The sequence below is a fragment of the Cynocephalus volans genome, chromosome 9, assembly GCF_027409185.1.
Source record: "Cynocephalus volans isolate mCynVol1 chromosome 9, mCynVol1.pri, whole genome shotgun sequence".
NCBI classification, from domain to species: domain Eukaryota; kingdom Metazoa; phylum Chordata; class Mammalia; order Dermoptera; family Cynocephalidae; genus Cynocephalus; species Cynocephalus volans.
The window spans coordinates 46,320,003-46,380,950 of record NC_084468.1 but is presented as its reverse complement, the minus strand read 5'-3'; the positions used below and the strand labels follow the sequence as shown (position 1 = coordinate 46,380,950).

General features: G+C 40.6%; 1 protein-coding gene across 1 annotated transcript; it reads left to right on the top strand.

Annotated features, from left to right (window-relative positions):
* Window positions 1-765: 765 nt before the first annotated feature.
* On the top strand, window positions 766-43,033 carry KDR (kinase insert domain receptor). The gene is made up of 30 exons (XM_063107554.1): window positions 766-877; window positions 4,522-4,615; window positions 6,550-6,746; window positions 9,365-9,495; window positions 9,744-9,912; window positions 10,476-10,615; window positions 11,285-11,462; window positions 12,825-12,939; window positions 13,026-13,189; window positions 15,278-15,434; window positions 16,333-16,456; window positions 16,971-17,079; window positions 17,909-18,250; window positions 20,422-20,568; window positions 20,905-21,036; window positions 23,370-23,476; window positions 23,889-24,024; window positions 24,388-24,492; window positions 25,840-25,953; window positions 26,532-26,620; window positions 27,164-27,317; window positions 29,253-29,350; window positions 31,705-31,827; window positions 31,975-32,086; window positions 32,327-32,426; window positions 32,836-32,941; window positions 34,047-34,198; window positions 39,119-39,218; window positions 39,707-39,792; window positions 41,525-43,033. The coding sequence occupies exons 1-30, from the start codon at window positions 811-813 to the stop codon at window positions 41,745-41,747; spliced, it is 4,071 nt and encodes a 1,356-aa protein (XP_062963624.1). The 5' UTR covers window positions 766-810; the 3' UTR covers window positions 41,748-43,033.
* The last annotated feature ends 17,915 nt before the right edge of the window (window positions 43,034-60,948 follow it).

The window sequence follows — 60,948 nt, the reverse complement described above, 5'->3', positions numbered from 1 at the left end:
AACACTCGTAGCGGGAACATCGGCGAACTGGGCGAGTTTATTTCTGAATAAAGGCATTCAGATTCGGACTTTTAAACTACGGTTGTGCTAGCCAAACAAAACACTCTAAAACAAACACTTTAATACGAACCAAGCGACTGTCTGGCGCGACCGCCAGTTTGCCATAGTGTCTGCTCAGTATTTGCGTCGCCCTGGTTGCTCCAACCTGCTGCTGCCTCAGCCACTCCAAGGCGCGCGGCAGCGGAGAGGATCCTACACTTGGTCGCGTCTCTTGAGGGCACCGTGTCCCTCGCTGTGCCCCTGGTGATGATCCCCGGGCTGCATTTCCATATCGCCAGAAGCGGGGTGGCTGCGCCCGGGACTTTCTCCCCGACGACGTTGGTCGCGGCGCTCTGCGGGGCAGGTGGGGAGCGCGGATCCCGGCGCGGCACGGGTGAGGGGCGGGGCCGGCCGCACAGGGGAGCCCCGCCCCGGCCCCGCCCCGCGCTCTAGAATTCGGCTCCCCTCCCACCCGCGCTGAGTCCCCGACCGAGAGCAGGCAAGGGTCTGGGCGCTGCCCTGCCTCTGCCCGCGCGGAGCGTCGCTCGGGCGCTACAGAGCGCGCAGAGCCCTTCCGCAGCCGGGAGATCCTCGGCTGCCGGCGCCCGCGGAGGCCCCCGTACCGCGGCCGGAGTCGGGGCACCCTCGCCCTGCGCGTGCCAGCGTCCTGCGCTGCGGCGCGCGTTCCTCTCGCGCTGTATTTGCGGGGCAGGCGCGGGAGGAAGAACCCGCGCCCGAGCTGTGGGTGCTGCGCCCGGCGCCAGCTGCGGGATGGAGAGCAAGGCGCTGCTGGCCGTCGCTCTGTGGCTCTGCATGGAGACCCGGGCCGCCGCCGTGGGTAAGGAGCCCACTCCTAGGAGAAAGGCGGAGAGGTCGGGTGCGGGCTGAGAGATGGGGCTGCGGACGGGTCCTGGAGGCTCGATGTAACTCGGAGTCATAGAGCTGGACACTTGGAAGGGACTTGGCACTTTGTGTTCTTTCATTTACCAGTGGAGAAACTGCGGCTCAGAGACTGGCTCAAGATCACCCAGCGATTCAGTGGTCTCCTTTGCTCTGGCCGAGTTCCTTGTCCACGACTCTGGTCTCGGCAGGGGCCTCAGCCGGAAAGTGTCTTGCGGAGCCGACGAAGCCTGGGGCTCTTGGGAGCCGGGGGTGGGAAGGCGCCTTGGGCTGGCAGGCAGGAGGTGCCCCGCAGGCTAGAACAGGCGGTGAAACGTTGTCTGGCTGCGCGCGACATCCCCGCCCGGGCGCCGGGAAGGAAGCCTTGCAGGCAGCTCACGCCCCGTCGCCCGGTTCGCACCGTGCGCTCCGTCCTGCCTCTGTGGGAGTCGAGCCAGGACCCGGGCCTGCTGTTCCCTTTTGGCTCGAACACACACGCACGCTCCCTGTGTGAGGTGGGGTCCGGGGGCAGGGAAAGTTCTGTTCCCTCGCTGGTGAGGGACGCTGCTATCCTTGCAGAAAGAAGAGAGGGAAATTGGGGTTTGTCCCCGGGGCTGTGACAGCTTCCCCAAGTGTCTCCAAGTAACAGTCAACTTCCCGTGCTAAACAGTTTAACGTCTTTCAGAGCTCTTTGGTCCTCTGGGTAAGCGCACAGTCAGAGGAGTTCAGGCTCTGAAAAGCGGCTCTGCGGGATTTGGTATCTAGTTTTCGCGCCACTAGCCACTGTCATTGCCACCTCAAACTTCCATCCCCTTCAAGATTAGGAACACACACGCTCTTGATGAGATAGTCATCTTTTCTTCTTTCTTTCTGTCTTTCTCACTCTTTCGTCCCAGATAACATCTCTTTTCGGTAGCCACAGTTTGCCGTTTTCCAGATTTATACCCTTTGGAGGGTGAGAAAGGGGAGAGGGTCGGAGAAAAGAAAAAAAGTCAGACGAGTCAGGGAAAAATTCCTTATATCGAGAGAAAAGAATCACATGTCTTAAAAGACACTCGCACTTACATACAGTACCAAGATCATCTGTCTACAGTTATTGAATTTTCTTAATAATGACTTGGTTCATGAGGGCCAGCCCCACCGAGGACACTCATTTGTCCCTGACAAGGCCTCCCTCTCGCCCTTTATGGGAAGAGAATGAGGGGCTGGAACATGTGGTTGTTCTGTATCCCACAAAGAAGTGAGTTGCTTTTAAGCCTGGGGTGTTTTATAGCGCAGCAGTAGTAACGGTAATCGGGTTGCCCTGAATATAATGGTGAGGTTGCCCTTTTGGAGTATGTGACTTGCTTAATTGGATTGGGCTGTAATTGGTGCCATCTAATTCTAGAGACAGAGGCACTGTTGTTTTTCCTTCCCGTCTTTGAGCTGGAAGGGTAACAGTGCACAAATTAATTAATATTGGTTATGGGATTTGAACATAGAAGGGCTTTTTATTGAGTAGGAACATATGTACCTCTTGCACTTATTTCTTTAGAACTTTCTGAAGAGTAGAACTCAGACTTGCCAAAGAAAACGAAATGAAGCTTAATGGAGAAAAAAAAAAATTGAGTGTTGGTCTACAGATATGAATTTGAAATTATTGATAATCGCCTTGTTGAATAGGTTTTTGTTGTAGACACGTCTCTAGAATAGTACAGTGTTGTCTTGGCTTCCTATGAATGGAGAACATATCTTTTTTAAAAACATTTTTTACATAGGAAAGTGTGTCTAGTGTGTGAGATGATCTGTGGCAAAAATTTATGAGAAATCTTCCAGAGTCTTGTATTTTGGTGGTAGGGTGGGCATAGCTTATTGAGAGCCTAGTCATTTTACTACCATTTTTTTCCCCTCGCATAAATGTGTCCAAGTAATGGATTCTTCCCAGCTAGATAATGATCTTATGTGAGTTGTGTTGAGTTACTGTTGTTAGCATGGTTCTCAACCTCATGTTTCCCAGTCAAGTTTGAAATCTGTGTTCATCTAAATGAACTTTTTCATTTTCCTTTTCTTAGACAAAGTGGGACTCCATTATTTGAAGGGTTTTCTTTTGCTTTTAAACATTTTGCTTTATTGCTTGCCTACTTTGGGGTCAGTCATTTCCTCCATATCGAAAAGTGCTATGCTAATTAGCTAAACATGACTATCCAGACCAGTAGCTGCCAAAGAGTGGCCCATAGACCATCTATGATAGGGTCACCTGAAATGTTTATAAAAATGCAGATTTGTAGGCCTAGGGATATTCTGACACAGCCTAGGATTTAAGAACCACTGCCTGAAACATAAGTCACTAGTTTCTGAGGTTTATTGATATAACTTAATTTCCAGTTTTTAAAAAAATCTGTTATCGATCTACGGTTGTGTCAGCAACTTGTTTTGCACATGTGTGTGTGAGAGAGAGAACATGTGCAATCAATTGTTCATTTTGCCTGAAGTTGTTCACGTTGGGGTCCACAGATTCAATGCATTGGATATTTGCACTGGATATTTGCTTACTCTCTTTATTCACACTGTCTCATACTTGCTTATATGTGTTTACACTCTCTTATTTGCTCAGCAAGGTCAATGCCATTGTAGGCCTAGAGAGTCATTAGCTTTTAGTTGATCTGAGTTAGAAAGCTTGGGTGCTTGCCGAGTAACACTTACTTTTTAAGCTGGTATTTTAAAGATCTTGATATCTGTTAAGACCCACGTATGGTAGACAGTTTTTCTTTATCTGATGCTTTTCCAACACCTGTTAGCTCTTCACGTTTAGTTGACAGAGGACCCAGTTATCTTGCTGTGAGTTACCCTTGGTGAGGAATCTATCCCATGGTAAAGATAGGTTTCTGTGTTCCAAGCTTGGTGTCAGATGAGCTCTGAGCTTTGATTAATAAGTTGAGATTCCCCAATTCATTAGCATTACACTTTTTTTAGTCCTGTTCTCTGAGGAAAAGTATATTATTATACATATAAGTATGAAATCAGAAAATGTTTCTCTTCCTCAATTCCTCTCCCCCAGTTTTAACCTATAGTCTTTGTGAGCCATTATTTCAACCTTGGCAGTTCAGTTGTCAGAGGAAGTACACCAGAAAATTGATAAAGGGAAATTAGACAAGGCCAGAGACACCTTCACCCCCTTCAGGGTCCATAGATGAACTATATAGAAATCTAAGTAGTATTCATTAGTCAGCAATTTAGTCAAATGTGTGCATCCTATGTTTTATAAGAAATGTCAGTGGGCCCTTTCCCAAGGGAGTGAGATCATCAGATGAAGGTTCATTTGGTTTCAATGTCCCATATCCTTTTGTAAGACCTTGAAGTTGGCAATGCAGGAAAACAGGAACTCCACCCTAGCTCCATGAATTGCAGAGCTGTTGTGTTGGTTTATGACCATCTGCCCATTCTTCCTGTTATGACACACTTTGTGAACTTTTACTGGGAATGGTGAAAAGTAAATTCCCAGTTTTATACAATGAATTGCTGAAGAGGCCTTTTAAAGTATAGAGTGTGCATTGTTTATAGAAGGTGTTTCCTATTGGGTCAAACTCAGTGGCAACTACATTCATTTATTTAATTTGTTTCTAGGTTTGCCTAGTGCTTCTCTTGATCCACCCAGGCTCAGCATACAAAAAGACATACTTACAATTATGGCTAATACATCTCTCCAAATTACTTGCAGGTAAGGATTCACTTTAGATTCAGATTTCCTGTGTTAACTCATTTATTGAGGGAAAATAATTTCCATTACAGCAGATTTATAATAGAGTTGTAGTAATCTTTCATAAGTAGTGAGGTTTCTAAGAGATGATGTAATAATGAAAAAACGAGAAAGGTGTTCTCTCAAAATTCTTTACTATTTTGCTGGTATTTTTTTCTACTACTTTCTGCTAACACACACGCACACTCACTCTACGCAGATATCAATAACCAGTACAGCACCTGGCATATAGTAGACACTCAATAAATACTGAATGAATAAATGAAGTTAAGGACATACCCTTAAGGAGTAGAGTTGAAGAAGTTTGGAGTCATATTTATTATACTCAGAATGGCTCTTGTATTCTTTTAGCCATCTGTACGAACCTCATCTCATGATAAAATTCTGACTGTAGTAGCCATTTAATATTTAGCCAGTAATATTACAGAGTGCATGTTCTGCACAGGTAGTGGGCTTCATGCTGTGCCTTGATTTTCTGGAATACTTCTCTTCCCACTTGCTAGCAAGAAGTCATGCTGTTGATTTTTGCTAAGTGGGGAAACAGACCTCTTTGGCAAGAAAAAGAGAACTCTACATTCTGCCTTGCAACCCCTACCCCAAGTGGAAAGATAGAAGACCTTGGGGTTTAATGTAGTACTCACGCATAAGAGAGCGGGTGGGGTCTCAGGACTGGTATGTTTTTGGCAGAGACCTTGTCTGGTGGAGGCGATGTTGCCCTCCGAGAAGCATGCTGGGGATCCGCAGAGAACCTTGGGCAGCTTATCGCCATTGCCTCATACTTGATGAATACCAAGTAGTCAATAGAATGACACAGATCTACTTTAGATCGCAGAATATAAAGGATATTCCAGTCCCCTTACCAATGGTAGGTCATTTGTACCTAGTCCTTGGGGAAAAACACAGTAGCAGGTGCTATTTCTCTAGCTTTGCTAGTTCAAGGCACATTTCCCAGTAGATTTTCCTCTTACCTACCCTCAAAAACAAAGGTTACTTAAAATCCCCAAAGATTCCACACTCCTTTGTAAAACACTGGATAAACATTTTGTACGTTCTGAAAAAGCCACGGAGTGTGTTAAAAGTAACTTCATTGATGTAGATGCAACTTCATGGAGATTTCAGGTTCTTTGAATGAAGGGTTAGTAATGTCACATTCTTCTTGGTGTTGACTATCTTCCTTGGGGCTTTGCAGAGAAATGGTGCAGTAAAAATAAACTATGTTTTAATGCAGTCCTTATAAGGTCCTTCAAGGCTCTTAGTTCCACCTTTCCTTCCTAACCTCACTTCTTACTCCCCCTTGCCCACTCTTATCTGGCTACTCTGGCTCCCTTGCTGTCCTCCTAATGCTCCAGATATGCACCTGCCCCAGAGCCTTTACATTTACTCTTCCCTCTGCCTGGAATACTGTTCCTCCTGATATTCATATGGCCAGATTCATCAAGCCCCCTTCCTCCAGAACTCTTCACCGATTTTCTTTGCATCTTCTATATTTTTCTCCATAGAACTAATCACCACCTTTTATATAATAAATTTTACTTACTTTTTAATTGCCTATTTCTTCTAGTTAGACTGACTTTCCATAGAGGTGTTGATTTTTGTCTGATTTGTTCACTGCTGTATCACCAGTCCTTAACAATGTTTGGCACATAGTAAATACTCAATAAATATTTGTTGAATGAATGCATTAATTAATAGAAAACTCAAGAATCTATAAGTGACTTCTGAAGCTGAGTTTATGGCTTTTTGTCATGTATCAATCCAACCTGTCATTGTTGGTAGAAGGCTTTGACTCTGTTGAGAATTTTATATGAGTTTGAGAACCAAAGCTTCTGTTTTCTTAGAAGCAGCCTCATACTGTGGCACTTCACATGAATACTTCCTTGGAATTAATTTTTCAGGGGACAGCAGGATTTGGACTGGCTTTGGCCCAACAATCAGAGTGGCTCTGAGGAAAGGGTGGAGGTGACCGAGTGCAGTGATGGCTTCTTCTGTAAGACACTCACAATTTCAAAAGTGATCGGAAATGATACTGGAGCCTACAAGTGCTCCTACCAGGACACTGATGTGGCCTCGGTTGTTTATGTCTACGTTCAAGGTAGGTGGTGAAATAGAATTCATTTCCCACGTGGATTTACCACTTATAAAACACAATAGGGGCAGAGAAGAATTGAGTCCAACAAAAGCCTTGCTCTAAAGGCTGTTCGTCAACTGGAGTATACAAAATTCTTCCTCCCCGAGGCTTCCTCTGAGAAATGACTCATTGATTGGTTCTGGAGAATGGGCCCTGTGACATCGCTTTTGCTCAATTAGTCTGGTTCTGATCTTTGTTTCTAAGGTAAATCTGTGTTCACCATTGGCTATGGAGACTCATAAAAACGCTTCTGATGTTTGAGGAAAAAACCTAACTTCCTTGAAATCAAGGAAGATTCAGGGGTGAATTATGGAGAGTCTGTGGACAGATAGGTTATCTACAGCAGAGTAGGAGATTTTCCCAAGAATGCGTAGGAAAATAGTCAAGGGCTCTGGAGTTTTCTATACTACCTTAATTTTCTGGTGAAAACTTGACTTAAATGACATACCTGTTATATAATTTTGAAGAATGTTAAGCATTGCATCATATTTTTTTTGGATATACTAAATATTTTTCTTTTCAGTGAAGATAAACTTTTAAAGACATTTTATTTATACATTTATATTGCCTCTTTACATCCAGGGGGATTTGAGGCAGTTGGAGAAGACTTAGACTTTTTTCCAGAAGCATCTTTTACATGACAGGAATTTCATCAACTTTGGGAAACACACTTGCATATCTCCACTTGCATTGCTATGGTGCAGTATGGTCAGGGCAGTAGAAAAGTGGAGACCACTTCAAAATAACCTGTGTCACTTTGAAATTGTACAATGTTTGAGAATTATTTTTTGCTCAAAGGAAGCACAGTCCAAGGTAGAATTCTGTGCCCTCCTCCTCCCCTCTGCAGGATTTAAAAGAAACAAGGCTCAGATCTTAGAGAATTTCTGGCTCCCTTTTGATCTGGCAGTCTTGGGAGATGAGGCTCTCTCAGAAGATTGCAAGGATTTCCTGCTTTCAAGACTGTCTGGAAATACTACAAGATGAACCTCTCCCATAATATCTCGTTATTTCCTTCTCCCCACATCAGGAAACCTGGAGACATGTGCAAATTCATTTCATGAGTTACAGTAAATATTTGTATTTTGAGAGGACGGGTGATTGTTTGGGTTTCTTTTGTTTATTTCCCTTTTTGGGACACTGAAATAGAATTGATTTACTGAATAGCTTTCGTCTAATGTCAAAGGGTTAATTTAGTTTCCAAAAGCTTGCTCTGTAAGCAAGTTATGTAATATTTCCTAACATCTGGATGAAAGGTAGGCAATATTAAGAAGCAGCAATCCCTAGCACTGTTTATTTGTACACTAGCTGTCGTTGGATATACCATTAAATTCTGCTTCCTGTCTAAACCCGATGTTCTAGGAGTTGAGCTATCCAAGATTTGGTCATGAAGTTTAACAATGGGAAAGGAAACATTGAAGTATTCCCTATGGACAGGTCTTTAATGACCCCTCTGGTCCCCACCTTACTTCCTTAGTCTTCTGACCCCATTCCCTCCAGCAATGAATGGAGCCAGGAAGTGGTCCCTGGCCTCATAAGATAATGGCTATGGCATGTGGTGGGCTAGATTGGCTGCTTTTCTGTGCTTTCCAGCTGGGAAGGAAATCAGACTTCTGCTGTTGTAGGGAATTAGCCATCTTTCTCCCCTTTGGTTTAATTAACTCCTTCTTCACCTTGACCAACCATCATGAAGTGCTCTGAAAATGCTTGGTCAGCTGTATTGGGCATGGTGATACGACATGTTACCTCTCTGTGATTTCCACCATGACTCCACACCATATCATCTCAATCTCTGGGGAATGCAGTAGGTTCCCAGCAGTGTATTAACGTTGTATGAATAATGTTTGAAAGGGATTGAAATCTGTTTAGTTTTTTTCCTCACTCTTTGGCATGGTGGCTTTTTAAATTTTTGTCATTGAAGATATTAATGACTGCTGAATTTTAAACTAAATGCAATAACTATCAAACATTATTTTATAAAGAATTGTATTTCTAGTCTTCACAGTCTTAGAAAGCCCACACGGAATGTTCTCTTGAATTATTTAACTCAAAAAAGTTTAGTTATTTCATGTTAATTTAAAGATCCTTTGGTACCCATTAATTTATTTTCATGACATTTATATTATTTACCTAAAGAGAGAGAACATGAATTTTTTAAACATCAGTAAAACTTCTAGGTAAAGTGTGTAAATTTAACTTTAAATTTTAATGTAAATATGATCCTTTATTTTGAAAAAAAATTATAATGACGGGTCTGTTCAAATGTGGAATCTATAAAATGTACTTTACTTGTTGATGAACCTTGTGAAAGGAGTCAGTCTCATTCTGGAAGTGTTTTTTCAAATTTTTCATACACACACAAACGCACACATTCCCTCCCACCTCACCAACCTCTGCCCCCACCATCTCCCCCTTGCCTGCCACCAGCATGTCCTTGGAGCCAGTCATCTAACAGCAGACTAACCTGTGGATGCCTTTAGCCTGTGTGAGGTGTCATTTCCAATCATTCACTTCTCCACCTGAAAGATGACCAACCTTTCTAGTAAATACCATTAACTCACTAATAGAATTAAATTTTCTCCTAGATTACAGATCTCCATTTATTGCCTCTGTTAGCGACCAACATGGAGTTGTGTATATTACTGAGAACAAAAACAAGACTGTGGTGATTCCGTGTCTTGGGTCCATTTCAAACCTCAACGTGTCACTTTGTGCAGTAAGTAACACCTTCTTCAATCATCTCTTAAATTTCCATAATTTTAAGCCAAAATTAAGATGGATATCCTGTTTATAATAATATATCCCCCATGAGTGGCAAAGACCCTTTAGGAAGGGTCAGTTGACAGTGAATAAAACCAATTGGTATTCTTAAAAATAAGGAGGATTCTTGGGTGATTATTGTGCATGCATCTCGTTTTTGGATAGTACTGGATTAAATATTTGATATTTCTTTCTATTACTCAGAGGTATCCAGAAAAGAGATTTGTTCCTGATGGCAACAGAATTTCCTGGGACAGCAAGAAAGGCTTTACTATTCCCAGCTACATGATCAGCTATGCCGGCATGGTCTTCTGTGAAGCAAAAATCAATGATGAAAGTTACCAGTCTATTATGTACATAGTTGTGGTCGTAGGTGAGAGGACAGTTCCTTTCTATATCATTACTATCCTGGAGACTGAGGTATAGAGTGAAGGACAAGAGATATTAAACAAATATATTAACTCAGGATATGGTATTGGGCAATTTATTACATCTACTCTTTTCTAGCAAATAAACCCATATGCAATTTAGTTTTTCTCCTTTCTTGTTAAGACCAAGGATAAAAAAAGAATGTTATTATAGGAGCACATTTTATAAAAAATTTAATGTTCAGAGCATTGCTTGTTATGAATTCTTTAAATTATACCTATTTTATGAAAAGTTCAGCAGTTTGCTAAAGCTGGCCCCATGGGTCCAGGGCCCCTGAAATTGTACTACTTCTACATCCACTGGACTACAAAGTCTTTGAGATCTCTGAAGGTCATGCTTTGCAAATATCTGTAGGCCATTTTCCTGGGAGCTACCAAGTATTGCTGAGGCCCTCAGGGGAAAATGATGTGGCCCATGTTAAAGTTTCATCATTTTTGAAAAAATTTGTGCCAAAATATAGGTTTGCTTTCCAGCTCACTTTCTGTTTTCTCAATTTATTTGCTCCAGGCTACAAGATTTATGATGTGGTTCTGAGCCCCCCGCACGGAGTTGAGCTATCTGTTGGAGAGAAGCTTGTCTTAAATTGTACAGCAAGAACTGAGCTAAATGTGGGGATTGACTTCAACTGGGAACACCCTTCTTCAAAGGTAACGCTAACAATTCAAAGCCAGACCTCTAAATACTTTGATAGTAAGCCCCAATGGAGTTTGTTTGAGAGATAGAGCCTCTCAGGCCAGATAAAATATAAAGGCCTTACTTACACACACACACACACACACACACACACACACACACACACACACACACACACACACACACACACACACACACACACACACACACACTTTAAGAGCACACAGCCCCCACAAGAAGGTGCAATGCCAGGAACTCTGACCCACGCTGCCGTAATCAGGCTGTGAATAGTAGTTTTCTCTAGATGATTGCATCTTTCCATGTTATATTGTTTTTCTGTTCTCTAAGGTCCTTATCTATTTCCCTTTAAGGAAATTTCTCTTTAAGAGGTGGTCTGAGATACACTTTTCCTTAAACGGTGGTCATATTTGCTTGTGTTTCTGTAGCTCATATCCATCTTATTCTCACCATATGAGGTTTTAAAAATCCTAATTCAGTTGGTTCCATGCATTTCTCCTGAAATCAAATATATGTGTTGTCTGCACAATGTTAAAAGTTACGGAGTCCTTATTTTTAGCATTAGATAGTGTTCACCAAGGGCTAACACTTAATTTTGTGGGTAACTAGAAGCTATTGGGTAATGTTATGCTGGGCTTTGGAAGTTCAGTAAATTCTATTCTCAGCATCAGCATAAGAAAGTTGTAAACCGGGACTTAAAATCCCAGTCTGGGAGTGAGATGAAGAAATTTTTGAGCACCTTGACTATAGACGGTGTAACCCGGAGTGACCAAGGATGGTACATCTGTGCAGCATCCAGTGGGCTGATGACCAAGAGGAACAGCACATTTGTCAGAGTCCATGGTAAGCTGAGATCTCCTCGGGAATTATGCTGTGCCTCGAAAAGTGAGATAACTTGAATAATTATCAATTATTCAGTTGTAGGTCAGCTAGTGATTCCTATTTTGTTCATTAAAAAGATACTTTTGAGCTCTTGCTAGGGAGGCCACATGACCTAGAGTTTAAGAGAATAGCTTTGTAGTCAGGGACTTGGGTTCAAATTCCAACTTTAGAAATGAAATGAACTCATACAGCAAGTGCTCACTAAATATTACTTGCAGTCCTTGCTGCAATTATAGTTCTTACTATAATAAGTTAAGTATTATTATCTAAGGTAGTTTCTAAAATTTCACTTTATTGCAAGGCTGAGAGGTCTACTTGAATAAGCATGAACTTTGCAAATTGAGGAAACCTGGATTCAATCACTTTCTGTGGGGCTTTGAACAAATCATCTTAATTTTTCATTTACTGTCTTTCACTCACGTAAATGTCTTGGTTTAGAAGATAATTTATATGGCACCCTACTTACAAGCCTTGGTAAGCATTTTGGATTTATAATGGACAAGAGTAGGGAGGCCAGTTAGGAGACTAATTGCAATAATCCAGGTGAGAGATGGTGGGTGGCATGGACAAAGGTAGTAGAAGTGGAAGTAGTGGGAAGTGATCTGATTTTGGATATATTTTAAAGGTAGAGTCAACAGGAAGGATCTGCTGATTGGTTCATTGGCTGTGGGTGTAAGAAAGAAAAAAGAGTACAAGATGACTGTTGAGCTTTAGCATGAACAAGCTCATAAATGGTGATGTTATTTACTGAGATAGGGAAGATTGAGGGGTGAGTGAGATTTGGGGAAAGAGTGTTGGGTTTGTCCATTTGGAGATACCCATTAAACATCCAAGTGGGGATATTTAATACGTAAACCTGGAGCCCAGAGAAGTCAGAGCAGGGGATATAAACTCAGAAGTTGTGTAAATGGTACTTTGAACCTGGGACTAGAGCAAGGTGTGGATAAAGAGAAGAGGTCTGAGGACTGTGTCCTGGGCATATCACACGTGTGTAGAGATTGTCATGGGAGCAGAAAAGGAGCAGCCAGGGGTCCCTGGAGGACTTAGAGGAAGTTGCACAGAGGAGCAGATGCTTGAATTGAGACTTGAGCAATCAGCAGGCTTGCAGGAGTGCACAGGGGGGAGAGAGAAGCAAATGTGAAAGACTGGAGGTGTGGGAGCAGCTGGAATGTGACCTGTAGAAAGGGAGTATGGGGAGTCTCGAACTGCAGCCACTCAGAACCCCAGGGTCTTTGACTTTTCACTTGAAATGAAAAACTAAACCAAACAACCATTTACAACAGGTTGATATTTATGAGAATAATTATTTTTATTTTCTTTCAGAAAAACCTTTTGTTGCCTTTGGTAGTGGCATGGAATCTCTGGTGGAAGCCACAGTGGGAGACCGTGTCAGAGTCCCTGTGAAGTGCCTTGGTTACCCACCCCCTGAAATAAAATGGTAACTATGGGAAATAAATGCAAAACCTTATTTCACAGGAAAGCAAGTCCTTCAGTTGCACTAATTCCTGGGACTTTTTTTCATAGGTATAAAAATGGGAGACCCCTTGAGTCCAATCACACAATTAAAGTGGGGCATGTACTGACAATTATGGAAGTGAGTGAAAAAGACACAGGAAATTACACCATCATCCTTACCAATCCTGTTTCAAAGGAGAAGCAGAGCCATGTGGTATCTCTGGTTGTGAATGGTGAGTCCATTCAGTTTTCCTCTCTGCCCAAGATTTATAATGAAGAGTATTATGGCTCTGTTTTCCTAAAGAGCCACACCACCATTCCTTTGTCTCCTGCTGCTTCACCCACATCATGATTGGACCTATGTATAAAAATGATCCAGGGTGGTGGAGTTGAAATGCCATGTGGGACAGGGTGCTCTGGCTGTGTTTGCTTAAGAGGCCATGTAGACAAGCGGTTTGATGGTCAAATGCAAGTTTAGAGAAGATGGTACGCTTGATGGCCTAATGCTGTGAAATCAGGATGCCTGCAGGACAGTTGTCAAGGCTAGGTGCTCTACCTTTGCTCCTGTCACATGGCATTTGCACACCTGCTATGCAGATGTGTTAGACTCTTCTCCTTGAATTTTGTGCAAAGCTTCCAATTTGAAGTTGTAGTTGGTGTATCAGTGATGGACAGTCAGATTCCAGCTCAGAAGGCTTTGGCAGGTTGACACTGTTGGCTTGGTTGGAATTTTTTTTTTTTTTTTTGACAGGGGTTCAGAATCTGACTCTGAGTCTGTAAAGGAAGATAAGTTTTTGATTTAAGGATGATTTGAACTTTGTTTTCTCAAACTGAAAAGATATAAATAAGGGTTTGGGGTGGGGAAAGAAGAGTGCCGTGGTCAAGTGAGAGCAGGAGGAGCTAAGGTGATATAAAACTGGTTTCGTTATTGCGGGACTTCTCAGGACCTTTAAGATACCCATGTATATTGTCATTCTCCAGCGGGAGAGACATAGATTGTACGGGGTTTAATACACGTATTTGGCCAGAGCACATTTTCCCCCTAAGTAAATCTGTTAGCATCTTGCTCCAAACAGTTTGGGAAACACTTCTCTGTTGTAATTCTTTTTTCTTCCTACTGTCACGGCATATTAAAACTTCAGGATATTCTCTCATGACATTAAGGTGCTTCCCCTCATGTCCTGATACTCCTCTGCATATCTGCTGAGCTTGGCCTCATTTCTTTTCTTTTTTGGGGGAGGGGCGAGGAGGGTGATGGGGGGAGTATTTTAAAGATTACAGGTTCTGGAAAGGTTACTTAGAAGTGATGTGGAAGCAGGGGATTGGGGAGGGGAGAGAAACTGGAAAGCTAGTAAGTAGGATGGGAGAAGAAATGAACAAGAAATAAAAACAGAAAAATGGACAGTGGATAACCCGATTTCATCAGTTCACAAAGTCACTAAACATTTGATTCACCCTAGCATTTACCCCGCTGCATGAAATAAACATAAAAAAGAAGTCAAGTTTTAAAGTATAACCTGAGGCTTTAGGTTGACAGTGATAAGAAAATAGTTTTGCACTAATGACTTTGGAGCCAAAAAAGAAAGCAAGAAAAAAAGGAGAGAAAGAGGAAGGGAAGAAGAAAGAAAGGGGAAGTGGGGGGGGGTGAGAGAGAGAGAATGAAAAGCAAGGCTGATGGCAATACCGGTGCATTCTAGAAGGATTTGCACCTTCCTTTGTAATGCAGTGGTTGAGTGCTTGGGTTCAGAAATTGGAGTGTGTAGGTTTGTTCTGGGTTTTGCCACTAATGACTGGGTGACCAAGTCATTTAACGTTTCTATGTTTCATTTTTCTCATTTGTAAAATGGGGGCCAATAATAGTGGTTGTGAGGATTAAGTGAATTGAAGCAAAGCACTTAGAACAATGCTTGGCACATAATAAATGTATTTATTATGTTATTCCAACTATTTTCTCTCTGTAGCCTTGCCCTGATCTTGTGAGATTGGGGAGGACAGGGCAAACTATCTCTATAATGTAGATGAGAAAAACTGAGCCCCAGGATTTTGAGACTTGCATAAAGTCACTCAGCTTATTAGTCTTTTATTATTATTAGCTTATTTTTATTTTCATTATTATTAGCTTATTGTCTGAAAGTTTATCGTTACTTTTATGAGTATCACTAGAGCTCAGGTTTCCTGCTTCCAAGTCTAGATGTTGTCTGAAAAACAAAGTGGGGGCAAAATCATATGCTTAAAAAATGTTAACTTTAGTTGCTGAAATCCTCTACTTTCCATTCCTCCAAGCTGATTGACAATTCAGGAGTTGTTTTTCCTATCTCCAGTCCCACCTCAGATTGGTGAGAAATCTCTGATCTCTCCCGTGGATTCCTACCAGTACGGCACCACACAAACGCTGACGTGCACGGTCTACGCTGTGCCTCCCCCACTCCACATCCACTGGTATTGGCAGCTAGAGGAAGAGTGCTCCAACACGCCCAGGCGAGTAGGGCCTCGTGCTCTTTTTTTTCATGCTGTTTGTATTTCTTATAGCCTAGCTATGATGTGACTCCATTGTAAACCGAGAAGGCTATCCCTAAGAAAGTTCTCCCTTCAGTGACACTCTGAATCTCCCTCCATCTTTCTGTGTGTTTAAGTTTTAGGAAATGTCTTTGCTTGGGGTATTCCACTTTGGGATTAGCTCATGCTTTTGTCTTAGGTTATCCCTGATGTGCACTTCTCCAAATGCAAGCTATTTGCGCAGTCTGCTAATTGCCAATCTTTGGTTTTTCTCTTTGTACAATCAAGGGGTGAGCACCACATCACTCCTTATCGGTGAGAAGGTCCCTCTCAGAGGAAATGCTGATGGACGCGAGGCAGCGATAGACCTCAGAGTCTCAGGCCCAGCTTATCATGTTCTAACACAAGTCCAGATATCCTTAAGGGAAAAACACAAAACCACCACCAACCCACCACCACCCTAAGCAATCCACTTCCTGTTGTTGTTTTTGAAATGACCACCGCTAGTTTCTCCCTCAGCTGTTGACCATTTCCTACACAAAGGCCACAGCCCCAGAGAAATTACTTTAAGAAGCCCAATGGCTTCTAAGTTTCCTTGCCTTCCTTTGAACTAAATTAACTTGAATTGTCTTGTCGATCCAATTTATGAATGGAGGTTTGTTCCCAGAATAGCTGCTTCCCTCCTGTATCCTGAATGAATCTACCTAGAACTTTTTCCTTTAGTGCCATGGCCTATTTTTAATTGGCGTCAAGTCTTGTAATGTGGTAGGCTGCATTGAAAGTTATTTCTAAGAACGTATTAACCAAAGTCTGACTCTTTTTCTTACTATTGATTTGAATTATAGAAAAATTAAATCATAACTTGATCTCTTTCTTATAGCCAAGCTGTCTTAATGACAAACCCATACATTTGTAAAGAATGGAGAAATGTGGAGGATTTCCAGGGGGGAAATAAAATCGAAGTCAACAAAAATCAATTTGCACTAATTGAAGGAAAAAACAAAGTGAGTTCGAAGTTCTTTAATTTGAAAATCTTTTTCTCTTTCTCTCTCTTTAATGGAAGGATGGTGCAATAATATGTGAAGCAGATTGGAGATTAATAATCAGACTGGATTATAAAATACTAGCATATTAAGTAGGTTTGAAAACATCATTGACTTTTAGTAGTTCTATTAACTTATTAATAGCTTACTAGAGAAAAATGAATCACGCATGCCTTTAAATCTGTACATCTGTTATAAGGTGATTCTGATTTTATAAAGATGAGAGTGAGAAAATGTATATAATGTTATATTAAAACACATCATTAATTCATGGTTTCCAAAGTCCTATATGTATAGCATGTGAGCTACACACCAGCATAAGCATAACTGCGTAAATTTGAGTGGTCAGTGCTGCCATAGTGGGAATGGAGTAGGCAGGTCATAGCAATTGTGGGACTGCTGAATTTTAAGTCTGAATGCATGTGCACTCACACAGCCTGCATTGTTTATGGCCTGAGATTTGTTTTTTTCACAGACTGTAAGTACCCTTGTTATCCAAGCAGCAAATGTGTCGGCTTTGTACAAATGTGAAGCGGTCAACAAAGTCGGGAAAGGAGAGAGGGTTATCTCCTTCCACGTGACCAGTAAGTGCTCCTCTCTGGAGGGGTGGGTTGGGTCACTCACAAAGTGGGTACTAAGCTGTGCAATCCTCTGTTGTCCTTGCCATTCATGTGAGTGACATGGTGTTTAGCAAGAGAACGGGAATTGATAATTGATGCTTTTGTTCATAAATTAAAACTCCTCAAGTAGCTTCTGGGCTTATATGTGAAACAGAATGGTTTCATACATGCTTTAGGCCACAAGTCCTGTGTCATATTTATGTCTTGATCATCAGAGTCTAGCACAGTGCATGGCTTATTGAGGTCAGTAATCTTTGTGAGCTTGCTTCTGAACAGTCGATGAGGCTGAGTTTTCTGGAGACAATCGGAATGACATCTAGCAGTGCCCCTCCAACACGGCTGATTTTGCCTATACACCTTAGTTTTATGGATTAGCCTTAGCTGGCTGTACTGGATAAAGTATTTTAGTCTGGGCTAATTAGTGGTAATAAATGTAGCTTTATTGTCATCAGGTGTTGTATGTTAATGATGAACTAATTTTTAAAATTCAATTGTGATTAGATACTCTGCTTTGGATTTTTTTTTAATTTAAAAAACTGTTTTTAGAGCTCAAAGTGGATATGTGATAAATATCTGGGGAATTTGTTTACGTTTCCAAATAATATATTTTGGCCAAGTAATACATTTTGGGACCTGAGTCATTCTGTTTGGTTGTCACCTTGTTGTACATCATCTGGGACTGCTGGAACTTCCCTTCTCTTGGCATTTTATGGTAGACCAAAGGAAACCAGAAGATGATAGTGTGTGGTACCATGTTAAATCACCATCCTCTAAATATGACTTTACATTTCAGGAGGTCCTGAAATTACTTTGCAACCTGGCATGCAGCCAACCGAGCAGGAGAGCGTGTCTTTGTGGTGCGCTGCAGACAGAGCTACGTTTGAGAATCTCACGTGGTACAAGCTTGGCCCACGGGCTCTGCCGATCCATGCTGGAGAGTTGCCCACGCCTGTTTGCAAGAACTTGGATGCTTTTTGGAAATTGAATGCCACCATGTTCTCTAATAGCACAAATGACATTTTGGTCATGGAGCTCCAGAATGCATCCTTGCAGGATCAAGGAGACTACATCTGCTTTGCTCAAGACAGGAAGACCAAGAAAAGACATTGTGTGGTCAGGCGGCTCACGGTCCTCGGTAGGGAAGCAACTCTGGATCATTGTCCAGATACATTTGCAATACCTTAAATGTAGTGCTTTCAGGTGCTGTGTGAAGATTATTTTCCTCTCACCTTGGAGCTTATGAAATAGACCAGTACACACTTATATTATTCACTGAAAGTCCTTGAGGGAGAAAGAAGCTAATAATGGTGCAGTGATGCATTAAAAAGAGGAAATAACATGATTCTTTCCGACCCTGCTGGTGGGGTAACTCACTAGCATCTGCGAGGGATTAGCTTGAACCAGGGAGATTTCTGCCTAATATTCTTGGGCATTCATTGATTTAAATAGATACGTATTTATGGAATGCCTACTATGAGCTAGGAGAGTTCCAGAAGTTCACAGTGGTAAACACGATGGACAGTATGAAAACATAGATGACCCCTGGGCAGTCATGGCCCAGGGGTCATCTGTGTGAGGACAGGGATTGTTCTCTATTTTGCTCCCTGTTTAGCTGTAGTCATAGAATGTAGTGATACATACTAGATGCCCAATAAGATATCTGCTGCACAAGGAGTGTGATGATGGGCTGAGTTTGGGACCTAGGAGAGTCCACAGAAGGGTGCTGCACTCACTGTCTGTACCTCTGGGCCTTCTCACATGGTCCAGCATAGCTCAAGGTCAATAGGACGATTATCTTAGTGAGCAGATAGCCTTGTTAATTCCCCGTGGAGCCGCTCTCTACGCCTTGTCTAACCTCAAGCTTCATGCAAAGCTGGGCAGCCACTTCTCTGTCTCTGGGGAAACTAGGCAAATTTGGGGAGTTTCTCTTTGTGCCATCTCCCCCCATTTTCTCCTCCTTTTAGTGTTCCTTCCCAGTTCCTAGGATGCACATGTCCTATGTTTATTACTGTTAGGAAGGGGAACTGCCTATGTAAACTAATCTATGCCAAAGTTTTGGAGGAATGATGTCTTCTCAGAGGCCATGGCGTATTTTAAGAGATCTCTTCAGATAGACACTAGCATAATGGTTGCTAGTTTTAAGACTCAGGATCAGAAGAATAGATATTTGGGGGTCAAGTCATCCCCAGAGCCCTTCAAATCCCACCACATATATGACCATGTATTTTCTGTTGACATTGGTGGCCGGTCTGGTTTCAAGCTAATGGAAGAATTCAGGAAGAGATGCGAAGGAGGCTCCTGGCCTTGCCATGCTGAGGAAATATGTGCATGAGCTGGTTAGCTGGTTTGCTTTCCTAAGGATTTCCAAGTTGTTTTCCTAAAATCTGCTCTTGGACATAGACTAGCATCCAGTACATTTGCTTAATCCCCAGTGTGGAGGACTGCTGAAGTGATCTCATTTTGCTAAGTGCTGAAGTGGATTCTTTCAGCATTGTTTTGATGCTCAGTTTGATTTGGACAAGGTGTCTCCACAACACTTTGACAATTTGTAGGAAAAGGATAAATCTAAAGTTTTTTATACACTTAAGCAAATACTCATGGGCTTCATTTTTGTTATTTTTTAAAAAATCCTTGACTTTCCTTAGGATATTGTTGTTTTGTCTGTGTTTTTAGAAATAGTACTGGATGGTCTTTTAGGCTCACAAGATTCTGTTACTAGATCAACTGTTTACTTAGTTATAGGGATTCAAGTTGTTTAAGCCCCTGGAACTGCAGTTATTTCATGTGCAAAATGTGGCTAATAGTTCTGTCCTGCCCATTGCAGAAGATTGACAGTGAATAAGAGAAATAATATTAAACGAGTTTTGTAAAAATTGCCAAAAAAATATGTCATTCTTTGTTTGTTGAATTACACTGAAGTTTGGTACTTTCCAAGAAAAACATGGCAGAATTCTAGGGTATTATTGGCTAGAGCTTTCAGAGGAGGGAAATTTCCCCCTGGGGAGGCTGAGTCTGATTAAAGGAAAAATCCATAAAAGTGACCATGGACCTTTATTTTGTGTTGTGATTACCAGCTAGAGTCACCAATATGAGTGTTCAAAGACATGCAGTAATCTGTCTGAACTATCCTAATTTACTTTTTTCATTTAATTTAGTGACCAGCAGTGCTACCAACTTCTGTGTATTTTTAGCTTAGTAAATCAACAGGTTGCTGTTTACTAAGTTAAAGTGTTTAAAATTTACTGATACTAAAACTATTCCAAAAGTTATAACTCCATGTTCTATGATTTTCTTTTATGTGTATAGAGCGCATGGCACCCATGATCACGGGAAACCTAGAAAATCAGACAACAAGTATCGGGGAAACCATTGAAGTTTCATGCACAGCATCTGGGAATCCTTCTCCACAGATTACATGGTTTAAAGATAATGAGACACTTGTGGAAGACTCAGGTGAATAGAACTTGTTTCTTTCTCTTTGGTTGCAGAGCTTTCTCAAGGAGGTTACCTAAAACTCATATTATTTCTTGATGCGTTTAAGGTAGAAAAAAGCATGTCAGTGTACATGGTCCGGCTCATTTCCTAGACTTGGAATCAGAGTATTCAGAGCCTTGTTGAATTCTCATGGAAGCCTCATGGGAGATCAGTCCGCAGTTGATTCTGTGTGTCTCTTCGGAGTTAGATAATAGCCCAAGATGAAGGGCAGCATTTATATTTGTAAAGGTTTTCCTGAAAATCTCCACAGACCACATTATCATAACTAAGAATAATGTTTTCCTCCTCTCTTAGGCATTGTATTGAAAGACGGGAACCGGAACCTGACTATCCGCAGAGTGAGGAAGGAGGACGGAGGCCTGTACACCTGCCAGGCGTGCAGTGTTCTTGGATGTGCAAAAGTGGAGGCGTTTTTCATAATAGAAGGTCAGTGGGAAGTCATAGACACATCAGTGCTTTCTAAAGATTAGCTGTATCTTGTATGGAACATAACCTTTGGGTGGGACAGCTGGAGACTTTTAATGTTCTTTGTAAATTTCCTTCAGTAAGTATGTATTCTTTTAATCAGAAAACATAGTTAATGTTGTTTTCATTCTGCTAGAATCACAGTATCTATTCCTGTAGTTCTTATTATAGAAAAATTCTTAGCCAGGCAGGATGAATCTCTTCTTCTCCGAGTCTGTCTTTGTTTGAATGGCTTGATTAACTTATAGAAATGATACCTCTATACTTATTTGGCAAAACATTAGAATTGCTGCCTCATCATAAAGGTCAGTGCTATCCAGGTTGTCACAAGGGTTTAGAGTTTTCATTGGACTAAAGATAATTAAGATTCACTTGTGAACAATAGACCATTGCTTTTTTGAAATGGAAAATTTTGGGTTCTTATGTAAATATGAAAGGAAATCGGTGTGTATGCAGGAGTGATGTGAAATCTCAGATAGGAAAAGTAATTTGCGACAGAATATTTTATCTTAGGAAGTGTATTTCTTTGTCTTTTTTTATAACCCACCAGTGGAACAATGAAACTGTATTGTGTGGGTAAGGGAATGGTATGCAAGGGGAAGAAAGAAGGTGGTGATAGAAAGGGGAATTGATGGATTTCTCTGAACCCATCCTAACTTGTCCCTCAAAGTCTAGATTTTGGTCTCTTTAATCTGTCAAAGCTATGTTGCCAAGTATTGCATTTAGATACACTAACCTGTTTTCAAATCTGTAGGCTTATTACCATTTCATAGACTGAACTTAAAAATAAAGATTCCAAAGGACACCATGGTTTTGTCAATATAAAGTGATTCCTATTTAGGGCGGATGCTAGGGAGGATGCCCAGATTCTCCCCAGTGCTCTGCAGCTGGTTATGGACGCCTGACTAGCTAACACTGACACAGAGATGCTAGTTACTTCTTACCTGGAGAGAATACTATGAAAGTGAGAGGTAGATATTTAATACTCCTGCTAGGTCCCAAATGTTATGTAAACAATTAGATCTATGAACTTCTTACTCTCTGTGTACAAATGGACTTTTAAAAATCTCTGTTGATAAATAGAGAACTACTTCACTAGGACCACCAGAGAAACAAAATATACTTCTTGACATACGAGGGGTCTTCATGAAGTTCATGGAAGATTCATATTATCTTTTAATGCCAATTTGCATGAACTTCTTGAAGTACTCCATACTTGGTTGGTGCTTGTCTCTCAACTGTTAACATTTATTTTGATAACTAATTAATTACTTGTCTTCTGCCTTCTCAAGGATGCTGCGATGGGCCATTCTCACAGCTTGTGGCCCAGTTTGATTCACACTGCGCTCTTCTGATGGGACACCTCGAGTGATGATTGCTTCCTTATCAACTCTTTGCTAATCACTCTTAGTTAAAAACCTCCTTCTGCATTTAATTTCTCCCACTCAGAGCTGTCCTCTGGAGCCCTGAGCATCTGCAGCTTTCCTAGCTGACCTCTGGCTTTTCCTCTTCCCTTTCCTTTCATGAGTGGTTTAAACTCCCACGACCAGGCCATGCATGAGGTACTCATCTCAGCTCTCTCTCTTTTCCTCACTCAGGCTCTGCCACACAGGGACAGGGTAGTGAAATGGTTAGCTTTTGTTGGACAGGCCTCATTTAACTCTTGACCATTACCACCGACTAGCTGCGTGCCCTCGATCAAGTAGCTTAACCTCTCTGATCTTCCGTTTCTTTTTCTGAAAACTGAGGATGGACGAGAAGATTAAGTGGGGCGGTGTATTTAAAGTGATGAGTGCAGAATGCATAGTAGGTGAGTGGTCACCAGTAGCTCTCTGGTCAAAGGACTTCATTTATTTCCCTACTTGGTTTCTTAAACAATCCTTTTTCAAACTTTGCACAGATCAAAACACTGACGATCAGCATAAAACTAGACTCTTATTTTCCCAAGATAGAAATACTTTTCTTCTCTTTAGAACATGATCTGTTTTCTTTTCCTCAAAAACTGCTCTTCCTCCAAAAACTTTCTATGTTTGTCTTTTAAGACATTAATGCTTGTATCCTTAACTACTTTAGAATTTTACTGCTGGAAGTTTTCATGAGCAATGTTTTTCAAGCTTTACATTTTTCATTAGGAATGCTGTAGACTCCATCCAAGTTAGGGGTATGTACTATTGTCCTCTAGAATCTTTCCAAGTTGCTAAGCTTGAGATTTTGCCTTACTGCTGAACCGTTCATCTTATATCAAAAGATATGAATTTCCAAGTGTTGATGCTCATTTAATTGTGTCTTTCCAGGTGCCCAGGAAAAGACAAACTTGGAAGTCATCATTCTAGTAGGCACTGCCGTGATTGCTATGTTCTTCTGGCTACTTCTTGTCATTGTCCTGCGGACCGTTAAGCGGGTAACAAAATAATTTCCTTTCTGTCCCATGTGCATTGATTTTCATGATTAATGAAAGCTGACTGGGGTTCTTTGAGTTGTTTCTTCCCATTGTTATTGGCTCAATGGGCACATTTTTATTTCAATACAATAACATTCTTGCCTACTTTCTTTTGGCTGGACCACTGGGCTTTAATTGGTAGAAACCACTAGAGGGGAAAAGGGCTTGGACTGTCTAGTGTAATTAAGATTTAAAAACTTAATTCTGAGCTTTGGGGGATAAGTGAACACTGAAAGCAGGATTATAATAGGACTACTCTCAAACTCCATGAGTTTTGTTGGGAAATGAGACATCAGGAATAAAGCTCCTGTAAACAATCACAAGCACACAAAACAACAGGGTGTATGTGACTGGAAGGATTGATGCTTTCCAGGCCAATGGAGGGGAACTGAAAACAGGCTACTTGTCCATCGTCATGGATCCAGATGAACTCCCCTTGGACGAGCATTGTGAACGCCTGCCTTATGATGCTAGCAAATGGGAATTCCCCAGAGACCGGCTGAAACTAGGTGTGTTTTCAATCCATGTTAATTTGATATTTGTTTATCAGGCCATCTCTTCCTCCTTTAGGATCATGACAAACTTAGTCTATTTAGATGTTCCATTCTGGTTCAGAATTTTCATTTCTTGAATTTGGGTAATCATCCATATAGCCACTTAGAAGTAGGGTCCCTGTATAATTATACAAAACAGAACATTTGGAGAATAAAGGGGGAGTAATAAAATAAATAAGCCAGTACAAGGGGGTAAACTGGATTGTCCATGTTAAAATGGGATGTATTATCACCCCATCTAGTTGGAATCTCTGCATATCACTTTGGTGGTGTAGTAATCCAAGTCTGTTTTTTTGTTGTTATTATTGTTGACTCTAGGTAAGCCTCTTGGCCGTGGTGCCTTTGGCCAAGTTATTGAAGCAGATGCCTTTGGAATTGACAAAGCTGCAACTTGCAAGACAGTGGCCGTCAAAATGTTGAAAGGTAAAAGCAGAATTACATGGTGATATCTCTCTCTCTCTGTTTCATCTAAACATGGTGCAAGACTTCTATCAGTGGCTCTGTGCTTAGGTGGGCCCACTCGCCAAGCATGCAGCCAGCCCAAATAATGCCTTTGTGCATACTGGGAAAAGGTTCCCCCTTTGTAGCCTCGGGCCAATGTGCATGCCTGGCAAGCAAAGTTGGAGATTGGTTTTACCTACCTTGCCTGGGAACCCTTGTGTAGGGCTCAGCTTGCACACTTGTACTTAGTTGTCCTGGTTACAGGGAAAAAAAAGTACCTTGGTTATTTTTAAATTGTTTCTTAATTTATTATGGTGTAAGATAATTATAGACTATCTAGAAACATGGAAAGGAATTTGATATAAGTAAAAACAATAGAATGCAAAAACAGCATGTTCTCTAGAATTGAAATATATGAAAGATCTTCACATATAAAAAGTAATTTTCAAAATGATGGTTGTGCTAAGAGAAAAGATGATGGATGATTTTTTTAGAAATTAAAAGCTTTATAAATGATTTTTAATCCTAATAGTAGTGGACTTCTGGTCTTGCCATTTTAATTTGGCGGGGGCAGTTAATACATATAAAGCTTTTTGCTCCAATTATGTTGTGCTTTCATTGATGAAGACAATGCCAATGACCCTTTGCCAATAGGTCTTGTGCATTTCAAAGCCATCTCTCTCCTTTTGCCTTTTCTCTCTTGTGCCAAGGGGGCATGTAGTTTTGAGGTGGCTCATCAGTCTGAAGTGTGGACTGTACCTGTGAATCAGAGAAAAGTAGACCAGTCCATATAGGATCAAACACATAGTCTTAGGGCCATCAGCCTCATGAGCCAACTGGCCTTGCCAGCTGGGCCTTTTTAAGTTACCTGCTTGGCACAGATGGACTGAAACAACAGTATAGATCCCAACACATGAGGATATTTAATACATGGTGTTACTTCCTTATGTGGAAGCACTGAGATGATCAGGCTTAGAAGCATAGTAAACCTGAAATACAAAAGTCCAGTTTTGTAAAAGAAGAGAATCTGAGCATGATTCCATTGCAGATGTACAAGTATGTACGAGTGTTTTCTACTTTGCAAAAGACTTCACAGTGGATTCCTTTAATAAGCGTTCTGGGTTCACTTAAAGTAAGAATCTGATTTCAAATTAGAAAATAGAATTTACACTTGACTTTTAAGGAATTGCACGTAGTCTGTAAATTAGGTTACAGTTGTCTTACCCCTGGAGGGCAAGTTGCACAGTTGCATGTGGTGGAGAGAGGGGCATCACTCATCCTAAGGTAATGCCCACATTTATGGTTTCCCTCTTTGCCCTGTATGTATAGAAGGAGCAACACACAGTGAACACCGAGCCCTCATGTCTGAACTCAAGATCCTCATTCATATTGGCCACCACCTCAATGTGGTCAACCTTCTAGGTGCCTGTACCAAGCCAGGAGGTGAGTAACTGTGGATGGTTCTGGTTCCCCAGTTTTGACACAATCTTCTTTGCTCATATCTGAGGGAAACCATTCAACTCCCATAGCCTTGATCTCTTTAACTTAGAATACTTAGAGGATTTCTAGATATAAATAAACTTGAATTTCATGGAGGTTTAATGGGCACAGTAATTAAATTATTCTAAAACTTTCTCTGAGTTAAGAAATGTGACGTCACTATGATGCAGTTTGCTACTTATGAAATAGATATTCAGATGAGAAAACTAAACTTCCCCCAAAACTTCAAAGCAAGGAATCTTAACAGTGGTTCCCTTCGAAATGGGGTCACCTTAGGTGATTGCACTGAAAAGCAAGTGGTTGGATTTTCTTCTGAAATTTTGGTTAGTCTTATTGTGGAATTGTCTTTTGGAAAAAGAAAAGCTATAATAAAGGGGATTGGGACAAGCTGATTTTAATGATCCTTTCTCAATGACAGGTCTTCTTCTAAGGTCTTTTTGGGTCCGTCAGTATATTAAGAACTTAGTGAGAAACATGAATGAAACATGTTTTCCTTTCTTGACATGCTGTGCTATCTGTAGGGCCACTCATGGTGATTGTGGAATTCTGCAAGTTTGGAAACCTATCAACTTACTTAAGGAGCAAGAGAAATGAATTTGTCCCTTACAAGGTATGTCATTTCCTAACTCAACTCTGGCTCTGTTGTAAAATGAAGGAAAACTCAAAGTGGTGCAGGTTAGTTTTTTGGTTGAAATTCTATGAGAACTTGTGAGGAATCTCACCTTACTTCTAGGTGTTGTAACTTCTTTTACCTTCTGGGGGAGGTACACTTCTCATGTTCCATTTTTGTCTTTAATCTACTGACCCACTCTAGAGTAACAGCTTTGGATTATTTATTTTCTCTCTCCCTAGCCATATTTGGCCCATGGAGTATAAATCCCTCTGTAAAGAGCATGCTAATGTTGGACATGTGTCTGATGCACCTTGAAATGAGGCATTTATCTCTTTAAGCTCAGGAAGGAGCTAGGCTTTATGGAAGAAATCCTATTACATACAAAATTTGCCCAAAATTTCAGCCTAGAGACAGTATAATCCTGAAATTGATGTCCTTCTTGTCTTTTTTTTTTTTAATAGTCTCAATTGTTTCCACAGTATACTGCATTTTAGATACCTGTTATGTATTCAAGGAGTTTGTTTATTTTCTTCTTTATAGACCAAAGGGGCACGATTCCGTCAGGGAAAAGACTATGTTGGGGAAATCCCTGTGGATCTGAAACGCCGCTTGGACAGCATCACCAGTAGCCAGAGCTCAACCAGCTCTGGATTTGTTGAGGAGAAATCCCTCAGTGACGTGGAGGAAGAGGAAGGTACCTGCCATTGCTTTCTCCATGCTTAACCCATGCTCTTGTAGGAACAGACAAGGTAAAAGGATCTCACAAGGAATTTGGTCATGGGAAATTCCAGTACTACATCATATTTGAAAGAGACATGAATTTCTAAATGGCCTCCATTCAGTCTCCCAAAAGTGAAGTGTGGTAGCCCTAAAAAAGCAGCGGGCTAGGTTGGGAGGCAAAGCAGAGCTAGCCTGAGAAGTCTGGGTAGCCCAACTGGGCTAAGCAGTCAGCAACAATCACACTAATATTCTTAAAATATTGGTTCAGTGGGAGAGGCTAAGTGCTATGTTCTGGATGGGCAAAGAAGACTCTGGCGGCTGATTAGCCTCCCTGTTGCCCTAAGTGCTTCAGCCCCACGTTTGCATACCTCACCAGCACAGCACAAGTCTTTCGGTTCATCATGCCTACCCTTCTCCAAGGCAGTTAAGGACCATCTGTTGTTTCTACCCCACCTCAAGTGGCTTATCAAGCCTTCCTTTCAACCATATTTCCTCAGAGAAGTCTTGGTAAATACACCTTTCTTTATCCTGTTACATTTCCAATGATATTTTAGTGTTCTTGATGGATGGAGCTGTGGCCCTGGCCCAACTTCCAGGACTTCACCTAGCACCAGGATAAGCAGTATATCTGCTTCCCTCAGAAAGAGCAGAGACAGCTCCCTGGACGTAGCGATGGGGCTTCTTCACATCTAAGACCTCTTGAGGCGCGAGTCTAGAAGAATCCGGTCATGAAATGGTGGAAGAAACCCACTTTGGTTTCCCTTGACGTGAGGCTACAGTTAGAATTTACATCTTACTTCTTTCCCTTCGAAGCTGAGCAGGCAATGTAAGGCTGGGACTTGGTTCAGTAGAGCATGAGGAGGTTCTCTAGGCCTCACGTAACTGGGCCCACATGGAGTAGAGCCAATTCTACCTGCTCCTCTCTCACAAAGCAGTGGCCATTGAGCTAAGAGATTGAGGTAGTGTGTTGGAGTAGAAAGGGCATCGGCTTGGAATTTTGCCTCCCTTTCCTCATGGAGAGTGAGGGGGTTTCACCAATTGTTCACTAAGAACCCTTTAGCCCTAAGCATAACAGGTCATTGAGAAAAAGGCTCACATCATTTTTACTACTCATAAAGTTATTATTACAACTAAATTTTTGTTTACTCTGGTATTTGTCTCCAGGAAAGAAGCCGTGAGTCTTATCTTATCTGACCAAAATTAAGAGATCATTTTGAAATGTCCATTAATGTCTTAGTGTTTATTTGGACCAGTTGCACTCAAGTAAATATCACCGATTTACGTAAATTCATCTTTCTCTCAATGTTCCTGTTGTCTCTCATACATATCCTTGAGGGAAAAAACATCCTCTCAGGCCTGACATAATGTAATTACAGCACTTTTTTAGTTTTAAAGTAAAAGAAGTAAATACATTTCTGGTATTTTTAGTTATCCGTTGTAGATTATAGTTTGACCTTTGGCCCTTGTCCCAGGACAAAGCCTGGAGAGAAGAGATTCAATGACCCTGAATATTGTTGTTTTATTTTTAGAGTTCTTGATATGAAACTATTGTTTACCCCTCTGGGTACATGAAAAAAAGAAAAAAAAGTTTAAAACAGCAAATTTGAAAGAGTCCTCTTTCTCTCCCTGTTATTTATACCAATTTTACCTTCATTCTACCTCCTGGATTTACTAGTTCATTTTGGTTAAGATGGAAAAACCAGTATTTTCTGTAAGAGGTATGATTAAGGCTGATATGATAATACCAGGATTCAGCAAATTTACAGAAGATAGAGGCATTTTCTCTCTGCTTCTATTTCCTGAAATTTAACTTCCAAGTCTTAGAAAGATTATTACTGTAGCAAGCTTAGAAACAAATCGTATCGACTGGTGGAAATACTGATCCCCAACCTCCTGCCTTTTCTGACAGCCTCTGAAGATCTGTACAAGGATTTCCTGACTTTGGAGCATCTCATCTGTTACAGCTTCCAAGTGGCAAAGGGCATGGAGTTCTTGGCATCGCGGAAGGTAAGATAGCTCAAGGGGAAATCAGCTATCTCTTCAGATTGCAGGTTTGGAAAGATGTTCAGTGCCAGCCACTCACGTTTGTTTGGGACTGTAATTCATTCACCACTTTAGGACTCTTGGAAGAGCTTTCCTGGGGAGGCTTTGTTTCTGCTAGTTAAAAGTTGTAAAGGATTTCATGAGATTAATTTGTATGTTAGATACTTATTGAGCATCTACTAAGTGCCCGGCAGTCTTCTGAGCACTGAGGATAGCTTGGTGGACAAACAGGCAAAGCTGGCCACTTTCATGGAGTTTACATTCTAGTGGATGAGGCTACCAATAAATAGTGTGAACAAATAGTGTAAACAAATACAGAGTGGGTTAGACGGGAGTAAACGCCAGGGGAAGAAGACAGCAGGAAGGGGTTATAGAGTACATAGGAGAAGCATACGCTTCCATGTGCGTGTACATCAGTTTTAAGAGAGGTGGATAGGGAAGATTTTATTCAAAATGTGAGCAATGACCTGGAAGAGGTGAGGGACTGAGCCTTGCAGATATCTTGGTGTATGAGAGTCTATTTTAATTTATTTTGTATTCATCACAATCCATCAAAAAGTATTTGTTAGTAGTATAATTAGAAACCAGGAAGGACGGGCTTCAGATGAGAGCGATTAAAAGAGCTAAAATTAGAAAAGTGGGCCAAACAAAGGCTGAGGTGAGGACGTGACAAGCTACAAATATTTCAGAGATGGTAAACATCATGGGGAGGTGGGGAGTGAAGTCGGTGGAAGTCACCCCGCTGGAAAGGATAAGATGCGTAGTTTTACATTAAACAGGAAAAATTCAAATTAAGATTCAGGAAAAAACTATTCATTGACAAAATGTATTTGCTGTAGCCTATTAGGGAAAGAAAGCCTTAAGTTTTTCATTTTTGTTTTTCTAAATTACAGTGAAATCCCTTAGTCCATTCTTTTCTGGAGTTTAAATCTTCTCACAGCATTGAGAGCCTCAGGATCTCAGATGTTTCTGCTGGGTAGCTCTTGTGTTCTCTCTCCCCAGGGGAGGGGAGAGAACTGGGGTCTTACAGGGTTTTCCCAAAGAGAAAGGCCCTTTGCCCTTCTTGAGCATTATGATTTATTCTTCTTTTTTAAGGACAGAGCTCACCATTTAGTCAGGGTTCCCTCTGGTGATTAAGAAAAAAATGGACGGTGGGGGGTGTGGGGCAGTGAGGAGTGGGAATCTTTTAACTTCCCTTGCAGCTTCCAGGTGATTTCTTGAATACCATCTGGTTTTTGGGCTAAAAAGGGGAAACTCTTTAGTTGGGGGCAAAGTAGGAAGTACTGTGTGTTTTTCAGAATCCCTGGTCTTGCTTGATCATGCTAGAATATGTGGTTCTGAATATCCCTTGTTCAGGGAACAGTGCTATACAGATTCGAGGTGCAGAAACAGGGCTTCAGTAATGCCCGGCTCCCATAATCACTCCTACAATGACTTAAGAATTCTCATCTAAGAATTCTCATTCATTTACTTTTTTGGCGGCTGTCCAGTATGGGGAAGCGAACTCTTGACCTTGGTGTTCCAAGGCTGTGCTCTAAACTAACTGAGCTAACTGGCCACCCCCCTTTTATTCATTTCTAATGTTCCCTGAGACTCTTATTTTATCACAACTTTATCAAGTGGAGCTAAAGCTGTTTAGTAGTAGGAAGTTAGATGAGGTTAGAAGATACAGAGAAAGAGAAAATAAGGAGCTGAAGAGCAGAAGGAAAGCCAAAGTGAATTCCATTTTACTTTTTAGTGCACTGGAGAAGCAACTTGACTGGTGATAGGCTGAAATTGCTTTAATAGACCTTTATGATAACCCAACACATTGAAAACAGGATGAGCCCCACTGGGAACTGTTTATCAGAGCCAGTGCAGTGTCAGTTCCATATGGAATGGGGAAACCAACAAAGAGCACCAAATCTATGAGAGCCCCTTGTTTGTTTCTGATTTCCGTACATTCATTCAAAATAAATCCCATTCTGGGGCCTCCTCAGAATAACATGCTTTTAACCATATATGGTATGGCACAAAAGGGACATGTGGATGTGACCAGAAGCACATTTTTAATTGTGTCCTAGAGAAGTCTATTTATGACTTCATCATCGTACTATAACTTAATTATTTAACTCCAAAGGCTGGGGCTATTTATGGAGTAAGCAGATGTGTGTCTCCATGAAGCTCACAGGCTTTTTTCCTGAAGTGTTGGTAAAAGATACTTATCCAGTCCTTGTTAATCAGTAGGTTTTCTGATGTGGGATTTTTTTGAAGCATGAGGTCACAACAGATGTAGAAGAGATCAGCCGTGCCTCATGCACATATGATTCTTTTTGCAGTGCATCCACAGGGACCTGGCGGCGCGGAATATCCTCTTGTCGGAGAAGAACGTGGTGAAAATCTGTGACTTTGGCTTGGCCCGGGATATTTATAAAGACCCAGATTATGTCAGAAAAGGAGATGTAAGTTTCAGAGATAAACCCAGCGATCTATTAAGGAGCAGAATTCAAAGTCCTCATAGCAACTTCAGGACCTGTGTTTAAGAAGAAAGTTTTTTCTTCAGATATTTGCTAATTTGGATTCTGATTCCTTGCCTTCTGCCCTCTTAGGCTCGCCTCCCTTTGAAATGGATGGCCCCAGAAACAATTTTTGACAGAGTGTACACAATTCAGAGTGATGTGTGGTCTTTTGGTGTTTTGCTCTGGGAAATATTTTCCTTAGGTAAGTCACTTCTCTTTGTACATCCAGACTCCAAATAGGATGATACAAGTTGGTGGCCCCAATATGTCTTTTCCTCTCTGGTATTTCACCTGTATCAGGTAAAACTTCTTGGAAGCTTTGGATTATAAAATCTGGAGAAAAAAAATAATAAATAGGAGATGAGGATGTATAAGAATCAGGCCCAGGGCTTTCTATAAGAGAAAATTAAATCAAATAATGTCCCTTTCTGTTTTATTCTAGGTGCTTCTCCATATCCTGGGGTAAAGATTGATGAAGAATTTTGTAGGAGATTAAAAGAAGGAACTAGAATGAGGGCCCCTGATTATACCACACCAGAAATGTAAGACTTTAAAAAGTAGCCTTCTGTTCTCTTTCTTTGCTCACAAATTCTTCCTGCCCGGAAGATTTTCCATTATATATTCCTCCTTCGTGGCCCAGTTTGTGTCCTACTTTTCCCTTGGAGCCTTCTTTGATAATCTCAATCACTGAGTCATCACTTCTGAAATGATAGCGCTTCATTATCTGTACCAACCAGTTTTCATTAGATGTTGATTTGTGATGTTTTCTTTTCTATATGCCCTAGAGCTTCCGAGTGTAGGGCTCTGTGTTTTACATGGTTTTGTATCCTTATTTAGGATTTTGGCTCATGGTGGGCTCTTTATAAATGAGTACGTATTCAAGTGCTTATATTCAGCATCAGATCCAGGAGGAAAGAGGCAGTTAATGAAATCAGTGTTTTGCTTCTCTAGGTACCAGACCATGCTTGACTGCTGGCATGGGGAGCCCAATCAGAGACCCACATTTTCAGAGTTGGTGGAACATTTGGGAAATCTCTTACAAGCTAATGCTCAGCAGGTTTGTAACCTCCATCCCTGAAGCTTCTACCAAGAGTGCTTAGGTGTCAAGGGCTCCCCTACGGCCTGGACCTTCTCATGGCGACCATGCTATCCTCTCAGTCACTGAAGAAGGAGCTGTATTCTTAGATCTGAGCAATAATGCTTTTCTAAAAGCTGTCATTACCCCTTCAGATAGATGAGATCTTAATTTATAACCTGGGAGTAGGTCACTCTTATTTCTACCTACTTATCTTTTTGTTACATCTTCAAATGCTCTTCTGAAGTTAAACAAAAAAAATTTGGTCCACAGAATATCAACAATGGAGATAATTTCAAGGAATTTTAAATAAATACATCCAAACGATATAAACTAAATGGTTTTTTCCTTGGTAAAATCCCAGGCTCCCATCATTTTCATTGGAGGATTTTAGAGGTGTAGCCTTTACCATTGGAAAGTTATTTAATCTCCAGTCAATGCCTCTTACTGCAAGGAAGCCAATTTCCTCCTTCTCTTCTTTTGAACAGCAGGGGAAGGGGGAGGTGACAATGGGTCAGATCTGTTTTTATTGGTAAAACTTCCAGACATTTAAAGGTACCAAATTGCCCTTTATTTCTTTCTCTTGATGAAATAATGTTAAATTGTGCAACCTTTACTCAGAAGACCCATTTTCCTAGCTACTTATTGGTTTTCTTTAGGCTGTCATCAGTTTTTCCATTGCCTTGACATGTACAGGCTAAAATCAGATGACCTGCCCTTTAAAGGGCCTGGCTCCTGTAGACGGGGCTTTGTGAAGAAATGATTCCTCAGCTCTTCGGACCTCTTTGTATTCTGTTGCAGCACCTCTGACCACTGCCTGCTTTGTCTTCACTGTAACTCCGCTTCTCTGTGGTCCCCTTACTCATCTCGTTTTCAGTTCACTCCTTTAATATACCTTTATATACACATCCCTTTCAAGTCCCTTTTGTTTTTGACAAACCATCTTTAATGTTGTCTCAAAGTTCTACGTTCACATATGAAAGCAACACATCCCATAGCTAAGAAGCTCCCGTGGCCTTTGTTTTTCATGAAAAGGCTCTTGAAGGACTGAAGCCATAACAATAGTGTTCTCTGTTTATTGTTTCAGGATGGCAAAGACTACATTGTTCTTCCGATATCAGAGACTTTGAGCATGGAAGAGGATTCTGGACTGTCTCTGCCTACCTCACCTGTTTCCTGTATGGAAGAAGAGGAAGTGTGTGACCCCAAATTCCATTATGACAACACAGCAGGAATCAGGTACTGTATATGGATGGCATCCCCTGGCGGGGGTGGGGAGGGGGCTTCAAGGTCATCTCAGGGAGGGGGAATGGGAGGAAGACATTTGATAAGGCTGCTGCATCCCACTTCCACATAACCTGAGCCCTGGGACCACTACAGAGGGAAGTGCTCCTGGGAGAGGGTCTGGGTAGGTGAGTTTCCTTCCATCTGTAGCCCACGTTGCTGCCACAGCTCTTCCTTTAAGAATTCTAAGCCCTACAGCTGCAAATAGTTGGAATGCCACAGTTTGTTAATCTCTAGAAAGAGACCAATTTTACAAAGACATCTGTATTTAAATGATCCCCATGTACACTTTTATTAATGTGAATTAAATGGCTTAGGAAAGATTCAGGAAGGAAGAGTACTGTGCATATGTGAAAACACACTTATGGCTCTCTGGCGAGCATGCAGAATGCCATGGGTCTGTGTCCTGAATTAGACCGGACACTGCATCTCAGAAGCCCCTCCCAAGTCTGATTTTCAGCATTTTATTTGCATAATGGGATGTCTGGGCTTATTTAAAACACATGCGCTGCAGTCCTTTTCTGATTTGTGAAGGGGTTCTGAAGGCTGTTTTCTTTTTTCTCTCTCCCAGCACCTGTGCATAAGGAAAGAGTTGATATGGTTTTCTACAATATGTTATTAAAATTGCCTTTTACTAAGCCTGGACTACTTCACTTTTCTTTGTTTCTTTCCCAACCCCTTTGGGTGTTTTTCTCTTTTAGTTGGAACCCCTGACAGCATGGGTCCAGACTGCCCTCCTGGGTACACTGTGGCTGCAGGCAGGGGCGAAGAGCTCTATCATGTGTGTGGCACTTGGCCAGGCTGCCACATTGCAGGGGATACTGAAGAGGCACCGGGGAACAGACTGAATCTTGCAGGGCAGCAGAAACACTGTGATAGAGAGAAGAAAGCTTAGCATGGTTAGAAGCCAGCAAGTGAGCTGACCATTCCATTTATGTCAAGAGCATTAGGCATTTTTAAAAGAACTTTTCTGTATATTACCAAACTTTGCCCATGTGATAGCTCTCAGAGTTAGGCAAGGCAGCAATTATTATCTCTTTTCGGTGCAGATTTTGAACATGAAACTCAGCTTGATTGCCTTGGGGCAGTACAACATTGCGGTTAAAAATCCAGGTATGAGAGTCAGAACTGGATGGGACTCCCAAGCCTGCCTTTTAGCAGCTGTGGACCTGGGCAAATCATCTAACCTCTCCCTCAGTTTACTTATCTGTGAAATGAGGCAAGGCCACTGGTGCTGTTTGAAATTGGTTGTTTTGAGAATTACTTGATATAATATATTTCTAACTGCCTGACTCTTGAAAGCTCTTAATTAAGGATGGCTGGTAAGGGAGCTGCTTAAACTCACATCCCTGAGATGAATCCAGTTCCTTCGATAGCAGACTGTGCTGTTTCCTCCCATACCAATGAGGAGCCTGCAGAGAGAAAGAGTAATGAAATGAGACAACAGTTCTACTCGCATGTTTACAAATTCCTAGTTCAAGTTCAACTGGCCTTCTAGCGTGATCATTGTTCCCACAATACTATTATTGCCTTTTGATCATGAACTCTAGTCCTTATGACTTCTGTGACCAAGCTGAGTGAGGATCCAAGCCGGCAGCCTCTTGGCTTGCCTGGGCGCTTTGCATATGGTGCTGAGCAGGAGATGAAGTCATGTTTGTGTAATGCACATGCCAGATACAATGCCAGGTCTAAAACAGGACTGCTAACATTCATCCCCAGAAGCGTGGACAAATGTGACTCCATACTCCCAACACAGGCTGGGCTCCTGTTTTCTGTCTGTGATTTTGAATTGGTCTTTCCAGGCTAGTTTCTCTTTTATCCAGCCATAATTTGAAAAATAAAATGGAAATTGGAATCTTTCATCTGCATCCCCTCTCAACCCCCTCCACCCTTTTGCTTTTTATAAAAATAAACGCCGCAGTCATATTTTCATCATCGGGTTGAAAAGCACCAGGCAGAATAGAGGCATGTGCTCACCAAACACTTCATGTGGATGCTCTCTCATGGTCTGCTTCCCTGGGGAGAATGAGTCGAGGCAGTGCTACCTCTCGAGGGACTCGTCCTACCCTCTTTCGCATTTCCAGCCAAGTAGAAAAGCTGGAGTCTTTTCCTCAGTTGCTTCTTCCTTATGATTTCCAATCCCATTGCATTATAAGGAGAGCTGGACAGAGACCTTCCCCGTGGGAGCTGGCCACATGATTTGTTGCCTCTTCAAACTATTTTAAAAATATTTGTCCAGCATTTACTTAGAGAAGAGGCTGAGAAGTGTATGGGGGAAGGACCACTAGTGTCTAGACTTAGCTTTGTCTCTAATTTCCCTGTGGATCAGCTCTGGCCCCACGTTTGCATGCTTCCTGCAGGAAAACACATATTTGTTGGATTCATCTTTCTTTAAGGGCAGTTTAGGGGCCATCTGTGGTTGCTCTGTCATTTCCTTTGGGAGTTTCACTCCCCACTGCCAGCAGCTTGTCAAAGAATTATTTGCAATTCTCTCCCAGAGAAAGGTTTTGATATATATACCATTTTCTTCACAATGGTTAATTGCTAGTGATGATTAAATGCTCCTTGTAGATTGATGCCTGGGACAGCCTGCTGGCTTGATGTTCCTGAACTTGGCTGTGCTATTCGACTGCTTGAAGTGGGACTGTCCTTTCCCCATCTTTTGTCTATTTCACGCCTCACACTCACCTCCTCCATCCTGAGCACTGCACGGGCAGAGCACACACGGCAATGAGAGCAGCTCTGTGCACATTCTAGGTGCTTAATAAAGACTTGCACAATCGTGTCTGCTGCCCTCTGTTTCGTTTTCCTTCCTGATACTCCTCCAGGGGAGTCAATGTCAAGACCTAAGTTTGAGTCCCAGTTCTACCCTTTATGAGACATTTTCTCCCTGAGGCTTGGCTTCCTCATCTCCAAATGGGAAATAACAAAAAAAACCTGTTTTGTAGTTCGTGAGGAGCAGATGCAACATTGTCTTTGAAAATGCTTTGTCGGTGGTGAAAACCTGCCATTTTTTAAATTTGGGGGCTCAGAACTCAGGGAGCTGCCCTTTCTAAGGCAGCTGCATTATTATCCAAGCCCACCGACTCTGATGGATTCCACACCGCAGATATCTGTGGAATCTGTCCACTTCTCCAAACTGCATGGGCACTCCCTTTCTTTAGTCAGGCTGCCCTCTTTTCTCCTAGACAAGTGTGACATCCCCCTAATAGGTCTCGCTGCCACTGGTCTTACCCTTCTCAATCCAGAGTCAACTTTCCAAAGGGCATATGTGACCTTGTCAGTCCCATGCTTAAAATCCTCCTCTTTGCTCTCAAAATAGTAATCCAAACATTTTGGTTATGTGGTTTTGGACAAGTTCCTTAACCTTATTGTGCTTCAGTTTTCTCATCTGAAAAGTTGGGATAATAATACCCACCCCTAGAGAGGTTACCATTGTGAAGATGCCATAAGGTGGTCTTTGAAGAGCATTTAGCACAGTGGCTGGCATCTGGTAGATTCTCAATAAGGGCTTCCCAAAGGAGTGAATGAATGAATGATTAACTGTGGTACCAGTAGTTTTTTACAACCACTACTTTTAGGGACTGGGCTTAGGAGAAAGTGGTCTTTGCTTCTTACTATATATCATGTCCTTTTTCTGTGGAGGCTCCTGAGTGAGGATGTCACTGGTAAACCCCATTCTCTCCTGTCTATAAGGTAGGAACAGCCTTCAGGGCAGGGGAGAGAGACTCAGTTTCCATTATCCTCCTTCCTAAGGTCTATGCAGCATGTTCCAGACAGCTGCTTGTGGTGGGAAGTAGGCTGGGATGAGTGAAGGGTGTGTTTGTTATCCCTGTAGGCCCTTCCTGTGAAAAGGACTTCCCTTCTCTCCACTTGGACTGTAAGTGATTTTGACAGAATCGCCCAGACTCACCCAAAGCCATGTGGCAGGGGAGGACAACCCCCTAGGGAAGAGGTGATCTGTTGTCTGACAAGTTTTATTCTTTGTAGTCTTGAGGGAAACTGGCACCCTTTGGAATTCAAAGGAGAAAAACAAGCATCGGTTGATAGAGCATCATTCTTCCTAACAACATGAAGCCTAACATTTGTCATGTCATTCATTGTCCCAATATCTTCATGACCTTGGGAGGGATGGCTATTGCCAGTACATTGCAAAGGTGGGGCAACAGAGGCACAGAAATTTCCATGACTTCTCAAGTTTGTGTAGTCAGTGGTAGACTCTGCAATAGACAGAATATCTTCTGACTCTCAAACCACTGGCCTTTCCTGAGACAAGCAAGTCTGGGAGCTAAATATAGGGGGTAGTGAGACCCAGCCTACCTTCCCCTCTGCACATGAAGCCTCCATTACATGTAGAAGGAAGAAGTTGTCTTCAGATCACTGCTAGGTTCAGTATCCTTTAGGGAGACCTACAGGTGTTTCCTTTGCCCATCTTTCATTGAATCGTTGTTCTGTGAGCATTATCTAGAAAATTTTCCTAGGAGATGGCCAGAAAGATGTGAAACAGTTGGTAATGTATCCAGAGCTCAATGGAGGAATCGCGTGCAATCAGAAAGCCAAGCAGAAGGCAGTTGGTCCCTCAGACTGCTGTTGTTGTCTTTAGCCCTGGACCTCGGAAGTGTGGTTCAAAGGAGCAGGGGCTCATCTAGGCCCCTCAGTTATATTATACTTTTAAATAGACTTTCACAGGAAATCAAGTTTTCAATGTGTGCTAGCAGAGAAAGATTTTTATTTTGTTTTGTTTTTCTTTTTCTAAAGGATGTTTTGAAGGTTGCTATTAATCTTGTGGTTGAAAGATAATGAACTTAGGTATCACTTGTGGTATCTGTAGCCAAGTATACCACCACTAAAGTATAAATATTTGTTTTCTTGCAGTCAGTATCTGCAGAACAGTAAGCGAAAGAGCCGGCCTGTGAGTGTAAAAACATTTGAAGATATCCCACTGGAAGAACCAGAAGTAAAAGTAATCCCAGATGTAAGTACATCTTTTAAAAATAGTCTCAGGAATAGTACAAAGGACAAAACACTAGCTAGATAAATATTAGCCTAAGGATTAGAGTCTTGGAGCCTCATTATAAGGCTGTTCTTGAGGGTTTATGTCATGGGGTCATTTATGGAGATGGAACTTTGTTTTTTAGAAGTAAAACCCCTGGTCCAAAGTTCAAGACAGTCTAGCTTTTTGCCCAATTTCATTAAAGTGCAAATAGTATAATCATGAAAAGAGGGATGGAAACAGGCTTCCTCAGCTTCATAAGTTGTCTCTTCTCCCTGGCTTAGGTCTACTTTCCTGCAAGCAGTTGCTTCCTTCTGTAGCTTGCACAGTTTCTGGCCATGACACCTTTTCCTTCCTCTGCAGGAGAATTGAGTGTATTGTCTGATAGATGGGTTAGGAAATCAGTTTTATTAAATAGTTGTCAGTGTATAAACTCACTCAACTGTACCATCTCATTGCCTCTTAAAAAGGACAACCAGACGGACAGTGGTATGGTTCTTGCTTCAGAAGAGCTGAAAACTTTGGAAGACAGAACCAAGTTAGCTCCACCTTTTAGGTAAGACTCAGCCAAATAAAAAAGAAAAGTTTCAGTTGGAAGTTTTGGAAGGAATATAGGACTTTCAATGTAAGTGGAGAGTTTTCCCATATTAGTGTCTTTGTTGTTTGGGGAAATTAACATCATCCTAACAAATAAAGAACTGAAACAAACCAAGTGAAGGTATTAAGTGACAAGTCTAAAAAATGATCTGAAATAAATTAGAGGGTTTAGTCAACTTTTATATGTGAGTATGTGTACTACGGTCAGTAGTTTGGTACTGGCTAAATAACAAAGAAGTCATTGAATGTAATCTCCCAAACTATCAATATGATTAAAATTTTTGTGGACTCTGAAGAATGTTCAAACCTGTACATAAATGTTTGCATTTGTACTTAAAACATATGATGTATAAATAAGCTAATATCTATTTGTTTAAGATACTTAAATATTATCATCCTGAATTATTAAGTATTTAATTGTGAAAAAGTATTAAATTTGGTTTTGAATATAATTTCTCCCATATGGGTAAGAATTTGTAGTTGCTTTGAATAGGTGAACCTGCTTTTAACATAGCAAATGCATGATAATCTATAAGAATAATAGGATAAGAGTAATTATTTGCTAGAGGGTTCACTCTAGGTTAGACTAGAGAAGATTTTGATTTACTTGTAATCTAACCATTATTTAAAATGGGAAAACCATGGGTTTTTGAGTGATGCTCATACAAAAAAAAAAAAAAAAATCACCACAGAACATTATAATGTGCCATTGCGTGATTTTATTGTTTTCTTTAAGCTCCAAGGTAGGACATTGTGAGAGCCAATCATATATGTTATTCATTGTTCAAAACATATTTATTCAGCAAGTACTGTGTGCCAGGCACTGTGTCATTGCTTGAGATAGTTTTATTGGGGTTAGACTGAAAGAAAAACTGTATTTCTAGTTATTTGAAATAACTTTTAAACCATATAAGAACCATATATAAACATTTTTTGCAGTTTTTAACATGAATAATTTGGATGAAATACCTATTAAGGGGAAAAACACATTAGAACAGCTTGAGAAAGTGTAAATCCTGAAGTTTTAGATCAACACAGCTTACATTTCTAAACTTTGACATGATTACTCTTTGTCAAGATTCCACAACATTGGAAACATTCTCTAGTTGCTACTGAGTGATCTGGGTCCTCAGTCTTTCCAAGGAATGTGGTTTTGATAAGTAAAAAGCAGTGTTTCACATGTCCGGCTTGATTGCACACACGCTTCAAATTATTAAAATGTAAAGTTGCTCAAGAACTTTATTAACACCATACATGTGCCTTGTAGTCCCCTAATCAACAGAGTGGGGAAAGCACAAGTGAACTTTTGGAACATCCCGATTTCCTTGAACATTATCAAAGAAGCCCTTTGGCTCCTGTCATTGTATACAAACTTGTCAATCTGCAAGGCCATAAAAATGTTCCATTGGTTGGAGCCCTTGCATAACTCAGGAGAACTGCCTTTCATCTCCTCTGAGGCTTGAGAGACTTGGACCTGAATAAGAGAACTTATCTGCAACTACTATTTCATGCTAGTACCTGAAAATAGACATTGTCTGAGTAAACCTGATATGCTGATTAACCACTGGGAGAGATAGGCAGCTGGCGTCTCCAGGGAGATTACAGCCCACCTGGAGTTAGAAATGAGGTTAGGGTAAGAAGAAAAAGAACTGTCTTCCTGCCTACTCATTTGGTTGCCATTTCTTCCACAGTGGAATGATGCCCTGCAAAAGCAGGGAGTCAGTGGCTTCTGAAGGCTCAAACCAGACGAGCGGCTACCAGTCTGGGTATCACTCCGATGACACGGACACCACTGTGTACTCCAGCGAGGAGGCAGAACTTTTAAAGCTGATGGAGATTGGAGCACAAGCTGGCAGCATGGCTCAGGTTCTCCAGCCTGACTCTGGGACCACACTGAGCTCTCCTCCTGTTTAAAAGGAGGCACCCATGCCCCCCATTCCTGGAAATCACGTGAGAGGTGCTGCTCAGATTTTCAAGTGTTGTTCTTTCCACCACCAGGAAGTAGCCACATTTGATTTTCATTTCAAAAAAAGAACCTCGGACTGCAGGGAGCTAGTCCTTTAGGCATTTCTTGAGAAGATGCTTGTGACCCAAGAATGTGTTTGTCTTCTCCCAGTGCTGACCTTATTCTCTTTCTCATTCATTTAAAAAGCATTTATAATGCCCCCATCATGGGTCTTACCATTGGTTAGAATAACAGCCGTGCAAGAAATGGCTTCATGCTCAAAGAAGTAGCAGTAACTGGGGAGTTGACACCTCTGTGAAACTAAGAGATAAACCAGGCAATGTAAGTGCTTTAGGTGTTGAAGATGGGAAAGATTTGTAGGGCTGACTCCAAGAGGCTTTGTTTAGGATATGGGTCCTGAGCCAAGTCTTAAGTGTGGCATTTGGATTGATAGAAAGCAAGGTGTTAGCTTGCTTTGAGAGAGCACTGGAGCCTGCAAGTGCATTGTGGAGGTGGGCCTGTAGTCTGTTAGGAAATGTGAAGGCTGCGGATGAAGTTTCTGGTTTTAGAAGCTTGCGTGCTCTTCGCAGTTGGGCTAAAGGAGAGTTCCTTGTGCAGTTTCCGACTCCTAATGAGAGTTCCTTCCGGACCCTTACGTGTCTCCTGGCCAAGGCCCAGGAAGGAAATGATGCAGCTCTGGTTCCTTGTCTCCCAGGCGGATCCTTTATTCAGAACACTACAAAGAAAGGACATTCAGCCTGAGCCTCCCTGTCGTGTCGAAGAGTTTTGACTGTACAAACCAGCTTCTGGTTTCTTCTGGATGAATACCCACATATCTGTCCTGATGTGATATATCTGAGACTGAATGCAGCAGGTTCAATGTCAAGCTGTGGTGTCAAAGCCTCGGGAAGGATTATACTCTTTTGTTCCTCTTCCCACCCCCAACCACTCTCACCCCCAACCTGTCAGTATTTTAGTTATTTGGCATCTACACTCCAGTGAACCTGATCTGATTTGTTCACTCTCTGAATGATTGTTAGCCAGATTTCAAAATTACTTTATAGTCAAAGTTATAACAATATCTATTGTATTATTTAGACTTTTAACATATAAAGCTATTTCTGCTGGTTTTTGCCCTTGTTCTTTCCTTTCTTAAAAAAGCAAATGTATTTTTTGTTTGGTACCATAGTGTGAGACGCTGAGAACAATGACTATAAAACATGCTATGGCACATATATTTATAGTCTGTTTATGTAGAAACAAATGTAATATATTAAAACCTTTTATTATATATAATGAACTTTGTGCTATCACATTTTGTATCAGAATTATGTAGCATAACAAAGGTCATAATGCTTTCAGCAATTGATGTCATTTTATTAAAAAAAACTTTGGAAAACTTGAAGGAATCCTTTTGCAAGGTTGCATTACTGTACCTATCATTTCTCTCATTTCTAAAATGAAGGAAGGAGGGGAAATCAGACATAATTTCCATGTAGCTGATTTTCAGTTTTACTTGTTTCCTGATTCTTCTTACAAAGGATATTTTCATAAGATGTTCACATGCTTTATAAACCAATAAATGTATTCACAGTAAAAAATACGGTAGTACAATATTATACAACTATTCTGAGGATAAGATCTTCTGGTTTGAGGTATAATTGCTTCTTTCCCCCTCTTCGTTACATAAACAACTCACACATACACAAAGGCATTCTCGTTAGATTCTGAGCACTTTTGAGATTGTGAAAACTTGGATTGAGACATATATGATTCCGTGGCCCTCCAGTGAACTCCATGTGTGTTTGAGTAGCCAGCCATGAAACTCAGGGGGTAAGAGATTCTGAGAGAGGTGGCCAGACCCAGGGCAGTGTACCAAAGCATGGAGCACATTTATAGTCTCCAAAAATATTTCCCTCTGTACTTACAGGGTTAGAACGTCAGATCCATTATTGCCATTTTGAATGATTACTTTTGCCTGAATTCAGTGGGAGCAATTATTTAACAAATCATTGACACCAGTAAGTTCCTCTACTTTTGGGTGCTATTTGTTATGTAAGATTTTGTTATGCTTATCTAGTTAAATAGGCCGACCCCTTTTTTTTAATGGCTTCTAGGTTTTTAATCTTATTCAGAAAGGTCTTCTCCATTCTAAAAAAACCCCAAATTCTAAATTTTCTTGGTTTATTGCATTTAAATCCACCAGGGATTTATTTTCACATATGGAGCAAGATAAGAGTCTAACTTTACAGTATCATTTTTCAAGCCCTATCATCTCGCCGAGACACTCTGCACAACTTTAGAGTGGACAGAGGATGCCCGTGAGAGTTTGTGGTTCCTGGGTTGCACTTACAGATTGGGCTATTGGCTGGGGTTAATGGGTTAGGGTCTTCTGACAGATTTGTTAAACTATATGAGCCAGGCTGACCCTGAGGAGAGTCCCTCACCTGTCCCCATTATAACAGCCTCTTCCAGTCAAAGAACAGAAGAATCTAGGTTATTCAGGATGGAAAAGATTGTGTATAAAAACACAGGATTTTCTTCACTTTGGGAAAAAGAGAAGGTTTTGTTTCTCATAAGCGGCTTCTGGCATTGTGTCCAATGCCAGGAATTTGGATTCAGCTGAAACTTCACACTTTATTAGGAAATGCTTTCAGCACCTCCTGCAGAATGATTAGAAGGTGAGGTTTGGTCTTCATGCTTCTCTTCTCTCTTCCACATCTCTTGTTCTTAGCTCTTTTTCTCTCCTCATTTGTTCCTGTATTGAAGAAAAAATGTGGCTTTTTAAAGCGCTCCCTGCATGGTCTTATTTTCAAAGCTTTGATTGGAGGTATTTGGTGTGTTTCAGGAGAGGCTCCTGCCTCCCTCTTTCATGCCTTGTCCTTGTGCTGTCCCCCCTCCTGGCAAACCTTCTGTCTCCTTACCTTCCTTTCTCTTCCCACTAACCATCCTCTTCTCTGCACCCCGCCACATCACAGGAGAGGTGAGAGCTCTGGGAAGTTGAAGTTCATTCTCCCTGGACTAGGTTTTCCTGTCGATGCACATTCCTTTGTCCTCTTCAATGAGAGAAGAAAAGTAAAAGCTGCAAACCTACAATGTTGTAGTTGCTAACTTAACCCAATCTTCCTGTCACCCCCTAGAACGCCTTTCTTTCTACCTCTGACTCAGGTATTTATCACCAAGATGATAAAATGTAGGCAGACCCAGAAAGCTAAAATCTTTGAAAAAGTAGCCTTTCATAGACATCTTCCCACATTTATACGTCCCTTTTTCTTAGAGGCAGTGGGCATGTTCATGCATTCCTGGGTATGCGGTGAACCCAGCTCAAAGGGAGTTTTAATCAGCTGTTATTAAACTGCACTTTCTAAATGAACTCTTTCACATCAAGGGTTTAGACAGAAGTTAAAAATCTGTATAATTTTTGGGAAAGCAATATTAAGTCCAATTCTTGGAAAAGTTACAGAAAACTCCTAGTTGATAAAAAAAAAATTAAAATGGTAAAATAAAGTCATTTACTCTGTTTTTGATTGGGATGGAGAGAGGTAACAAAATCTGGGAGGAGAGACCCAGAGAGAAATTTAACAGCCAAGTTGGCCAGAAGTTCTGGAGCTAAATTAGTAGGACATACCAGCCCTAGGAGAGGTCTGACTCAGTGATAAGGGCTCTGAGTTAGGAAAATATTCTAATGAAGACCACAGTAAGACAAGGATTACAGTAAACTGTGACTGATGCCAAGTGAATGTTAGTGAGAAAACATCAAATTGTGCCTTAGATTTTATTTTATTTACAACACATGATTTCTGTGTAACTTCTGTGCCTCTAAAAACAATGTTAAATTCAGTAATTTCACTAAATTTTTGTTTCAAAATGAAAAATGAAGAGAAAATATGTGGTCTAGTGTTTTATTTTAGACTCAGCTATTGTTTCTGCCAAGTACTGTGGAACATAGAATCAGTGTACTTAACCAAAATGGTGACAGCATACTTTCATGCCTTAATTGTTTGAAGGTCTCATCTTTTTGATATATAGCAAATAGAAAAAGGGCACGGAGTAAGAAAACTGGCTTTTGTTCCACTTTTTGCTCTGTTTGTCTTTTTCCTTCTTCAGGAAGTAATGTTTTGGGGGAATAAACTCAGGAAAGTGGGTTGAGCTCCTCAATGAAAGGTATTCTCACAATGTCTGATTCTGGGTTCATGTGCAGCTCACAGGATACGGGGCATGGAATGAATGACTCATCAGGAGCCCTCTGAACTAGTGTTACCAGAAAAGGCTTAATGGGATCCTGGTGCTATGCATGGGGGATCTAGTTAAGCTGAAATGACTTATCCTGACAAAGGGGATTGAAAACATTCTATTCACTGCCACAGAGAGAACATAACTGGAAATGAAAACCCAGATACAAGGCAGAGAATTCAGGCTAGATATAAGGTGGGCAACAATATCTCATAGTCATTCCCCAGGTTAACAAGAAAACTGGCAGACACTATCCTGCGGCACATATTGGGGAAAAGCAAAGCCTTCCATAGAAATCAAGTGCCAAAGATTCAGCCCTTACTACTAAACTTTAAATGAGTAATATTTTATTTGTTTGTTTATATTTAACTGCATTTACAAAATGCCTGCAATGTATCAGATATTCTTTTAAAAATTTTACTAATATTAACTCATTTAAGTAATAGGGACCCTAAAGCAAAATGTAGACATTACAGTGTAGACCTGATGGGTAAGCCAGAAGAGAATTCACAAAAGGACCCTCATTGATGGTTTCCACAAATGTTTGTTAAGGATTTTCTATGTGTCAGACATTCTACCAGGCAGTTGTCAAAATTATTTCCTTAGCTGCATGGGTTAAGGGTTATCAACAGAACTATAGAGAGGAGGAACTCCACTTTTATTCCAGAACTTTCTATATATCCCTATGGTCTCACCTTAATGAATTGAGCATAGTTCTCATTATTAGCTCAGTCATTCTTTACACAGTCATTCCTGAATAACGATTGGAGTTCAAAAACCCTTTTAGGTATTGCAATACAGGATGATACCCCTGATCCAAAATGCTGAGGACCAGAAGTGTTTCAGATTTTGGATTTGGAATATTTGCATTATGCTTACCATTTGAATATCCCTAACCTGAAAATCCAAAATCAAAATGCTCCAGTGAGCATTTCCTTTGAGCATCACCTTTGGCCATTATGTCAGCACTCAAAACATTTCAGATTTTGGAGCATTTTGGGTTTTGGACTTTCAGAATAGGGATGCTCAACCTGTACATAGGTTCACCATGAAGGCACCTAACCTAATGTTACAGTCGTTGGGAAAAACCAAGTAAGAACCTTCTTACACATGCCTGAAGAAATTAGACTTATTTTTGTCTGGTTTACCTCATGTTGCAAAATTTGTACTGCACTTGTAAAGCAAGATCAGATTCTGATAGTGCTCCAGAAGAATTCCATGTTGGCAGGAATCGAATGGCAATTCAGAAGGAATTTTTGGTGTTATCATAAGTAACACTGTGTTATCCTTTATACTACTATTCGGCATTTTAAACTTTTCCAATGGATGAAAACACAGAGTACAGAAAGAATAAATTCTACCATTGTCATTAGTTTTACTAGGAATCTTTCAATAGGGTTTGTTTCATATAATGATTTCCCCTTGGGCATTTCAAAATATTATCAGGTAACAAACAACATTTGAGAAATACATGTTTCGTAAAGTGAAGTGTACTCCTATGTAAATCACCTCGAGAATCTTTTAAGCAGCCTGTGCAAAGTCAATAGAAAGGAATTTTCCTTTGATTCAATCATCATGGATAGAGCATAACATATTGCTATGACTCCCCCCCTTCCCCTGTCTAATATGGTTGGCAAAGTACCTCGAGGATCTGTCATGAAGAGAGAAAAAATGATCCTTATTCTTCTCTTATCAACTAATTCATCAGCGAATTTCAGAGTTCTGCCCAGCTTTTGTTCCTGTAGCCTTTTGTACTGGAGGAGAGCTTCTTGCTTCTTTTTTTTAAAAAATTATTTATTTATTATTGTAATATAGTTGATTGTAGATATCTGTGGGGTACAGCATTGAATATCAATACCTGTGTGCAATATGTGATGCTCAAATCAGGATAATTAGCATATTCAACATTACACAATGTAATTGTTTTTCATGTCCCTTTACCAATTCCTTCCTATCACCCTCCCCACCTTTCCCACTTCTGGTAACCTCAGTTCTCCTTTTGAAAGTTCAAAGTATTGTTGTGATCATTGTATCTTTCTTTCTTTCTTTTTTTTTATAGTTGCTTTGGTAGAGGGGAAAGACAAGAGGTTGTCATGCTAGTATCCATTCCTGAGTTGGATCCCATAGAATAAGTTAATAATGCTCATTTTAAAAAAAAAAGTACCAGTGAGTATTAACTTTGGATGGCATATATGTTAAAGTTTAATCACAGCATAATAGAATTTTTAGATAAATACATATCATGGATTTAACTTTCCTATGTTTCTCTATTTCATGGTGATAGACATTTAAGCAGCTCTGCAGTCACTCAGACCTGAGCATCTTGAAGGGCAGAGAACTAGCATTGATCATCTTCTATATGCCGGCATTGAGCCTCATATATTATCTCATGAAATCCTTGCAATGGGCCCTTCATTAGCACCTAATAGTTAGGTGCTATTATCACCATGTCACAAGTGACAACTGGTAGTTAAGGTTTGAAGTCTCAGTATGCAAGGTCATGCCAGGATTGAATCTAGTATACTGGAGACCTTGGGGACATGTTCTTATTTGAGATAAGAACTAGAATGAGCTCTTCTCTCTTGAGGAAAGGCAGTGAGCTGACTCATCCTGTAATAAATCAACCAACCAAATGAAAGGTACATGTTAAGGTGACCTGGTACCTTTAAGTGTCTTAGTTAAAATGTCGGGCTTTGACATTCCCATCTTTGAGGAAGCTTTATCTGTAAGATAAATCCACTAGGCAATGTCTAAACATAAAAGCTCAGTGTTGTAATAAACATCTAACTTCCAGAGGAAGGTATGTCCCTTACTAGCTGTGTGGCCTCGGACAAGTTACTTAACCTCTTTGAGGTTTACATTCCTTATCTGGATGAGGATTAGATGAGATGTATGTAAAGCATGTAGAACACTACCTGATAGGTTGAAAGTATTCAATAGAGGTTCCCTATTGTTATATTCTTATGATGATGCTGGTGATAGAGAAGTTAGATAGGTTTATAACTCATTGAGCAACAGTTCTCAAAGATCTTTCACACTGGCAATCTGGATGGAGGTCTCCAATGGAAGTACTGCTCTCTGGTCCACTTGGTTTAAAGACTTGCATGAGGATCCTCAGAGCATGAACAAATTGCTGGATGACGTGCCTGGGAAAGATGTAGTGTACAGAGTCAGGATTCAGAAAGAGCTCGCAGTCAGGATTTGAAGGCTAAATCAAATAAGTTAATTTGATTTTTCTGCACAAATTTTGGGATGGGACACTGTGGCTTAGCAACAGCTTTATATTGGTTAACAAATAACAGTTTGCCAAAAATCAATTTACTAAAAATCAGTTCGTCAAACGATCAATTTTCCCAATGACTAACTCATCAAATTTATTAATAAGCTAAAATCCTTAAAATTATTTATAAAGTTTATAGTAATTTGTATTAAAGGTTCTATGAAGGTTTAATGGACTGGTTTTCCCTTTGTCTTCATAGCAGAATTTTATGGCAGGTCCAATTTGTCAAAAGTTGAGGGACATAGGCTCAAACCTCCCATGAATATATTTAATCATTTTCAATGATTCATTCAAATTTATCAATTTCAGCATAAGATTATATTATGTATTTGATATTAATATGAAAATTTTGTGGAAGGATCCAAACAAGTCATATCAATATGAAATACTGAATTTTTCTCACCAGGTGCTAGAAATGCAATAAATATGCCAATTGAGACATCGTTGAAAGAATAGTAAAAATGCCCACATACTGAAAAATTTTAAATGACATTCCGAAGGAGTCAGAACTCAAAAGTGGCTGAAACAATTCTATCATATTTGAATGTTTCTGTGTATTTTGTTCACTGCTTTATCTCCAGAGCCTGTAACAGTGCCTGACAATAGGAGGCAGTCAACAAGTATCTGTGGAATGCAAGGATACAATTGGTCATTGGGTGAATAAAATTTTAGCCAGTTGCTCTCAGCACATTGATTTTTGGCATTTTAAACCTGCCAAATACCAGCAAGAGCAAAATAATTGTGTGTTTCTGGGCATGCTGGTGTTTCCTAAGAAGTGAGGAAATTTTTAAGCTGTGTAACTAGATAAACATGTGGAGACAAAGGAGGGGATCACCCTGTCGTCTCCAGGATGGTCAGGTCCGCTGGATTCTGACACTCAATGCTTGTAGCCACATTGAAGAAGTAACTTGACAAGCTGCAGCAGAGGAGATTGACCAGGATGGTCTTATGCAAAGAACAATTAGAAAACTGGAAATAGACCGGAGAAGATTTAAGAGAAATGCAAGGGCTCTTTTTCAATATATGAAGAGGTTTCCTGGAAAGTACTCTGACTTTTTACCCTCCCAAAGGGCAAAGTTAGATCAATGGTTAGAAACCATGACTGGCAGATTTGGGGTCATCTCATTCCCAATCACATGCCCTGTTCTTTGTGCATCTCAGATTTCCCCCTCCCTGAAGTAAGTGGAGATTGCTCCATAAGGTTGTTGGAGAGGAGTTAAGGAGTTATAAGGAGTTAAGGAATCAGAGTGGCTGTTGGACCGGTGGCCTCCAAGTTCCCTTTCAGCCCCACATATTAGAGACCAAGAAGCTGGGCTGCAGAGTGAGACAGACTTGTGTTTGGATCCTGGCTTTACCATTTGCTAGCTGTGTGATCATGTGCAAGTTATTCAACCTCTCTGAGCCTCAGTTTCCTCACTGATAAAATGGAGATAATAATAGTACATAAATCATAAGGATTTATATGTAAGGATTAAATAAAGTAATGGATGTAACGTGCTTAGTACAGTGGCTGGTACATAATAAGCAATAAATGCCTTATCCATCATGAATCGATGAAAAGGAACGCACTATGTCTTCTCTTTCTCAAGAAGTGATAACCAAGGTTTCAGTCTCAAATGGTTAAAGTTCTTCTGAGGGCAGAGAAGTTATTTTTGTTTTCAAAATAGCTACTTCCACAGATGACGCCCAAATATATACACACTTCAGTTTTTGCAGGGGACTCCAGACTTCTGCTTTGTTCAGGGGTCTGGGTGGAATGGAGACAGGAAGAGGAGCTGAGACACAGTGGCCAAGGAGCTGGAGTCCAGGCTGGGCTAAGCAGGGAAGTGGCCCCATGAGTCACAGGCTGGGAAGCTACAGCCCTGCCCCTCGGCTCCAGGGAGACACTTCCTGCTCTTTGCACTCTGTGCGTCCGCCCCCATAAGAGTTTCTTAAGACAGGGTCTTTAACTGGATTGTTATAACCCAAGAGAAGGAGTGCTTTTAGTGTTTGCCAAGGCTGGGAATCTCCCGAGCCTTGAGAAAATTGTGTGTGAGGCAAGCTGGTTCCTCTGCGGGGGCCTCCCCTGCCATCGTGGCGACAGGAAGCTGGTGGAATGGACTTACTTCCTCAAGGGTTGGAGGGGCTTAGCTAGCCTGTAAGTTAAAAAGCCAAAGACATATCCTTTAAATACAAGTGTTACTACTAAAATCGTCCTTCCACAGCACACCTGGGAAGGGCAAAGACTTCACGATGACTTTGGCTAAAGGTGCCCCATAATCCCCTGGGATCTGCATGTTCAAGTTCTGCATTGCATGAAGGTGGACATAGGAAGGACATAGGTGGTCAGCTTGGGAGAGAAACTGATGTGGGGTCATCTTGATCCAGATCCTCAAACTTTGACAGGCTTATGGAGGGTAGAAGGCAGGGAAGAATCTCCCCCCTTGGTTTTGGCCTCCTGGCTGGCCACCCAGCTCAGGTTGGGAAACCATCAGGCCCCTCCTCTGGCCTGCAGACTGATTAAGGCCCCAGGAGGCTTTCCTGCAGTCATTTGGACACTGCGCAGGCCCTCAAACATATGGCACTGATAAGGATCTCCCTCTCAGAGATAAGGAGCTGTTTAAGGGAATCTGAGGAAGCCCGGGGTTTGTTTCCACAAAGCTGGACAATGTAAAGCATAATCCCTACACAGATGTAATTAGCTGTTAAGCATATTAAGTCCATGAGGAAGGGGTGCTGGTTCATAAATTACTGCACGGCCATCCCAGGGGAACGGAGCTGAGGGCATGTATCTTTTCCTGCTACATCTTAGAATGGCAGCTGATGATGGATCGGGAGGCTGAGCTTACGGTAGTTTCAGCAACCCCTGGGCTCCTAAGAAAGCAGGACCTGGTGGGGGCGGGGGCCACAGCCATGAACGACCAAGGGCCCTTGTGCCTTTTGTTTCCATAATTAGGGAGGCTTTGAAGAAGCGATACTAAGGCTCAACATGGCAGTTACCCACTTAGTGTTTTCTGCTAACTTCAGGGTTTGGCACTGTGATGTTATGTTGCCTGGGAGTGCCAGGGAATCTTGGTGAAAGCTGCTTCCCCTCCAGAACTGCCAAGTAGATGCCAGGCAAGGACATTAAAGCCATTTTTTTTTTTTTTTTGCACAGGGTTAATGCTCTGTCAGAAGGAAGGAGACTCTGAGGCTCATTTCTGGCCAAGTACTACTAAATGGCCCTCAGCTCGTGTGCCAATGGCACTTCTGTATTACTTCTATTGATTTACTGTAAATAATAACATCAATGACAATGATCAATAATTAAGAGCTTATTCTGTGCTAGGCAGAGTACTAAGCAGTTATATATCTGTTATCTAATGTATTTTTATAACAACCCTATGAGCTAGGTACTAATATGATAGTCAATTTACAGGTGAGGAAACTGAGATTTAGTCAGGTTCACTTACTTGTCCAAAGTTATACAGTTAGTAAGTAGTAGATCCAGGTTTTAACTCCAGAAACTGATTCCAGAACTTATAATCATAACAAATAATTTAGGGTTCATTAGTAACATTTCTTAATAAGCCTTATGGAGAAATCTGCCATTTTTCAGACTCCAATTGGTATTAAGGGTAACCAAAAATAAATTAGAAAGATATTTTGGCAGAGCTCTTTGCCTGGTCTAGCTTGATCTTTGAGTCAGCCATTGGGGCTTTTCTGAAATAGTTAACTACATGTTATTTGGGAACTTTTTGAGATGGTGAAAGAACAGAATAGTCAGTGAAAAGCACCTGCAATTATATCTTTGTTCCTCAATTTTATAGGGATGGGACTTTTCAAGCAAATAACCAACAGTTGGGATGGAATGCTGGGGAGATATTTGCAGGTGAGAATTTGTGATTTTTAAGTAAAATCTTGAGAAAGGTATTTCCTTGAATCGGCCAGCTAGCACTCTAGTAGAAAGGCTCTCTGGAGAGTTTGTGTGCCTGGGCAGCAGAAGATACTTCAGGGCGGATACTGGGTATGCTACCTGTTTGCAAGCTGACATTCTCTTTCTCATCTGATCTCCTCCATGCATCTTCCAATCAGAAATATTTGAACACTAAAAATATCTGATCTGCAAATCCAATTTGCACTCACTGCAGAGGAAAACTGTGATGTCACAGCTCTCTTTAAAATGTTAGCTGGATCTTCAACCCACTGATATGTGATGGAAAATTCCTAGAGACTGAATTACTCTAAGTAGCAGCTTTAATGATTTCTCTTAAATGACAAGAGATTCTCCCGCCAGGTGCTTAATTAAAAGTCTCAGGCTACTGCTGGCCTCTGCACCCTGTTGAGGTTCTTAGTCCACAAGACTTAGGCCCTGTTTCGTAAAGCAGTGTGTTCTTATGAGGGGAGAGAATGACTGTTTCAGACGTTTAATACACCAGATGACAGAGTTTGTGCAATAGCCACAGAATGGCAAGAAAGTTAAATGGCTTTGTGGCTAGCAAGGACCAGGAAGGACTGGAGTAGCAAGTGCCCAGGTCAGCCAGGTTATGCTGGGAAGAAAACATAGCTTACTCCGTATCTTATCAAGTGACATTTTGTGTGATTTAAGACAGCCCAGTATTAAATTTTTAAAAACTGTGTTGGAGGAGAGGTGGGGCAGGCATGGACGGAAATCTTCTAAATGCCATGGTCCCCATTTCCAGAGCCTTCAGGAGATAACGTCCCATCAGGAGCAGTGTGGGGGCACTTAAGGGTAGCTTTGCCCTAAGGTAAAGTAATAATCACAAAGCCATCTTTACATTTTCTGATAAAGCTCTCCCTCTTGCCTACTGGCAGAAGCTGATGAACATTACATTTGAGTTAAGCACTAAAAGCAGCAGGGAGTGTTGAGATAAACCACTGCAATTATTAACTTACTTGCTGTTTAATGACATGAAAACCATCAGTAGTGTGGCGGGCCTGACCGGGTTCCCACAGTGATCTTGCGTCTTTTGGGTCTGGCTTATTATGTTTTATTGGCAGCCCACAGCTTGCGTTAATTGTACAGCCGTGACTGGGAAGGGTTAGTGCCTGAAAGGTGCATGGTTGTCTCCTCAAACCAGTGTGCTCTGAGGGCTTGGGTAGATAGAGTGGTGGCTCAGTTTGAAAGCTGTCATTCTTATTTGGGGCTCTATGATTTTTTTCACTATTGGCCTCAAGAGACAGCTGTGTTACCCCACTGCATCCACCAACTGCTCAGACACCGTGCTGTCAATGGTCTGTGTTGAGAATTGATGTTGTGGTAGATATCTGAGAACTTGTTGAACTATTTTAAGCAGGTACTATTTAAGAGTGATTTTAAGAATATATTTGCATCAAAGAACATTTTGAAGCTTGTTGGCAAGTTATGAAAACTTAATATATGAAGATTTTAGATCCCTGCATCTTCTGTAATGTATCAACCAAAACCATAAAATATTTAAATATTGTATTCATTTGATAGTCATACCTAAACTATTTGATAGTCATACCATATTTTGCTAAAATATGGGGAAACTGATGTATTAAAGGTAATTCTCTACAAAGTACTTTTTGAAAACGTAAACACTTTTATAAGACAGTCGATCCACATCTTTGATTGTTAACTTGTTCCAAATATCTACATTACAAATGTCTAAAGTTACCTGGAACTGGCTTCGGGTGGGTTTTGTTATAAACATCCAAGAAACATAAGTCAATAATGGTGTACTTCAGAGGTCCAGACCTCAGTCCCAGGAGGAACCTGTGGGAAAACCCCAAAGCAAACCCTTGCCTTGAAGATTTAAGGAAAACCACAATGGAGATATCCACGAAGGTGTCCATATCCGTCAAAATGCTTTCAGATGTAACTAACAGAAAACCCTGACTCAGAAGAGTTTGCCTCTAAAAACACTGACTATACATTAGAATAACCCAGGGGTCAAGATTGTTTAAATCTCCCTAGGGATTCTGAGACACAGTGAAAGTTGGGAACCACTGGTTTAAACAATACTACTAGTTTAAACAATAAGAAAATTTATTACCTCACCAAACAGGAAGTCTAGAGGTAGGATGGACTTCAGGGTTGTTTGAGTCAGCAGCTCTACGATGCCATCAGGGACCCAGGTTTTTTCCATCTTTCTGCTTTTCTGTCTTCAGGGGCAGTTGAGGCTGCAGTTGGTCCAGACATAATGTGAGGAGGAAGAAGAGAAATGATCTCATCCTGGGCTCTCAGTCAGAAGCAGGCAATGATCCAGAGAAGCTACTCACTCCTACCCCTGAGTCGGCCCATTTCTAAATCAATCACTGACAAGGAGAATGGCATTATCCTTAGGCCAGTCAGGATCCCTCTTGGAACTTGGGGTGGGATTGCTAAAGCCTATGGCTTTGCCATGGAGCTCTTGACCATGTGCCTAAGTAAATTGGGGTTTGTTATGAAGGAAAATGAAGTATGGATGAGAGTGGGCAATCAAGTGCCTCTACCAGAGGATCATTTACCGTGAGAATGATGTGAACTGGAGTGACACGTTTGGGTTTATTTTACTTTCTACTGCTTTTTTCCAAGCTGCAAAAGTACTATATGTTCTTTGTGCAAAAAATCGTAAAATTCAAGAAATTAAAATTACTTACTACTTTCTACTTAAAGATAACTATTAATATTTAGTTTTTAACCATATATATAGTTATACTATATATTTGGTTATTGCATATATGTATATGGCTTTATATGTGATTATATATATAGTTACAAGCAAATACTAATATTAATATATACACATATGTATATATCATGGGATTATCATATGCATGGTGTTTTGTAAATATGGTTTTTCACTAGAAATTTACTGTGAACACTTCCCCATGTTATTCAATACTTTTTAAAATCTGGATTTTTGATAGTCACATAATATTTCATTGTTAAACGAGCCATAGAAACCAGTCCTCTGTTGTTCGACATTTATTTTTTTCCCATGTTTTCTTTATTTTAAATAGTGATTTGATAAATATTCATTGTGTCTCTCTTTTTTTTTTTAGAGATCTATTTCTAGGAGTGGAGTGGCAGACTTAAGGTTAAGAATATTTTTAAAGTCTTTAGTAACTATTGCCAGTTTATCAGCTAATATGAGAGATATAATGCATTAGAAAAGCCATCTAGAACATGTGTTTTGGCCAGTTGCATTGAAAGCCTTAAAAATATTTATATGTACTAATTCCTGTTCCTAGGAATTTATACTGAGGAATTAAACTGATTTAAACAAAAGTAAGAGAGGGCTATCTGCATAAAGATTTTCCTGGCATCATCATTTATAATAGTAAACTTTTGGAAACAATCTAACTGCTTTGAAAACACAACTGGAAGGGTTCTTGGAGATCATTTGACCCTTGTTTTTAATGTGTGGAAAACCAACATCTAGACAGTTAAAGTGACTTCCTAAGATCACACAAAGAATTGAGGTGTTCGGTCTCCCATTCAAACTATAGCAGGTGACTCTTAAAATACACCTCTCAAAAGGTTATAACATTTCTCATAATGAATTCCCAACCTTTAATGACTGAATCTCCTTTTTGGAGAATAAAAAAAGCTTTTAAAATATAATTTAAATATTTTTGCACAAGTGTAAAATATTCAAAATGTCTTAATTTTACAAATATAAAAATTTATCAGATATTAAAGCATTGAATAACTATGTATCCTGTTTGAGCTTTATTGTACAATGCCTACATGATAATATTATTTTTTAAGTTAGAAAACATAAAAATGCTTTTTATGTTAAAGGTATGCTTAAAAACAATGAAAATCTGTAAGAAAATCTACCTATTCTGAACTAAGTAAAACATTAATCAATATTTTTAGCTTCCTCTTCAACAACAGAGGAATTTAGAATATCAACTTTAAACTATCCCCTTACCCATTTCTATGTTAACTAGAATTTACAATTCTCTAAAATTAGTTTTATTTTTGAAAAAATTAACAGTTCTTTAGATTTAATAACATATATACCATATTTTTTGTTTATTATTACCTTATGCATTTCATTTCTAACATCCGGTTTTGATTTCTTCTTGCATATATTATTTTATATGAAGATTTATACATTAAAAATGTCCTCAACGTTTGTTAGTCTAAAGATGTCTTTATTTCACCTCCACTCTTGAATAATTTAGCCAGTTACACAATTGTTAACAGTTTTTTTTCTTAAGTATAAACATATGGGTATTATTCCATTGTCTTCCAGTACCTATTGTAGCTAATGAGGAGTGTGCTGTCTGTCTAATTGCCATTTCTTTGGAGATAGTTGTTTTTCTTCTTGCAGCTTTAAGATTTTTCTTTTTGAATTTAGTGCTTGTAACTCTGCCACAATGAACCTAGGTGTAGATTTATTTTTGTATTTGTACTGCTTAGGACATGGTGTGCTTCTTCAATTTGAGGTCTCATTTGTTTCTTCATTTCCAGAAAAATTCAGCTATAATCTCTTCAAATAATTCCTCTCTTCTATTCTCTCTGGAATTTCTATTAGATGTATTGGAAATTGGAGATTTTCATTCTATTTTCCAGGTTTTCTTTATTTTTCTTTCACATCCCTCATCCCTCATCTCTTGGCTTTCTGTGTTGCATTAGGGTAATTAACATTTCTGTGCTTTAGTTTCATCTGTGACATATGGATCAAAGGGTTATCATATATCATGAGTTTGTTAAAGAGTTAAATGAGTCGTTAGAGTGAGCCTATAAGATGGCCTCCAGTGACTCCACTGCTGTCACTTCTGAAGTTAGGTTATAAAATGACTGTGACTTTCATTTTGCCTGCTGTCTCTCCCTCTCTTGCCCAGTTGCTCTGAGGGAGGCCTGCTGCTCTATTGTGAGCTGCCCTATGGATAGGCCCATGTGTTAAGGAACTGAGAAAGTCTTCTGGCCAATATCTAGCAAGATACTGAGCCTTCAGTCCCACAGCCCACAAAGAACTGAATACTGCTAGCACCACAAGAGTGAGTTTAGAGCTGTATTCTACTCCAGTTGAGCCTTTAGATAAGATGATAGCTCCAGCCAACAGCTTAATTACAGTCTCATGATAGACTTGAGGCAGAGGCACCCAGGTAAGCCATTTTGAATTCTTGACTCAAAGAAACTGTGGGATAATAAATACCTGTTGCATATAAGTTTTGTCATAATTTCTTATGCAGCAATAGGTAATTAACAGATGAGTTAATGTGCAAAAGCATTTAGAATGATCAGAAGCAGTGAATCCAAATGCCCCTGTACTAAGGGAAGATTTTAGCAAAGTTCCCTTTTACTAGTGGTAAGGCATCAAAGGAAGAAGTTATCATCCTGAACAGAGTGTGGTTTGATAAGTTCAGGGAGAAAATCTTAGGCATTATATTAGTCTTCTTGGGTTGACTTAACATGCTTAAACAATAGAAATTTATTGTTTTCACTGTTCTGGAGGCTAGAAGTCCAAGATCAAGGTTCTGTCCAGTTCAATTTCTGGTGAGAGCTGTCTTCTTGGCTTGTACATGGGCATCTTCTTGCTGTGTCTTCTCACAGCATTTCCTTGGTGCATCCATGTTGGCCAGGGCGGTGCGGGTTGCGGGAGGGCAGGTGGAGGTGGGGGGTGGGAGGGAATGGGAGAGAGGGAGAGACAGAGAGAGAATGAGCTTTCTTTGTCTCTTCTTATAAGGACACTAGTTCCATTACATCATTTATGACCTCATTTAACCTCAGTTACTTCCTTACTCCGAATACAGACACACTGGAGGTTAGGGCTCCCATATATGAATTTGGAGAGTGGGGACACAAACGTTCAGTTCGTAACAGGCATCTTATCAGAACTTACAGGAAAGCCGCATGTGCTCAAGGAGAGTTGAGCCATTTCTACATGGCTGTGCCTGCTTCATAGAACTTGAGCATAAATATAGACAATTTTCCCTATATCTTTGGGTCTTCATTCTGAAGGCTCCCATGTCATATAAAACTATGTTATAATTAAATTTGTTATACCTTTACTACATATTAATCTGTGTTTATCACATGATTTTTCAGAGAACCTTCAGGAGTTGAAAGGGATATCTTCCCTTGGCCTCTATAGCTATTTTTTTAGAAATGGTCGGGATCAGGGTGGGAATGTTCATACATGTCCAAGGCTTATATAGAGCTTCCGTGGTGAGAGGAACAGGATTCTGGAGTGTCTATTAAGGGAAAAGAGAAACAACAAACCTCAGGAGTGGTCCTCTCATGAGAACAGATATTTAAAAACACACACAAAAACTGTTACGGGTGGAGAATAATAATGCTGAGGCCACTATTTCTACTAGAGAAAGAAAGAGGTTTCTGGTTTGGATGAGCTTGTATTGACCAGAGGGTGAGGAAGGGAGAGGCTGAAGGCCAGGGAGGATGTGCTTCCTTCCTCCTTTTAATTGTTTAGGCAGTACACACACACACACACACACACACACTCACACACACACACACACACACACACACACACTGTGGTCTGCAGTAGGTGTTTGCCAAGAGCAGACTCTCCATATATGCACATGGGGAAAAGCAACCTAACTAGATAATGGCCTTTCTACATCTGTTTATATGTTATATTGCATGCAGTACATGTCCCTTCTACCGTGCTAGCTGTTTGTAGCAATGCTTTGGAATTAGACAGCTTGTATGTGAATGCTTCAGGTCTTACTAGCAGTATATCCCTGGTAAATTATTATCTTGGCTCGGCACAGGTTTTCTAAACTAGTTCTCACCTTTCAGGATTATTGTCAGGATTGGCAACAAGGTAAGGTGCTTAACGTAATTCCTAGCTTTATAGTACTTGCTCAATGATTGGTAGTAGCAGTAGTAATTGTTGTTTTGACGGTTCTCTTATGGAAGGATATATTAAACATTTAGACAAGGATAAAAAATTCTGCATTTAATCAAGGTCTTGTTGGGAAGTTATTTCTATTGGTCCAGAGTATAGAGGGCAGTTGAAATGTGTGTATTATTTATTTTGAAAGTTACCCCAAGATTTCCAACAGGAGAGATCATCATTCATTCATTTATTCACTCAACAAATATTTAACAGGGCTTTGCTTTGTGCGATATACTGTACTCAGTACTGGGGATAAAATGGTGAGCAAAATAGATGTGTTTCTGCCTTCATAGAGTTTACAGTACAGGGTTTTTTGTTTGTTTGTTTGTTTGTTTTTGCTCCTTGTGTTCTTTTTAGGGCTACATAGGAAACAGTTAGTGGACTGTGTTAGAATAACAAGATTCTTTGAGATGGTCATTTATTGACCTTATCCTCTCAATAGGTCTCTCAGCCGAGTGTTTTTGGAAGCAAAAACACTTGCTACATTTGGAGGTCCTGAGTTCAATCCCGAACAGGCCACCAGCCATGAACAGGCCATGGCAAATTCAGGCAAGGAAATCTACAACTTCAGGAACGTGGGCATTTCCGACATACTCTGGAAGGATTTGAAAACCACTTAGTATAGGATTGTAAAATTCCACTCTACTGGGATCTTTGTTTACTCAATTTTTATAGAAGCATTTTCTTCTATCAATAAAGCAAGAGTCATAGCAAAGAAAAAGGAGCAACTCTGTAATCACTCACTCCTGTCCACCCTCTTCCCCTTTCCTAAATAATTTTTTGGCTGCTTCTTTTTTAATTTGAGCATTTTACTATAAAAAAATTTTAAGCTACAGCATAGTGGGGAGACTT

What these genes read in the sequence shown, in the direction of transcription:
- KDR (XM_063107554.1), top strand. Translation starts at nt 811, where the DNA reads ATGGAGAGCAAGGCGCTGCTGGCCGTCGCTCTGTGGCTCTGCATGGAG. An exon ending in CACATTTGTCAGAGTCCATG is followed by an intron (nt 11,463 to 12,824) that starts GTAAGCTGAGAT and finishes ATTTTCTTTCAG; the next exon opens with AAAAACCTTTTGTTGCCTTT. An exon ending in GAGTGCTCCAACACGCCCAG is followed by an intron (nt 15,435 to 16,332) that starts GCGAGTAGGGCC and finishes TCTTTCTTATAG; the next exon opens with CCAAGCTGTCTTAATGACAA.